General features: G+C 39.9%; 2 long non-coding RNA genes and 1 pseudogene across 2 annotated transcripts; 2 read left to right on the plus strand and 1 right to left on the minus strand.

Annotated features, from left to right (window-relative positions):
• Positions 1-9,655: 9,655 nt before the first annotated feature.
• On the plus strand, positions 9,656-40,246 carry LOC112207776 (uncharacterized). Its single transcript, XR_008540034.2, has 4 exons — positions 9,656-9,713; positions 10,227-10,364; positions 10,832-10,947; positions 40,003-40,246. It is a non-coding gene; the product is annotated as an uncharacterized LOC112207776 (long non-coding RNA).
• On the minus strand, positions 34,667-36,030 carry LOC129137458 (actin-related protein 3B-like; annotated as a pseudogene).
• A 3,169-nt stretch (positions 40,247-43,415) lies between the features above and the next one.
• LOC112207560 (uncharacterized) lies at positions 43,416-57,775 on the plus strand. The gene is made up of 4 exons (XR_008540036.1): positions 43,416-43,580; positions 46,062-46,204; positions 47,320-47,447; positions 57,530-57,775. It is a non-coding gene; the product is annotated as an uncharacterized LOC112207560 (long non-coding RNA).
• Positions 57,776-66,291: the final 8,516 nt, after the last annotated feature.

Consider the following 66,291-nt stretch of genomic DNA (forward strand, 5'->3'; position numbering starts at 1 on the left):
GTCCTGAGGGAGGCCCAGAATTGCAAGTCTGAGCCCCTGAATATCTGCAGTGTTTGCGGTATGGTTGAATGTATAGTCCATAGACTAGTCTCAAACTCCTAGGCTCAAGTGATTTACCTGCCCTGTCTTTACAAAGTGCTGGGATTACAGATGTGAGCCATGATGCGCAGACACAAAGACATTTTTAAGCAAAAAATTAACTTCAACTCTCACTTTTACTGAAGCAACACAGCACTTAAAAACATAGGCATGGGGTGCAGTGCTCACACCTGTAATCCCAGCACTTTGGGAGGCTGAGGCAGATGGATTGCTTGAGCCCAGGAGTTTGAGACCAGCCTGGGCAATGTGGTGAAACTCCATCTCCACTAAAAATACAAAAATTAGCTGGGCATGGTGGCACATGCCTGTAATCCCAGCTACTTGGGAGGCTGAGGCACGAGAATCACTTGAGCCTGGGAGGTTGCAGTGACCCGAGATTGCAACATTGCATTCTAGCCTGGGCAACAGGAGTGAAACCCTGTTTAAAAAAAAAAAAAATCTATGGCCGGACACGGTGGCTGACATCTGTAATCCCAGCACTTTGGGAGGGTGAGGTGGGTGGATCACCTGAGGTCAGAAGTACAACAATTAGCCAGACGTTGTGGTGGGCGCCTGTAACCCCAGCTCCTTGAGAGGCTGAGGAAGGAGAATTGCGTGCACCTGGGAGGCAGAGGTTGCAGTGAGCCGAGATTGTGCCACTGCACTCCAGCCTGGGCTACAGAGCAAGACTCCATATAAAAAAAACTACATAAATTAAGAAAATAAATTCCCCCACTTTGAAAATCACTGTAAGTTTTTCTTTATTCTGCCTTTTTAGAAACAGGTTCACAATTGACATATTACTGTTATGCACATACATGGTTTTCAATCACATTTTATAGTATCTAACCTCATTTTTCTTTAAGGATTTTATCCTGGAACATTACAGTGAAGATGGCTATTTATATGAAGATGAAATCACAGATCTTATGGATCTGAGACAAGTAAGTTTTTGTGTGCAGCAGAGAGGGGAGGGTAGCTTTTCCAAGTTTTCAGGGAACCCCATTATTGCATGCCAGCCTGGTCTTCAACTCCTGAGCTCAAGTGATCCGCCTGCTTCAGCCTCCCAAAGTGCTGGGATTACAGGCATGAGCCACTGTGCCCAGCCTTTAGCCATTACTTTCAATGGCAAAAACTGCAATTACCTTCAAACCAACCTAACAGACACAAGAATACACAGATGGACAAATATGTCAGGAAGCAATGCTGACAGTATGTTCTTGGAAGAAGTGAGTACACAGGGGTTTGCTAGAAAATTCTTAAAATTTTTTGAAAAGTTTGGAAAGTTTCATAATAAAATGTTAGAGAAAAAACTTTAGCTATTCTTCCAAAGACATAACCTAAACTGGATACATGATTTAAGAAAAAAATACACTATTAATAAAAGAGGATGTAAGTTTTAGATTTCAAAGCATATCCACGACAGACACTTCTGACGCTTCCCCTCCAGCTCTGAAACCACCCCGGTGACCTGTGGAGGACCAGCACCAGGAAACACACATTCCATAGGTGACTCAAGGTTTCCAAATCCAGGGAGCTATTTTCCGACTGAGTTTCCCCTGGGGCCCACCTACTTTTTGAGAAGTCTCATGCCCACACTGAAAAAGCACGTAAACCCTTCTTTGAACTGTCTCAAAGTTATTTCTCCTTAAAAAGAAGCATTTCACTTAGGGTTTGGTTTTGTTTTTGTGTTTTTTGAGACAGGACTTCTTTCTGTTGCCATTACTGCAGTCTCGACCTCCCTGGCTCAAGTGATCTTCCCACCTCAGCCTTCTGAGTAGCTGGGACTACAGGTGTGCACCACCATGCCCGGCTAATTTTCCTTTTTTTTGTAGAGATGGGGCTTCACTAAGTTGCCCAGGCTGGCCTTGAACTCCTGGGCTCAAGCGAACCCCCACCTCAGCCTCCTGAGGAGCTGGGATTACAGGCATGAGGCAAGAGGGGCATTTCTTTCATAGTTAGATCTCCATTTTTGGAGATGTATTGCAATTCTGAGGGATGGTGTTGTTGGCTTTCACCTTGCAGAAATCGATTCCAAAATTGAGTTATGGAGAATGATATGATAGAGTGCCTTCAAAATTGACCTAGGAGCCAGGCACAGTGGCTCACATCTGTAATCCCAGCACTTTGGGAGGCCAAGGCGGGCAGATTACTTGAGACCAGGAGTTCAAGACCAGCCTGGCCAACATGATGAAACCCTGTCTCTACAAAAAAAAAAAAAATAATAATAATAATAATTAGCCAAGTGTGATGGTGCACACCTGCAATCCCAGCTACTCAGGTGGCTGAGGCACAAGAATCGCTTGAACCCAGGAGGTGGAGATTGCAGTGAGCTGAGATCTCGCCACTGCACTCCAACCTGGGTGAGAGAGGGAGACTCTGTGTCAAAAAAAAAAAAAAGAAATACAACCTTAAAAGGAGACTGGTGTGTTACTTTGTTTTAATTTGGATTTTTCTGTTTCAGTTTGTCACCTCCAGCTAGGAAACAGACTGCAGTCCAACGTAAGTACAGTGCACAGAATCTCTGTGCGTGCATAGTGGCCTCCCCTTACAGGGTCAATTTTGGCCTTTGGCCTTAATCCCGAAGTATTTGCGTATGCTTTTTGTTCCTTGGCAAATAAATGAGAAAATAATTAGCCAACATTGGAAAGGTATTGTCCTAACAATGTCCCTTTAATGTTTCTTAGGAAAATTATGGTGACTCACTAAAATATCCTTGCTCAATGTCTGTTCAGTTGAATTTAATAACATATCTTGCTAATGTTTGCATGTCTATGAAATGTGACTATGCAGAATTACTGAAAATTAACTATAAAATCCAAGGCATCTAACTTTTAAACTTATCTTGGTTCATCACGTATATTTACACTAGATTTTATACTGTCTTCAATTTTTTTTTTTTTGTCTGTTTGTTTTGAGACAGAGTCTTGCTCTGTCAGCCGGGCTGGAGTACAGTAGTGTGATCTCAGCTCACTGAAACGTCCAGCTCCCGGGTTCAAGCAATTCTGCCTCAGCCTCTGAGAAGCCAGGATTATAAGTGTGCACTACCATGTCCGGCTATTTTTTTTATTTTTAGTAGAGACGGGGTTTCACCATGTTGGCCAGACTGGTCTCAAACTCCTGACCTCAGGTGATCCACATGCCTCAGCCTCCCAAAGTGTTGGGATTATGGGAGTGAGCCACTGTGCCCGGCCTCACAAATGCCTTTTTGTTCAACACTGCAGATATTTCCCAACAAATGGGCTCATCCCTTCCAGTCTAGCACTTCACTCAACCCCAAACCTGATGGTTCTCTCACTTCCCAAAGTTGAGGCTGCCACACCCCAGTCTAGAACCCTATCTAGCCTCTGTGCAGATAGGGTTCGTACCCAGGTACCTCTTCATACCCTGGATGTATGAAGGATCTCTGGCTCAGAGGCTTCTGGAAGGTGTGCTGCTCCCACTTACTCTGTGTTCTGATAGACACCCACCGAGATGTTCAGCCCCTCCAGCTCTTCCTTGAGCATCTGCAGGTCTGAGTTGACGAAGCTCAGCTCCAGCCGCACTTGCTCCCGCACCTTTGGGTTTGCGGCCACTCTGTTCAAAGAGAAGAGGGAGAGAAGTGCCCTCAGCCAGGTATCCCAGCTTCTGGGTGAGCAGACCCAATCCCCAGTCCCTGCAGGGAGGATCAGGGCACGGCTTGCAGAGGAGGGCCGGGAGTGTCGGGTAAGGTATCCCACGGACACAGAGCACCTGCCCAGCTTGCAGCACACCTGCCAGTACGTGGAGCTGGGGACACAGACAATGACACTGTGAGCTGCAGACATGAACTCTATGACATCCTACAAAAACTCTGTCTTGAGAAGAGAAAACAAAACTGCTCCTAGCCATGCCCTAAAATACCGTAAGATATCCACTTGAAAAGAAATGAATGATTCTGGTCAGGCGTGGTGGTTCACATCTGTAATCCCAGCACTTTGGGAGGCCGAAGCAGGTGGATCAGCTGACGTCAGGAGTTCGAGACCAGCCTAGCCAACATATAGTGAAACTCTGTCTCTAATAGAAAACACAAAAACTAGCTGGGTGTGGTGGTGCACGCTTGTAGTCCCAGCTATGCAGAAGGCTGAGGCTTGAACCTGGGAGATAGGGGTTGCAGTGAGCTGAGATTGTGCCACTGCACTCCACCCTGGGCAACAGAGCAAGGCTCCCTCTCAAAAAAAAAAAAAAAAAAAAAAAAAAAAAAGAATGATTCCTTTCGGTAGGAGAAATCCAAATAAATAAATAAATAAACATAAAATTTGTTTTAAAAAAAGAAAGAAATGGATGATTAGCTGGGCATGGTGGTGCATGCCTATAGTCCCAGGCAGGAGGATCGCTTGAGTCCAGGAGGTTGATACTGCAGTGAGCTATGATCACACCACCGCAATCCAGCCTGGGTGACAGGGCAAGACACTCTCTCTAAAAACTAAAATATGATAATATGAAATTATATATATATATATGATAGTAAAATAAAATAAATGAATGAGAAAATGAAGGGAGAGGTAATGTTTCCCAATTCATTCTGTAAACTAGTAATAGCAACCCAAGCCTAGCAACATATAAATAGGATTATACACCATAACTAAGTGGGATTTATCCCAGGAATGCAAGGTTGGTTTAACATCTGAAAATCAATATAATATATTATATTAACAGAATAAAGGACAAAAAACACATGGTGACTTCAACAGATACTGGAAAAACTATATGACAAAATCCATCACAGATTCATAATAAAAATTCTCAACAAAGTAGGAATAAAAGAGAGTTTATGAAATCTGATAAAAGACACCTATAAAAACCCACAGTTAACATCACACTTTGTGGTGAATGACTGCTTTCCTCTTCTCACCACAAACAAGGCAAAGATGCCCACCTTTGCTATTTCTAATCAATGAGGCAAATAAAGAAATTAAAGGCATCCAGATTAGAAATGAAAAAATAAAACTGTCTTTATTTACAGATGGCATTATCTTATATATAGAAAATCCTAAGGCATCCATAAAATAAATATTAGTACTAATAAATTTAGCAAGGTCACAGGGTATAATCAATATACAAAAATCAATTCTTTTTTTTTTCTCTAGACAGGGTATCACTCTGTCACCTAGGCTGGAGTGCAATGTCACCATTATGGCTTACTACAGCCTCAACTTCCCAGGCTGAAGCCATCCTCCAGCCTCAGCCTCCCAAGGAGCTGGAACTACAGGTGCACACCACCACGCTGGCTGATTTTTGTATTTTTTTTGTAGAGATGGAGTCTCACTATGTTGCCCAGGCTGGCCCAGAAATCCTGGGCTCAAGCAATCTTCCTGCTTCAGCCTCCCAAAGTTCTGAGATTACAGGCATGAGCCACTGTGCCTGGCCAATTCAATTTCTATATAATAGCAATGAACAATCTTGAAACTGAGAAAACCATTCCATTCACAATAGCATCAAAAAGAATAAAATACTCAGGAATAAACAAAAGAATCACAAGACATGTAAACTGAAAACTACAAAACAATGCTGAGATATATTAAAAGAAGAGCTATTCCATGTTTACGGATGGGAAGGCTCATTATTGTCAAGATGTCAAGCCTCCTTAGTTGGCACACTCATTCAATGCAACCTCAATCAAAATCCCAGTAACCTTTTTAATAAAACTCGGCAAGCTGAATGGAAATGCAAAAAAAAAAAAAAACCCACAATAGGCAAAATAATTTTGAAAAATAAGAACAGAGTTGGAAAACATATTGATTTTAAAATTTACTAAGAAGCTGGGCTGGGCATGGTGGCTCACGTCTGTAATCCTAGCACTTTGGGAGGCTGAGGCAGGTAGATCACCTGAGGTCAGGAGTTCGAGACCAGCCTAGTCAACACAGTGAAACTCCATCTCTACTGAAAATACAAAAAAATTAGCCAGGTGTGGGGGCAGACGCCTATAATCCCAGCTACTCGCGAGCCTGATGCAGGAGAATCACTTGAACCTGGAAGGCAGAGGTTGCAGTGAGCCAAGATCACACCACTGCACTCCAGCCTGGGCAACAAGAGAGAAACTCCATCCCCAAAAAGAATAAAAAATAAAAAATAAACTTACTAAGAAGCCATAGTCATCAAGATAGCATGGTACTGACATAAAGATAGGCAATTAAACAGAATAAGAGTCCAGGAATAGGCCAGGTGTGGTAGCTCATGCCTGTAATCCCAGGACTTTGGGAGGCCAAGACAGATGGATCACGAGGTCAGGAGATCGAGACCATCCTGGCTGACATGGTGAAACCCCGTCTCTACTAAAAATACAAAAAAAAATTGTATTTTTAGTAGAGCGTGGTGGCGGGTGTGGTGGTGGGCACCTGTAGTCCCAGCTACTCAGGAGGCTGAGGCAGGAGAATGGTGTGAATCCAGGAGGCGGAGCTTGCAGTGAGCTGAGATCGCACCACTGCACTCCAGCCTGGGTGACAGAGTGAGACTCCGTCTCATGAAAAAAAAAAACAAAAGAGTCCAGGAATAAATGTTTACATTCATGTAGCAAATCTTTACAATTGATTTTGAACAAAAGTGCCAAATCAATTCAATGTGGAAAAGATTATTGTTTCAACAAATAGTGCTAAAGCAAGTTGACATCCATAGGTACGTCAGGGTCCCTAAAACCACCCCCAAGTTCAGTGTTAATCTAGGAGGACTTGCAAAAGTCATGGCTACGGTTTACTACAGCAAAAGACACAAAGCATAATGAGCAAAGGGAAAGGCATATGGGGTGAAATTGGGAGGAGGCCCGGCCCAGGCTTTTAGGGGTCCTCTCCCAGTGGAATCCCACAGACCATGCTTAATTCTCCCGTCAAGGAGTTGTGACAACACACATAAAATGCCAAGAAAGCCCCCAGAAAGTTCCAATCAGGACTCAGGTCCCACCGGGAGGTGCCTCCCTAGCTGACTTCTTGGGCTCCCTCCCAAAGCGGGCAGAAGGGTCTGGGTGAGGGACCTGAGCCTGGTTTTCACTTTCCTAAGTCCCAGGGTCCTCTTCCTAGCACAAGGCCTTGAGGATGCTTGGGAAGCCAGCCTTCAGGTCCCGCTGTTTTGTTATTTTGCCAAAGTATGTCCCGTCCATAAGTTTGCCCCCTCGGGTCACTTTCTTCACCTTATCAGCAGGGCCCATCATTCCTGCTGCTTTCCAAGAAGATGCCAGAGCATATTTTTAGACCAATGAAGTCGGTGGGACAGTGGGTGGGACCCAGAGAGTGATGGACAGTGAGTCGGCCTGGAAGGTGGGAAGGCAAAGTGAGTTCCGCTCCTGGGACGGGGCTGGGAGGGGACATGGAATGGTCTGTCAGCTATGAGTTTGTGGAAGGCAGAGTCGGTGACTTTCAGCTGACCTGCCTCGGTCTGGAAGATTCCAGTAGAGAAAGGGAGGGCCAGGGGCCTGGAGGCTGGTTCCAGGCCTGGGTGCTGGGCCTGAGAGCATTTCCAAAGCACTGAGCCTGGGACTGAAGGTAATTCACCACGAGCGCTCAGCTGGGGAGGACTGTCTGTGTGCTTCCCCCACCTCCCAGTCCCTCAACTCACCCCCAGTCCCCCCACCTGCCTTAACTCAGGAAAAAGGCCTCCCTCATGAGCACTGGCAGCTGCCTTCGGAGGCATGTCACAGTCACACCCCAGGACACAACACAGAATCTCAGGCTGGCAGGGGACATTTGAGATCAGCCAGCCCAGCCTCTCATTTTACAGCTGGGAATGGGCACAGGATGGCCATGGCTGCCCAAGGTCACAGAGCCTGGGAGGGAGAAGCAGGCACAGTAGAAAAAGTAAGGTCACGTGAGCCAGGTCTGGGCACCGGGTCCAGGCCTGCCACTCCCCTGCATGCAGCTCAGGGCGATGGCTCAGCCTCTCAGCCTCAGGTCCACAGCCGAAGCAGGCAGAGGAACAGCTGTTTGAGGGGCTGCCTGGGGAGGAGTGGGGCTGGGTGTCCTGTGCGCACAGCGGACACTTCATCAGCCACTCTGTAGGCAGCCAAGCCAGGAGGGCCCTCTGGGCACCTGGGCCTCTCTGCAGGAAGAGGAGCAGGGACCCACTATCCTTTGGGTCAACGAAGGCCTTAAGCAATGGGCTCGAAAATCCCTGATTAGTGACTACCTTCTGTTGCTAGGCAAGATGGGGACAAATACGGGGTCCAGTTCTCCAGCTGTTAAACATCTGTCTTATCAAGAAGATGGGACAGCACATGGAAAACAAATTTCTATGGTTATAATAACTGTCCCAGATTCTCTGTGCAGTAATGGCCGACCTGCTTTCCCTCTGAAAACAAGCAAGAATTTTGGATAAAACAATAACAAAATTACGTTAAAAGCATCAAAGGGCTGCTAAGCTAGTGGGAAACCTCCAGGCCAAGTTTCAGGGGAAAATCAAGAACCTAGGGAGGAGCGCTGGGGCCATTGTTGCCTGTGAGCATTTGCCAACCTGGCAAGTTGGGCTTCGACCTTGGAGGGAGTAGGGGGGTAGACAGAGGTCAAGGTATGAGGAGGCTGATGGGGGATTCACCCCCATATCAAGCTGGGAGCCTGAAAGGCCTCACCTTGGGTGAAGACAGAAGAAGAGATAACCCTGGCCCCTGCCCCAAAACATGGAATTCATTAGCATTAAAAGGAGTGGGAGGAAAAAAGGAAAGGAAACTCACAGATTCAACCACAAAGAGCCTCTGGCCTCCTGCGGACTTGGACCGCTCACCCATCACACCTGGGTTGCCCGGGGATGGTGGGGCTTCTGTGCACTTGGTTCCAGGTGGTCTGGGCTGTCCATGTGAAAGCAAACACCATCCTCGTGAGAAGGAACCTCTGTCTTTGGCCTCACGGAAACCCCACAGACACCCTTCCAAGGGCCCCAAGAAGCACACAAAGATATCCGAGTCTGAAAGGGAAGAAGGCACCATGAGTAAGAACCAGCAGACAAGCTAGCAGACACCCGCACAGTCTCCCCATATTATTATACAATTACCAAACAAGACACTACGGTACATTTCAAACCATAATAGGAGAGATGGCCCATGTTCGGTGGCCAAGCATAGCACAGAGCTCCTCACTCCTCCAGGAATTCCACTGAAGGGTGGCAAGTTCTGGAGTTCAAGCCACTGGGGAGGCAACAGGAGTGCAAGCGGCCACAGTTCAGGCGCTGTTGGGCAGAGCGGGGGAGGGGGCGCTCCCAAGGAGTCCACTGGGAGACGCAGGCAGGGGGCTTCCCAGGCAGCCTCACCAGCTTCCCTTCACACTGATCCCCTGTAAACGTGTGTCCAGCCTCGATGTAAGAGGAACAGGGAGAAATTGATTTGCTATTCATAAAATGCGCGCCTCTCTGCGCCCGCGCCCGCGCCCGCGCTGTGCGCCTTTGCGAGGGCGGAGCTGCGTTCTCCTCAGCACAGACCCAGATTGCATCGTGAGGGCGAGCTGAGTTCTCTGCACAGACTTCGGAGGTACAGCGAAGGCGGAGCAGTGTTTTCCTCAGCACAGACCCGGGCGGGCGGGCCGGGGGCACCGCGAGGGCGGAGCTGCGTTCTGCTCAGCACAGACCCGGGGTACACCTCGAAGAGCAGCTTTCTCCTCAGCACAGACCTTGGGGACACTGCCTCCCTTTGAGCAGAATAGGTGAATGAATGAATGAGTGTAATCACATGCCCTGCCTTTCCCTGTTTATCAAGCCTGGCATCACTTTAGAATCTCTTGTTAGGATTTATGATACCCAGGCTTTACCTCAGAAGCTGAGAGTGGCACTCAGGTATAAGCATGTTTTTCCAAGCTCCCCAGGTATTCCATAGCGCAGCCATGTTTGAGACAGTGGGGTCTAAGAACCATGTAGAACTAATTAGAATCCTGAAGTGTCTGTGATAAAGGTAATAAGCTTTTTGTAAGATTACAGAGGACATAGGTTAAGTTGGAAAGCCTGAGTGTTGAGATTCCTAGGCTCAGGAATTTTAATTTAAGCAGAGTTAAATGTCTTAACTTGCAAAGACATGAATCTGTAGATTCCAGATTAATGGCAGGTGTGAATTGTACAATAGAAACTGATCTAGCCTACGTGTCTTCTTGGACTGGCAGACTATGTTAATCTTTTTATTTTATGACAAGTTCAACATTATTCCCTTTTGTACTGAATTTTAGATTACTGATTTTGGGCACTCCAAGATTTTGGGAGAGACCTCTCTCGTGAGAACCTTATGTGGAACCCCCACCTGCTTGGCTCCTGAAGTTCTTGTTTCTGTTGGACTGCTGGGTTTTAGGAGTTATTCTTTTTATCTGGTAAGAAATATTTTCATTGCTTCACAGACTGGTAGGAGGTGATTAGATGAAGTCACAAATGTGTCTTGCTCTGTTGTCCAGGCTGGCATGCAGTGGCTTGATCTTGGCTAACTGTAGCCTCTGCCTCCTGGGTCAAGTGATCCTCCCACCTCAGCCTCCCGAGTAGCTGGGACTACATGCGCACACCACCATGCCCAGCTAATTTTTCTATTTTTTGTAGTGATGGGGTTTTGCCATGTTGCCCAGGCTGGTCTTGAACTCCTGGGCTCAAGTGATCCTCTTGCCTCGGCCTCCCAAAGTACTGGGATTACAAGCATGAGCCATTGTGCCCAGCCTAGCTCACTTTTTGACCATTGATTTAAAGAAAAATCAGACTTTTCATTATGCTGAAAAAGAAATCTTTATATCTGAATGCCACTGAGAATGCCACTTGATTTCTTTTCCTTTCTCTCTCTACCATTATTAAGCCTTAGTGGGTATCCACCTTTCTCTGAGCATAGGACTCAAGTGTCACTGAAGGATCAGATCTCCAGTGGAAAACACAACTTCATTCCTAAAGTCTGGGCAGAAGTCTCAGAGAAAGGTATGAATATGAAAGGGTTAAGAATTTGTGATATTCTAAAATGTGTGTGTCCTGTGGTGGGAGTTTCTCTCCAAATTCCATGGTGTTTTCTCCTGTCAATTCTGTTCTTATTTTCTATCGTTAGTTTCACACCATTTGAGAGGCACTGGAAATTATTAAGAGCATGCACTCAGGTCCTGGGTCTGCTACTACTTAGCTGTGTGGCCTTAGGCAAGTTATTTAACCTCTGTCTCCAATTTCTTTCTGTGTAAAGGGACCCTCAATAATCCCTACCTTAAAAGGTTTTTTGGGGGTTAGGGATAATGTACACAAGTGCGTGGTACCTATTTTAATGAGCAAAATAAATGCACTTGTAACTTTTTAGTTACAAGGTTTCCTTTGAGTAAGCAAGCGTGTAAAAACTAGATGTCTTTAGTTACCTTGTATTTTATAATTTATCCTGGCAACTTTAGTTCCCTGAAGAGAAAGTAGAAAATTAAATGTCAAATAACATAACATAGGTGATTGTGTTAAATGTCAGAATATTTAAGGAATAATAATGTTGTAATATACAGGCCAGCGTGCATTTGTTGCTTGCTGGAGTAGTCAAGTTTTATTTCTGACAAGTCTGCAGTTCCAGGGAGCCTCTCCCTGGCTGAGTAACTGTCACCCATCCATCTGTAGATGTCAGGGAGAGTTTGCTGTGCATCCCAGTTATCTTAGAATTGGGTAGAAGTTTAGCTTTAATTAGTTTGACCTTGAGTCTAGCAACAAGAGAGGGAACAGGCAACGAAGAGGTAGTGACTGATGTCCCAGCAGCAGGAGACAGGGAGTGTCATTGTCATTCCTGGTCTGCTTACAGTACTCTGAATACAGAGAATGAGGAAGATTAGGGGGCCCTGTCTGCTGACTCCCTGATGATCTCAGACCCTCTCTGCTCTTTCTGGATGGGGGCCTGTTAATTCTGGCATACTGTTACTGATAATATATTTATACTTTTCACTGTGATTTACCCAATTGTTGCTTTAGCACTGGACCTTGTCAAGAAGTTGTTGGTAGTGGATCCAAAGGCACGTTTTATGACAGAAGAAGCCTTAAGACACCATAGTTTCAGGTGGGTGTGGGACAGTGCCTGCTAGCATAAAATACATGGGAAGCCCTGCTGCCTGAGAGACATGAGACAGAGGACAGAAACATATTTACTTTGTTGAATCTGTTTAATTGTTTTAATGTATTGGGGGAGTATCTTGGCGGATGGGTTACAACCTGTTTTTTTTTTTTTTTTTGAGACAGGTTCTCATTCTGTCTCCCTGGCTGGAGTGCAGTGGCACAATCTCAGCTCACTGCAACCTCTGCCCCCCGGGTTCAAGTGATTCTCCTGCCTCAGCCTCCCAAGTAGCTGGGATTAAAGGTGCATGCTACCACGCCCAGCTACTTTTTGTATTTTTTGTAGAGATGGGGTTTCGCCGTGTTGGCCAGGCTACAACCTTTTTGATGTTACTCATGGCTGTTGGATGTACAAGCTCACTTTATGTCCTGTTCTGGTTCCACCTGGCTGCCCCGAGTCTCCAGTTTGGCCTGTGTTCTTTTGAGGGCTTGTTCTGGCTCTACCCCCAGCCATGTCCACTGTTCTTCATAGGTGGGGTGCATTCCAGCCATCTTCAACCTTAAATCAGGGAAGTGGGGGAGGAGGGCAGCCTCCCTGGGGAGAATCCAGCTATTTCTCAGGCCCAAGTGACTGGGTATAAAGGGTCCCACTGCTTGTTCATTCAGATGAGTAAATGTGTCCTTAGTGAAGGCTGTCACCTGCACCTTTCATCTGTGTTACTGCTGTGCTCCTGCTAGGGGTAGGGGCTGCCATTATTAAATGCTGACCTCATTTGGAACCGCCAAGAGTTGGAAGTACATTGTGGCTTTGCTGGGTTAATCTTTAGTTTTGGAATTAGCTATGGCATTGGTCAGGTTTTTCTGATAGATGTCTGGTCTTCTGTAATGAGCAGTTCCATTCAGCACAGCCATGCCCCTTTCTATTAATTTTCTTTTGGTCTGTGTATTAGTCTGTTCTCACACTGCTATAAAGAACTGCCCAAGACTGGGTAATTTATAGAGAAAAGAGCTTTAACTGACTCACAGCTCCACATGGCTGGGGAGGCCTCAGGAAACTTACAATCATGGTGGAAGGGAAAAAAGGCATGTCTTAATGGCAGCAGGTGAGAGAGCTTGTGAAGGAAGTGAAGGGTGAAGAGCCTCTTATGAAACTGTCAGATCTCGTGAGAACTCACTCACTATCACGAGAATAGCCTGGGGGGAACTGCCCCCATGAGACAATCACCTCTCAACAGGTCCCTTTCTCAACACCTGGGGATTACAATTTGAGATGAGATTTGCATAGGGACACAAAGCCAAACTGTATCAATCCGTTTTCTTTGGAGATGGGGGACAGAACTGGTAGCTTGAGCTAAAGGCTGTTACTTGAGCTAAATGCTGTTTCTCTGGGGATTACTGGTCCAGGAACTCCTTGGGCAATCCAGCCTCAGCCCCGTACTTCTGGGACTCTAGGAAGACTGTCCCCATTCTCTGTTCTAATCCTCTACACCTAACAGTTTTGCTCAGGCCAGCTCAGGTTGAGAACAACAAAAACTTAAAAAAAAAAAAGACAGATATATGTGTTTTGGATGTTGCCCTGGAAACTAGAGTCTCCCCAGAAGAAATCTATCAGATGATTTAGCATTTAATAGACCACACAGATTTGAAACAGCAGGACCCTAGAGGAAAGGGGTTTGGAAACAAAGGGTGCCTTTGCATGTGGGGATTTTAATTTTGATGAAAAAGAGAAACATGTCTTTTGGCACTTTTCATGTGTCCTAATAGGGAAACTCTTGGGTCTAAATGTAGAGGTACAGGAGCTGTGTTCATCTCTAGCAAAAAAACAGAGCTGGCCAGTTGAGCCTGGGAACAGGGTTTGCATCTGCCTGAAATTTATGACAAAGCATAGCCTATTTTTCTTGTACTTCTTTGTCTCAAAGAAAACTTATTAACAACCAAGGAGAAGGTGTAGTTCATCTCTGTTGCAGGATCTCCCTGGAATACTCTTCTAGCCACCTTTTGTTTTTGCAGTAAAAGGAGGAATGAGCATTGAATGAAGACGAGGATGAAGACTGACCATCTAAAACATCTGTTAGTGATAGTTTGGGTTTTATTTTGTGAAAATTCAGTGTTTTCACAAAAACCAAATGGTTTTGTGGGTCTGGCGCTGGACTGAGTGTTGGGAATGTGGATTCTGGTCTCTGTTTTGTCATTAACAGAGTGCCCAGTTTTGGGAGCATCCCTTACATCTACTGTCTGCCTCGTATTTACTGCCTGAAATAGAGGATTTCTTCTGTTTGCTTTCCAGGGATATTATAATTTAATTTTTATTTTATTTATTGTTGGAGACAAGGACTTCTTCTGTTGCCTAAACTGGAATGCACTGGTGCTATTACAGCTCACTGCAGCCTCGACCTCCTGGACTTAAGGGATCCTCCCACCTCAGCCTCACAAAGTGCTTGGATAATAGGCACGAGCCACTGTTCCTGGCTAATTTAATATTTTGGAATAATTGTAGACATCATGAAGAAAATCAATGTTTATTTATTTATTGCCTTTTTTGAGATGGAGTCTCGCTTTTGTCTACCAGGCTGGAGTGCAATGGTGTGATCTCAGCTCACTGCGACCTCCACCTCTGAGTTCAAGTGATTCTCCTGCATCAGACTCCCAGGTGGCTGGGATTACAGGTGCCTGCCACATGCCCAGCTCATTTTTGTATTTTTAGTAGAGATGGGGTTTCACCATGTTGGTCAGACTAGTCTCGAACTCTTGACCTCAGGTGATCCACCCACCTTGGCCTCCCAAAGTGCTGGGATTCCAGGTATGAGCCACTGTGCCTGACCTGATTACTTGTTTTAAATATAAGCCTGATTAGGCTTTGTGCATACAAATTTTCAGAAGTACTTAAGGCCACAGTATCCCAGAGCTCAGGTCTAATGAGAAAGGGAGACAATAAACATAACAAAGCATTACAGCTGTTTCATGCTGCAGGAGCGGGAGATGAGGAGGGCACAGACAGTGTGTATACGAGTAGCTCCCACCTCTCTGGATGCTTACTTCTGCAGGGTTCAAGGATTTGCATTAGGAAACCCTGAGAGATGGTCTGGTGCAGCTCTCCCCATCTTCAGCAAGGTGAAAGGAACATCTATAACTAGGAATGTGGCCTTTGAGTTCTGGCCAGAAGCCCAGCTCAGCCACTCACAGGTGGCATGTGCAGAATACAGACCCAGAGTTATCTGATTCCAATGCCTCATGTACTTTCCCACCCAACTCCAGCCCCTCCTCCCACTGAGCCAAGCATACCACAGTGGGGAAAGGGAGAGGATACAGCAAAGTCCTCCACCATTTGGCAATTTGATGGATATGGAACTTTTACAACACTAGGTTGGGCATGGTGGCTCATGCCTATAATCCCAGCACTTTGGGAGGACAAATTGGGAGAATTGCTTGAGGCCAGGAATTTGAGACCAGCCTGGGCAATATAGTGGGACTTTGTCACTACAAAAAAAAATTAAAAATTAGGCCAGGCACGGAGGCTCACGCCTGTAATCCCAGCACTTTGGGAGGCCAAGGCGGGCAAATCACCTGAGGTCAGAAGTTTGAGATCAGCCTGGCTAACATGGTGAAACCCCATCTCTACTAAAAATACAAAATTAGCCAGGTGTGGTAGTGCATGCCTGTAATCCCAGCTACTCAGGAGGCTGAGGCAGGAGAATCACTTGAATTCGAGAGGCGGAGGTTGCAGTAAGCCAGTATCACACCACTGCACTCCAGCCTGGGCAAAAGACTACGACTCTGTCTCCAAAAAAAAAAAAAAAATTTAAATTAGCCAGACACGGTGGCATGCACCTGTAGTCTCAGCTACTTGGGAGGCTGGGGCAGGAGGATCACTTGAGCCTGAAAGTCATGGTGCAGTGATCATGCCACTGCACTCCAGCCTAAGTGAGAGAGCAAGACCCTGAGGAAGGAAGGAAGGAAAGAAGCAAGGAAGGAAAAAGGGAGGGGGGATGAAAGAGAGGAGGGGAAAGGAATGGAGGAGAGGGGAGGGGGAAGGAAGGAGGAAGAAAGAAAGAAGGAAAGGAGGACCAGGCACAGTGGTTCACGCCTGTAATCCCAGCACTTTGGGAGGCCAAGGCAGGGCAGATCACTTGAGGTCACTCTGTTTTGAGTTACTCAGTGTAGCTCCCCATTGCCATTTGACAGCAGCAAGCTCATCTGGATTCCTCTCCGCACCCTCTCACAGCCTTACTTAGGATCTCAATTATCTTGCAGTGTCACTCTCAAAAGTCCATCTCTTGGCAGCCCTTCAGTGAAGCCAAACAGAGTGGTCACAAGCCTAATCAGGCCTATATTTAAAACAAGTAATCAGGTCAGGCGCAGTGGCTCATGCCTGGAATCCCAGCACTTTGGGAGGCCAAGGTGGGTGGATCACCTGAGGTCAGGAGTTTGAGACTAGTCTGACCAACATGGTGAAACCCCATCTCTACTAAAAATACAAAAATGGGCTGGGCATGGTGGCAGGCACCTGTAATCCCAGCCACTTGGGAGTCTGATGCAGGAGAATCACTTGAACCCAGAGGTGGAGGTTGCAGTGAGCTGACATCACACCATTGCACTCCAGCCTGGTAGACAAAAGCGAGACTCCATCTCAAAAAAGGCAATAAATAAATAAACATTGATTTTCTTCATGATGTCTACAATTATTCCAAAATATTAAATTAGCCAGGAACAGTGGCTCGTGCCTATTATCCAAGCACTTTATGAGGCTGAGGCGGGAGGATCCCTTAAGGCCAGGAGGTCGAGGCTGCCGTGAGCTATAATTGCACCAGTGCACTCCAGTTTGGGCAACAGAAGAAGACCTTGTCTCCAACAATAAATAAAATAAAAATTAAATTATAATATCCCTGGAAAGCAAACAGAAGTAATCCTCTATTTCAGGCAGTAAATATGAGGCAGACAGTAGATGTAAGGGATGCTCCCAAAACTGGGCACTCTGTTAATGACAAAACAGAGACCAGAATCCACATTCCCAACACTCAGTCCAGCGCCAGACCCACAAAACCATTTGGTTTTTGTGAAAACACTGAATTTTCACAAAATAAAACCCAAACTATCACTAACAGATGTTTTAGATGGTCAGTCTTCATCCTCGTCTTCATTCAATGCTCATTCCTCCTTTTACTGCAAAAACAAAAGGTGGCTAGAAGAGTATTCCAGGGAGATCCTGCAACAGAGATGAACTACACCTTCTCCTTGGTTGTTAATAAGTTTTCTTTGAGACAAAGAAGTACAAGAAAAATAGGCTATGCTTTGTCATAAATTTCAGGCAGATGCAAACCCTGTTCCCAGGCTCAACTGGCCAGCTCTGTTTTTTTGCTAGAGATGAACACAGCTCCTGTACCTCTACATTTAGACCCAAGAGTTTCCCTATTAGGACACATGAAAAGTGCCAAAAGACATGTTTCTCTTTTTCATCAAAATTAAAATCCCCACATGCAAAGGCACCCTTTGTTTCCAAACCCCTTTCCTCTAGGGTCCTGCTGTTTCAAATCTGTGTGGTCTATTAAATGCTAAATCATCTGACAGATTTCTTCTGGGGAGACTCTAGTTTCCAGGGCAACATCCAAAACACATATATCTGTCTTTTTTTTTTTTTTAAGTTTTTGTTGTTCTCAACCTGAGCTGGCCTGAGCAAAACTGTTAGGTGTAGAGGATTAGAACAGAGAATGGGGACAGTCTTCCTAGAGTCCCAGAAGTACGGGGCTGAGGCTGGATTGCCCAAGGAGTTTCTGGACCAGTAATCCCCAGAGAAACAGCATTTAGCTCAAGTAACAGCCTTTAGCTCAAGCTACCAGTTCTGTCCCCCATCTCCACAGAAAACGGATTGATACAGTTTGGCTTTATGTCCCTACCCAAATGTCATCTCAAATTGTATTACCCTGGTGTTGAGAAAGGGACCTGTTGAGAGGTGATTGTCTCATGGGGGCAGTTCCCCCCAGGCTATTCTCATGATAGTGAGTTCTCACGAGATCTGACAGTTTCATAACAGGCTCTTCGCCCTTCACTTCCTTCACAAGCTCTCTCACCTGCTGCCATTAAGACACGCCTTCTTCCCCTTCCACCATGATTGTAAGTTTCCTGAGGCCTCCCCAGCCATGTGGAGCTGTGAGTCAATTAAACCTCCTTTCTTTATAAATTACCCAGTCTTGGGCAGTTCTTCATTGCAGTGTGAGAGCAGACTAATACACAGACCAAAAGAAAATTAGTAGAAAGGGGCATGGCTGTGTTGAATGGAACTGCTCGTTAGAGAAGACCAGACATCTATCAGAAAACCTGCCCAATGCCGTAGCTAATTCCAAAACTAAAGATTAATCCAGCAAAGCCAAAACGTATTTCCAACTCTTGGCAGTTCCAAATGAGGTCAGCATTTAATAATGGCAGCCCCAACCCCTAGCAGGAGCACAGCAGTAACACAGATGAAAGGTGCAGGTGACGGCCTTCACTAAGGACACATTTACTCACCTGAATGAACAAGCAGTGGGACCCTTTATACCCAGTCACTTGGGCTTGAGAAATAGCTGGATTCTCCCCAGGGAGGCTGCCCTCCTCCCCCTCCCCCACTTCCCTGATTTAAGGTTGAAGATGGCTAGAATGCACCGCACCTATGAAGAGCAGTGGACATGGCTGGGGTTAGAGCCAGAACAAGCCCTCAAAAGAACACAGGCCATACTGGAGACTTGGGACAGCCAAGTGGAACCAGAACAGGACATAAAGTGAGCTTGTACATCCAACAGCCATGAGTAACATCAAAAAGGTTGTAGCCTAGCCAACACGGCGAAACCCCATCTCTACAAAAAATACAAAAAGTAGTTGGGCTTGGTAGCATGCACCTTGAATCCCAGCTGCTTGGGAGGCTGAGGCAGAAGAATCACTTGAACCCAGGGGGCAGAGGTTGCAGTGAGCTGAGATCATGCCACTGCACTCCAGCCAGAGTGACAGAATGAGAACCTGTCTCAAAAAAGAAAAAAAAAGACAGGTTGCAACCCATCCTCCAAGATACCCCCCATACATCTAAAACAATTAGATTAAACAGACTAAACATGTTTCTGTCCTCTGTCTCATGTCTCTCAGGCAGCAGGGCTTCCCATGTATTTTATGCTAGCAGGCACTGTCCCACACCCACCTGAAGCCACAGTGTCTTAAGGCTTCTTCTGTCATAAAACATGCCTTTGGATCCACTACCAACAACTTCTTGACAAGGTCCAGTGCTAAAGCAACAATTGGGCAAATCACAGTGAAAAGGATAAATATGTTATCAGTAATAGTATGCCAGAATTAACAAGTCACCATCCAGAAAGAGCAGAGAGGGTCTGAGATCATCAGGGAGTCAGCAGACAGGGCCCCCTAATCTTCCTCATTCTCTGTATTCAGAGTGCTGTGAGAAGACTAGGAATGATAATGACACTCCCTGTCTCCTGCTGCTGGGACATCATTCACGACCTCTTCGCTGCCTGTTCCCTCTCCTGTTGCTAGACTCAAGGTCAAACTAATTAAAGCTAAACTTCTACCCAATTCTAAGATACTTGGGATGCACAGCAAACTCTCCCTGACAGATGGATGGGTGAGAGTTACTCAGCCAGGGAGAGGCTCCCTGGAACTGCAGACTTGTCAGAAATAAAACTTGACTACTCCAGCAAGCAACAAATGCACGCTGGCCTGTATATTACAACATAATTATTCCTTAAATATTCTGACATTTAACACAATCACCTATGTTATGTTATTTGACATTCAAGACCTAGAATATTATATAGGCTAGTGAATACTATCCTTCATCTCTGGAGTATGAAAAGAAGCGTAACTGGTGAAATTGCTGGTTTTTTGTTATCTGACTAAGTGTATTAACCAAATCCAGTGAACGTTTCTGTCTGCATCGTATTCAAGATCTTTGCAGCTTTTGACGCCAATGATCACTCTCTTATTGAAACACTTGTCTTTTTTTTTTCTAATTCTGAGGCACCACTTACTGGTTTTCTTCTTCCCTCACTGCTTCTTCCTTTCTTGTCTTCCATATTCCATTCTTCTTTTCCTAACTTCTAAATATGAAATATCACTCAGGACTTCGACCTGAGCCTTTTCCTCTTTTCCTTTTATATAGTTTGTCTATGTGGTCTCTTCAATATCCAAGATATCATATTTATGCATGCAGCCTTCTAATTTAAACATTATCTGGCCAGGCACAGTAGTTCACGCCTGTAATCCCAGCACTTTGGGGGATGAGGCGGGCAGATCACCTGAGGTTGGGTGTTTAAACCAGCCTGGCCAACATGGTGAAACCCCATCTCTACTAAAAAATACAAAATTAACCAGACATCATGACATGCACGTGTAGTCCCAGTTACTCAAGAGGCTTAGGAGAATCGCTTGAACCCAGGAGGCAGAGGTCGCAGTGAGCCAAGATTGCGCCACTGCACTCCAGCCTCAAAAAAAAAAAAAAATATATATATATATCTCTATATATAAAATCATTATAGATATAGTTGAAGCTTCCTGTGTACTATTTTCCAACCTCATTCCTCTCCTTTTCCTGGAGGTACCAGCTATGCAGATAAAAGCAGAAATTAATGTCAGTAGCAGTGTGTTCATCATGTGTCTATGCCTTCATGACAAAGGAAGTTTAAAAACTTGTGTTCCTGGCTTCTGCATTGGGAAAGTAATATTAATAATGTTATAAATTCTCCAAACATGGGGTGACTTATTAAAACCTGCTCAGGCCAGGTGCCATGACTGATGCCTGTAATCCCAACACTTCGGGGCACCAAGGTGGAAGAATCATTTGAAGCCAAGAGTTTGAGGCTAGCTTGGGCAACATAGTGAGATTTCATCTCTACAAAATAAAAACATTTTAAAATTAGCTAGGCATTGTGGTGTGTGCCTGTAGTCCCAGCTACTCAGGAGGCTAAGGCAGAGGGTCCCTAGAACCCAGGAGGTCAAGGATGCTGTGAGATATATGATTGTGCCACTATTCCAACCCAGGCAACAGGGCAAGACCCTGTCTCCTTAAAAATAATAAAATAAAATAAAAGCTGCTTGGGCAAACTGTTAAACGTTTGCTTCTATTCCTGAGATACCCAACTGGTCCAGAATTTTTTTAGAATACATTACTAGATTTACTATTATTTTATTTTAGATGTTTGTATCTAAGCTTAGTTTGGCCTCCAATTTTCTTGGATTATAATGATCTTAAATATTTATATTGCATTTATGTTAGCCTCACAAAATGAATTGAAGGTGTTCCCTCTTTTTCCATACTCCGAAATTATTTTTATATGATAGTGCTTATTTATATGTTCTTTGAATGTTTGGTAGAACTTTCATATTAAAGTATCTCATACTAGTGGGTGTTTTCTATGAGAAAGTATTTACTGATTGAATTTTTAAAAATAGATACATGAATATTCATGTGTCCCATTTCTTCTTGACTAAGTGTTTATAAGTTATAGTAGCCAACGAAGTTGTTCATTTCACTTATGTTTTTAGACTGTTGTCATATAGTCATTTATAGTATTCACTTTATTATTTTTTCACTCATATTTTATCTTACACTTCATTTTTTATTCCTAATATTGCTTATTTATACCTTCTCTTTTTAATTAATCAATGTTACCAGAAGAGTGCCTATTTTATTATTCTTTTCAAAGAATCAGCATTTGGTTTTGTGAATCTTGCCTATTGTTTCTTTGTTTTATAGTTTATTAATGTCTATTTCTACTTTTAGCCTTATTTCCTTTAATTTATTTTATTTAGGTTTACTCCAATTTTTTTTTTTTTTTTTTTTTTTTTTAGACAGAGTCTTGCTCTGTTGCCCAGGCTGCAATGCAGTGGCCCAATCTCGGCTCACTGCAACCTCTGCCTCCCTGGCTCAAGCAATTCTTCTGCCTCAGCCTCCCAAGTAGCTGGGATTATAGCCACCCACCACCACACCCAGCTAATTTTTGTATTTTCAGTAGAGACAGGGGTTTCACCATGTTGGCCAAGCTGGTCTTGAACTCCCGACCTCAGGTAATCCACCCTCCTTCGCCTCCCAAAGTGCTGGGATTACAGGCCTGAGCCACCATGCCCAATCTCTTTTTCTCTTTCTAAACTTCCTAAGGTGGACACTTAACTAATTTTCAGCCTATTTTTCAATATAAACATGTAAAGATATAAATTACCCTTTCAGTACTGCCTCAGCTCTATCTCACAAGTTTTGTTATGTAGTATTTCACTTCCAAATATCTTCTGATTTTCATTTTCATGTCTTCTTTGACTGAAAAATTATTTAAGGTATGCCTTTAGTTTGAAGATGAAAGAAATTTACATTTTTTTCTCTAATAAATTGCATTCTGGTTACAGAGTATAGGCCGCATGTTATAATGTTTGTTTATTTGTTGTGATTTGATTCATAGGTTAGCATAGGTTCAGTTCTCCTAAGACTTTATCAGGCTTCAAAGTATATATATATTCTCTAATTTGAGCATACAGAAGTCTATATATTTCCTTTAAATTAAGCTTTTTAAATACAGTGGTAAAAATCTGAGATAATCTTACTACGTTTTGATTATCATTGACTCAGAGGTTTAAGTTTCTTCAAGGTTGAGGATTTAGCCATTTTTCTTTGTAATTCTGCCAATTTGTGCTTCATATATTTTACGGTTGAATTGTTACATGCATACATGTCTTTACATAATGACTTTTATTCCTGAGAATTTTTTTTGTCTTAAATTATAGTTTTTGATACGAAAATAGCTATATCAGCGATATATTGGTTAATATTTGTTTTATTTATCATTTACTCATCTCATGCCTTCAGAATTTTGTGTCTTCATGTTTTTAACTATTACGGGTTATACCTGGATTTTCACATTTTTATCCAGTCTTCAAGTGTCTGTCTTTAACTAATTTAGACCATTTAAGTTTATTGTGGTTATGGATAAATTTATATTTACTTCTGTCATCATATATTGTGCTTTCTGTTAACCATATTATTTCTCCAATTCTTTTCCCCAATGCATTCTATTAGATTGATCAAGGTTTTTCCCCTCTATTTGTTTAAAAGTTGTATGTTCTAGTTCTATTCACGATTACCCTTGAAATGTAATATGTGTACTTGAATTAACAAGTAATTTAAAAAACTAATTGTAAAATTAAAATCACTAGTTTCATCTTGAAGGATGCATTAATTTTGATCACCCTCATTCATCCCCAACTTACTGTTTTCCAGTACTTTTGTTCCAATTTATATTTTATCAGCTTTTTTGAGGTATAATACACAGTGCACAAAATTTATTTATTTTAAATGCACATTTCGATGAGTTTTGGCAAATTTATAGAGTTGTACAACAATTACAAAAATTCAGTTTTTAAATACTTACATAATCTCAAAAAGTTTCCTCATGCTTATTTGCATTAAATCCTCACTCCCACCTACCCAAGTCCCAAGTAACAAATGATCTGCTTTCTTTATAGATTTGCCTTCCATGAAAAGTTACATAGATTGGCTGGGCACAGTGGCTCACGCCTGTAATCCTAGCATTTTGGGAGGCCAAGGCGAGCAGATCACCTGAGCCCAGGAGTTCAAGACTAACCTAGGCAACATGTGAAACCCCATCTCTACTAAAAACACAAAAATTAGCTGGGCATGGTGGCGCACCTGATAGCTACTCGAAGGCTGAAGTGTGATGGATTAGGTTTATTGATTTGTGTATATTGAACCAGGCTTGCATCCCAGGGATGAAGCTGACTTGATAGTGGTGGATAAGCTTTTTGATGTGCTGCTGGATTCGGTTTGCCAGTATTTTATTGAGGATTTTTGCATTGATATTGATATTGGTCATCAGGGATATTGGTCTAAAATTCTCTTTTTTTTGTTGTGTCTCTGCCAGGCTTTGGTATCAGGATGATGCTGGCCTCATAAAATGTGTTAGGGAGGATTCCCTCTTTTTCTATTCATTGGAATAGTTTCAGAAGGAATGGTACCAGCTCCTCTTTGTACCTCTGGTAGAATTCGGCTGTGAATCCATCTGGTCCTGGACTTTTTTTGGTTGGTAGGCTAATTAATTATTGCCTCAATTTCAGAGCCTGTTATTGTTCTATTCAGGGATTCGACTTCTTCCTGGTTTAGTCATGGGATGGTGTATTTGTCCAGGAATTTATCCATTTCTTCTAGATTTTCTAGTTTATTTGTGTAGACAGATTTGTAGTATTCTCTGATGGTAGTTTGTATTTCCATGGGATCAGTGGTGAAATCCCCTTTATCATTTTTTATTGCATCCATTTGATTTTTCTCTCTTCTCTTCTTTATTAGTCTTGCTAGTGGTCTATCAATTTTGTTGATCTCTTCAAAAAACCAGCTCCTGGGTTCATTGATTTTTTGAAGGGTTTTTTGTGTCTCTATCTCCTTCAGTTCTGCTCTGATCTTAGTTATTTCTTGCCTTCTGCTAGATTTCGAATTTGTGTGCTCTTGCTTCTCTAGTTCTTTTAATTGTGATGTTAGGGTGTCGATTTTAGATCTTTCCTGTTTTCTCTTGTGGTTATTTAGTGCTACAAATTTCCGTCTACACACTGCTTTAAATGTGTCCCAGAGATTCTGATATGTTGTGTCTTTGTTCTCGTTGGTTTCAAAGAACATCTTTATTTCTGCCTTCATTTCGTTATTTACCCAATAGTCATTCAGGAGCAGGTTGTTCAGTTTCCATGTATTTGTGTGGTTTTGAGTGAGTTTCTTAATCCTGAGTTCTAATTTGATGGCACTGTGGTCTGGGAGACAGTTTGTTGTGATTTCTGTTCTTTCACATTTGCTGAGGAGTGTTTTACTTCTAACTATGTGGTCAATTTTGGAATAAGTGAGATGTGATGCTGAGAAGAATGTACATTCTGTTGATTTGGGGTGGAGGGTTCTGTAGATGTCTATTAGGTGTGCTTGTTGCAGAGCTGAGTTCAAGTCCTGGAAATCCTTGTTAACCTTCTGTCTCATTGATCTGTCTAACATTGACAGTGGGGTGTTAAAGTCTCTCATTATTACTGTGTGGATGTCTAAGTCTCTTTGTAGGTCTCTAAGGACTTGCTTTAAGAATCTGGGTGCTCCTGTATTGGGTGCACGTATAGTTAGGATAGTTAGCTCTTCTTGTTGCATTGATCCCTTTACCATTATATAAAGGCTTTCTTTGTCTCTTTAATCTTTGTTGGTTTAAAGCCTGTTTTATCAGAGACTAGGATTGCAATCCCTGCTATTTTTTTCTTTCCATTTGCTTCGTAGATCTTCTTCCATCCCTTTATTTTGAGCCTATGTGTGTCTCTGCACGTTAGATGGGTCTCCTGAATACAGCACACTGATGTGTCTTGACTCTTTATCCAGTTTGCCAGTCTTTGTCTTTTAATTGGGGCATTTAGCCCATTTACATTTAAGGTTAATATTGTTATGTGTGAATTTGATCCTGTCATTATGATGTTAGCTGGTTATTTTGCTCATTAGTTGATGCAGTTTCTTCCTAGGATTGATGGTCTTTACAATTTGGCATGTTTTTGTGTGGCTGGTACTGGTTATTCCTTTCCATGTTTAGTGCTTCCTTCAGGAGCTCTTGTAAGGCAGGCCTGGTGGTGACAAAATCTCTCATCATTTGCTTGTCTATAAAGGAGTTTATTTCTCCTTCGCTTATGAAGCTTAGTTTGGCTGGATATGAAATTCTGAGTTGAAAATTCTTTTCTTTAAGAATGTTGAATATTGGCCCCCACTCTCTTCTGGTTTGTAGGGTTTCTGCCAAGAGATCAGCTGTTAGTCTGATGTGCTTCCCTCTGTGGCTAACCCGACCTTTCTCTCTGGTTGCCCTTAACATTTTTCCTTTCATTTCAACCTTGGTGAGTCTGACAATTATGTGTCTTGGTGTTGCTCTTCTCGAGGAGTATCTTTGTGGTGTTTTCTGACCCTAACATCACAATTAAAAGAACTAGAAAACCAATAGCAAACACATTCAAAAGCTAGCAGAAGGCAAGAAATAACTGAGATCAGAGCAGAACTGAAGGAGATAGAGACACAAAAAACCCTTCAAAAAATTAATGAATCCAGGAGCTGGTTTTTTGAAAAGATCAACAAAATTGATAAACTGCTGGCAAGACTAATAAAGAAGAAAAGAGAGAAGAATCAAATAGACACAATAAAAAATGATAAAGGGGATATCACCACTGATGCCACGGAAATACAATCTACCATCAGAGAATACTACAAACACCTGTACACAAATAAACTAGAAAATCTAGAAGAAATGGATAAATTCCTCGACACATACACCCTCCCAAGACTAAACCAGGAAGAAGTTGAATCTCTGAATAGACCAATATCAGGCTCTGAAATTGTGGCAATAATCAATAGCTTATCAACCAAAAACAGTCCAGGACCAGATGGATTCACAGCCGAATTCTACCAGAGGTACAAGAAGGAACTGGTACCATTCCTTCTGAAATTATTCCAATGAATAGAAAAAGAGGGAATCCTCCCTAACTCATCTTATGAGGCCAGCATCATCCTGATACCAAAGCCTGGTAGAGACACAACTAAAAAAGAGAATTTTAGACCAATATCCTTGATGAACATTGATGCAAAAATCCTCAATAAAATACTGGCAAACAGAATCCAGCAGCATAGCAAAAAGCTTATCCACCATGATCAAGTAGGCTTCATTCCTAGGATGTAAGGCTTGTTCAACGTATGCAAATCAATAAATGTAATCCAGCATATAAACAGAACCAAAGACAAAAACCACATGACTATCTCAATAGATGCAGAAAAGGCCTTTGACAAAATTCAGCAACCCTTCATGCTAAAAACTCTCAATAAATTAGGTATTGATGCGACATATCTCAAAATAATAAGAGCTATCTATTACAAACCCACAGCCAATATCATACTAAATGGGCAAAAACTGGAAGCATTCCCTTTGAAAACTGGCACAAGACAAGGATGCCCTCTCTTACCACTCCTATTCAACATAGTGTTGAAAGTTCTGGCCAGGGCAATTAGGCAGGAGAAGGAAATAAAGGGTATTCGATTAGGAAAATAGGAAGTCAAATTGTCCCTGTTTGCAGATGACATGATTGTATATCTAGAAAACCCCAGTGTCTCAGCCCAAAATTTTCTTAAACTGATAAGCAACTTCAGCAAAGTCTCAGGATACAAAATCAATGTACAAAAATCACAAGCATTCTTGTACACCAATAACAGACCAACAGAGAGGCAAATCATGGGTGAACCCCCATTAACAATTGCTTCAAAGAGAATACAATACCTAGGAATCCAACTTACAAGGGACATGAAGGACCTCTTCAAGGAGAACTACAAACCACTGCTCAATGAAATAAAAGAAGATACAAACAAATGGAAGAACATTCCATGCTCATGGGTTGGAAGAATCAATATTGGAAAAAAACTACTTTAAAGTTCATATGGAACCAAAAAAGAGCCCACATCGCCAAGTCAATCCTAAGCCAAAAGAACAAAGCTGGAGGCATCACACTACCTGACTCCAAACTATACTACAAGGCTACAGTAACCAAAACAGCATGGTACTGGTACCAAAACAGAGATATAGATCAATGGAACAGAACAGAGCCCTCAGAAATAATGCCGCATATTTACAACTATCTGATCTTTGACAAACCTGACAAAAACAAGCAATGGGGAAATGATTCCCTATTTAATAAATGGTGCTGGGAAAACTGGCTAGCCACATGTAGAAAGCTGAAACTGGATCCCTTCCTTACACTTTATACAAAAATTAATTCAAGATGGATTAAAGACTTACATGTTAGACCTAAAACCATAAAAACCCTAGAAGAAAACCGAGGCAGTACCATTCAGGATATAGGCATGGGCAAGGATTTCATGTCTAAAACATTCTCCCCATCACTTTCAAGTACACCAATCAAACTTAGATTTGGTCTTTTCACATAGTCCCATATTTCTTGGAGGCTTTGTTCATTTCTTTTTACTCTTTTTCTCTAAACTTCGCTTCTCACTTCATTTCATTCATTTGATCTTCCATCACTGATACCCTTTCTTCCACTTGATTGAATCGGCTACAGAAGCTTTTGCATGCATCATTTAGTTATTGTGCCATGGTTTTCAGCTCCATCAGGTCATTTAAGGTCTTCTCTATGCTGTTTATTCTAGTTAGCCATTCATCTAATCTTTGTTCAAGGTTTTTAGCTTCCTTGCAATGGGTTCAAACATCCTCCTTTAGCTCAGAGAAGTTTGTTATTACTGACCTTCTAAAGCATACTTCTGTCAACTCATCAAAGTCATTCTCCATCCAGCTTTGTTCCATTGCTGGCAAGGAGCTGCAATCCTTTGGAGGAGAAGCGACGCTCTGTTTTTTTTAATTTTCAGCTCATCTGCTCTGGTTTCCCCCCATCTTTGTGGTTTGATCTACCTTTGGTCTTTAATGATGGTGACCTACAGATGTGGTTTTGGTGTGGATGTCCTTTTTGTTGATGCTGTTCCTTTCTGTTTGCTAGTTTTCCTTCTAACAATCAGGACCCTCAGCTGCAGGTCTGTTGGAGTTTGCTGGAGGTCCACTCCAGACCCTGTTTTCCTGAGTGTCACCAGTGGAGGCTGCAGAACAGCAAATATTGCTGCCTGATCCTTCTTCTGGAAGCTTCATCTCAGAGGGACACCTGGCTGTATGAGGTGTCAGTAAGTCCCTACTGGCAGCTCTGTCCATTCTCAGAGTTCAAACTCCATGCTGGAGAACCACTGTTCTCTTCAGAGCTGTCAGGCAGGGATGTTTAAGTCTGCAGAAGTTTCTGCTGCCTTTTACTCAGCTATACCCTGCCCCTAGAGGTGGAGTCTACAGAGGCTGCCAGGCCTCATTGAGCTGCAGTGAGCTCCACCCAGTTCAGGCTTCCCAGCTGCTTTGTTTACCTACTCAAGCCTCAGCAATGGTGGACGTCCCTCCCCCAGCCCAGGCTGCCACCTTGCAGTTCGATCTCGGACTGCTGCACTAGCAGTAAACAAGGCTGTGTGGGCATGGGACCCACCGAGCCATGCATGGGATATAATCTCCTGTGTGCCGTTTGCTAAGACCACTGGAAAAGCACAGTATTAGGGTGAGAGTGTCCAGATTTTCCAGGTACCGTCTGTCACGGCTTCCCTTGGCTAGGAAGGGAAATCCCCTGACCACTTGTGCTGCTTCCCAGATGAGGCAACACCCTGCCCTGCTTCGGCTCACCCTCTGTGGGCTGCACCCACTGTCCGACCCGTCTCAATGAGATGAACCAGGTACCTCAGTTGGAAATACAGAAATCACCTGTCTTCTATGTCAATTATGCTGAGAGCTGCAGACAGGAGCTGTTCCTATTCGGCCATCTTGGAACGATCCTCTTTTTTCATTTATTTAAGAAATATTTGAAAAGCAAAGATTTCATCATTTTGGTGAAGTCCAATTTATCTGTTTTTCTTTTATGGAACATGTTTTTGATATTATATCTAAGAAACCTTTTCTTAGTCCGAGGTCATAAATATTTTCTCCTTTTTTTTTTTTTCCTAGAAGTTTTACAGTTTTAGCTCATACAATTAGGTCTATGATCCATTTTAGTTAATTTTCGTATATGACCTAAGGATCTAGGTTTAGTTTTTGTAAATGAATAAACAGTTCTTATAGAATCATTTGTTGAAAGAACATCTTTTTCCTATTGAATTGTCTTAGCATCTTTGATGAAAATTAATTGACTATTTATGTGGGTTGGATTCTGAACTCCACTTAGTTCCATTGATCTATCTATCTCTCTTAATGTGGATTCTACACTGTCTCAACTACTGTTGCTTTACACTGAATTTTAAAATAAGGCAGTATTAAGTACTCTAACTTCATTCTTACTTAGCAAGATTGTTTTGGCTATTCTAGGTATTTTTGTATTTCTATATAATTTTAAAATCAGCGTGTCAATTTTTCCAATAATCTTTCTAGACTTTTGGCAGGAATTTCAGTTAATTTGTAGATCAATTGACATCTAACAATATTGAGTCATCTAATCCATTAACATGATATATCTCTCCATTTATTTAGGCATTTATCTGAGTGATGTTTTTTAGTTTTCAGTGCAAAGGTTTCACACTTATTTTGTTAAATTCATTCCTAATTATTATTGCTATAGTTTGAGTGTCTCTACCAAAACTCATGTTGGAACGCTTAAGAGGTGGGGCCTATTGGGAAGTGTTTGGGTCTTGGGAGCGCTTCCTTTGTGGGCAGCTTGGTACTATTCTTACACTGGTGAGTGAGTTCTCACTCTTGTGAGATTAGTTCTGTCAGGAATGGATTAGTTACCATGAGAATGAGTTGCTATATGGTGAGGTCACGCTTCATGCTTGGCCTCCTGGTACTTGCCTACTCCCCTTTGACCTTATTCTAACATGTTGTGACACAACACTAAAGCTTTCACCAGAACCCAAGCAGATGCCAGTGTCATTCTTTCCAGCCTGCAGAACTGCAAGCCAAATATACCTCTTTATAAATTACTCAGTCTCTGGTATTCTGTTATAGCAACACAAAACAGACTAAGACAGAAAATTGGTAGTGAAAGTGGGATGTTGCTATTTAGATTCTCAAAAATGCAGAAGCATCATTGGAACTGGGTAATGGGCAGAAGTTGGAAAAGTTTGAAGGAGCAGACTAGAAAAAGACTGTATTGCCATAAACAGAGCATTAAGGATAATTTCAGTGAGGGCTCAAAAGACAACAAAAAGATGAGAGAAAGTTTAGAATTTCTCAGAGATTGGTTACGTAGTCATTACCACAATGCTGATAAAAATATGGACAGCAAAGGCCATTCTAATGAGATCTCAGATAGAAATGAGGAACAAGGTATTAGGAACTGGAGACCAAGTCATCCTTGTTAGACCATAGCAAAAATTTGGCTGTGTTGTTTCTAAGGCTTTGTGCCCTAAGGTTTTGTGGAAGGCCAAACTTAAGAGTGATGAACTAGGGTAACTGGCAGAAGAAATTTCTAAGCAAAATATAGAGCAGCTATGTAGTTACTCCTTACTACATTCAGTGAAATGCAAAATGACAACAGAAGCAAACACAAAAATTTGAAAATTAATAGCCTGGCCATGTGGAAGAGAATGAAAGAGCATTTTCAGGTGAAGAATCCAAGGGTGCAGCAGAACAACCAATAGTAAAGAGATTAGCACTGAGAGAAGAAAGCCAGTTGACAATTATTGAGACAATTTTTTTAAAGGCCCTGAAGACATTTCAGAAATTTTTGAGGTTGCCTCTCCAGAGGTCTAGGAGGACAGAATGGTTTTAAGAGACAGAACCCATGCATCACTGCCCTGTGCTGTTTTGAGATCCTGCTCCCCAAATTCTGGCACAGCCCTCAGCAGCCATCCAACCCATGGCACAATCATACTCAGGTGTGGCTCAGGCTGCCATTCCACAAGATACAAACCATAAACCTTGGTGACACGCAGTCATGGATCAAGCAGCCTCAGATACAGCTCATGACAGCACACTGGAGGGTGCAAGTGGTAAGCCTTGATGGCTTTTACAACCTTGTGGTACTAGTTTTGCAGATGTGCAGAATACAAGAGAAGTGGAGGCATGGTGGCTGCCACCTAGATTTTAAGGAATGTACTGAAAAGACTGGGAGCTCAGGTGGAGACTTGTTGCAGGGCCAGAGCCACTGCAGTGTACCTCCCCTAGGGCAAAGCTGAGGAGAAATGTAGGGTTGGAGCTGCCACAAAGAGTCTGTACCAGGGCAATGCCTAGTGAATCCACGAAGTGGACCACCACTGGGACTCCAGAACTGTAGAGCCATTGCCACTATGCAACCTCAGCCTGGAAAGGCCACAGGTATCCAACTCCAACCAGTGAGAGTAGCCATGTGGCCATGCCCAACAAAGCAATGGAGGTGGGGCTGCCCAAGGCTTTAGGGATAAAAACTCCCCACTGTGCCCAGGAGGTAGCACATAGAGTGGAGAATTATTCTGGAGCTTTAAGATTTAGTGTATGCCCTGCTGAGTTTTGAACTTGCTCGAGGCCTGTCACCTCTTTCTTCTTTTGGCTTATTTCTCCCTTTTGGAATGGGACTGTCTGCCATATGACTATTCCACCATTGTATCTTGGAAGTAAATAACTTGGTTTTTTATTTTTATTTTTATTTTTATTTTACAGGCTCATAGCTAGAAGGAACTTGCCTTGAGTCTTATATGAGACTTTGGGCTTTGACCTTTGAATTGTTACTGGAATAAATTAATACTTTGGGGACCATTGAGATTGAATAATTACATTTTGTAGTGTAAGAGGGACATGAGTTTGGGGTTCCAAGGGTGAAATGCATGGTTTCCGTGTGTCTGTCAAAAATCATGTTGGAACCTTTAAGAGGTAGGGCCTAATGGGAGATGCTTGGGTCATGTGGGCTCTGCCATTTTGAGCAGCTTGGTGCAGTCCTCATATAGTGAGTGAGTTCTTGCTCTCATGAAACTGGATTGGTTCCTGTGGAAACAGATTAGTTGCCCTGAGAATGGATTGTTATAAAGCAACCCATTGTACAAGGTTGTACCTTGTGTTTGGCTTCTTGGCACATTCCCACTTCCTCTTTGGTCTTCTGCCATGTTGTGATGCACTGCTAAAGCCCTCACCAGAAGCTAAGCAGATACTGGTGCCATGCTTCTTGAACTTCCCAGTCTGGAGAAACATGAGCTAAATAAACCTCTTCGTACAGTCTCAGGTATTCTATTATAACAACATAAAACAAACTAAGACATTTATTTTTGATGCTATTGTGATTGGAATTGTTTTCTTTATTTCATCTTTGTATTGTTTGTTGCTACTATATATATAACCAATTTTTGTATATTGATCATATACTCTACAAACTTACTAAGCCCCCCTCTTAGTTCTAGTAAGTCTGGGAGGGGGTGTGGTATGTGGGTGTGTGTGTGGGTGTGTTCCTTAGGATTTTCTGCATACAAGGCTAACAATAAAAAGAGTTGTCTATTTTCCATACCTTTTTTCCTTGACTATTGCACAAACTAAGACCTGTGGTGCATTGTTAAATAGAAGTGGTAAACACAGATATCTTTGCATGTTTCCTAATCTAGAGGGAAGCACATTCTTACCATTAAGTATGTTGGCTATAGGCTTCTGGTAGATGCCTTGATCATTTGAAGAAGTTCCCTTCTATTCATAAGTTGATGAGATTTTTTTTAATGTATGATTGTTGAATTCTGTCAAATGCTTTTCTGCATCTATTGAGGTGATCATATGGTTTTGTCCTTTATTGTTAATATAGTTTATTACATTGATTTTCGGATGTTAAGTCAACCTCACATTCCTGAGATAAACTTCATTTGATTATGGTATAAAATCCTTTTCATATGTTGCTCAATTACATTTGCTAATATTTGGTTAAGAATTTTTATGTCTAGGTTCACAAGGGATATTGGTATATAGCTGTGTTTGCTTGTAATGTCTTTGTCTTGTTTTGATATCAGGGTAATATTGATATCAAATGAAATAAAGTTAGTTGGGAAGTTTCCTTCATCCTCTATTTGCTGAATAAAGTTTTTGTAACATCGGTATTATTTCCTCCCTTAGTAGTTTGATAGAATTCACCAGTGAAGTATATTTTTTCTCTATAGGAAGATTTGAAATTACTGATGCAATTTCTTTACTTGATATTGGTATTTGTTTTTTTTTTTCTTTTTCCTTGAGTCAGTTTTGGTAATTTGTGTCTTTCTAGGAATTGTTCTATTTTATCTAAGTTGTCAAATTTTTTGCCTTAAAGTTATTATGCTATTTTCTTAACATCCTTTTAAGGGTAGGGTCTGTGGTGATATTTCTCTTTGATTCTTGATTTGGGGATTAGTGTCTTTCTTTTTTCTTGGTCAATTTAACTAAATATTATTTATCTTCTTGACTTTCTGAAATAAGCAATTTTGGGTTTCTTTGGTTGTTTTTAATGTTATCCTGTTCTGTATTTCTCATTTTCCACTGTGACATTTTTATTTCATACATCCTACTTACTTTCGGCTTGGTTTACTCATCTTTTTCTAGAGTCTTAAGATGGAAGTTTTAATTATCAATTTTAGATTATTTTTTCTTTCTGTTTTTAAAGCTATACATTTTCCTCTATACTCTGCTTTAATTGCATCCTGTAAATATTGCTATGTTTTTGGTTTTTTGTATTTTAAGTTTATAACATTTTATTTATTAAAATAGGCTGGGGGAAAAGGATTTATACCACTGCATTCTTTCCTGGGGGAGAACTATTTTGGGCCATTTTTGAAATTTTTTTTCCTCTTAACAATTTTCAGAGTCACATTTGAATTCCTTCAGAATGGTATTTGTCAACAAAAAAGTTCAAGTGAAAAGGAGGAGGGAAACTGGGGAAGCATGAAGAAAGGGAGTGAGAGAAGAAGGAGTGGGCGTACAACAGTCAACACATAAAGAAATGGCTTTTACTGAAATGACTCTGCCCTGTGCCTCATGCACTAGGTGATGCAAGCATGCTGCTCAGACATCAACACCAAATGTCATTTAGAAATGGTAGTCTTCTCTGGGTTCTGAAGGACACTTGTTCCCCAACATGACACTATTAAATGATGCTTTCAAGGCAGACACTAAGACATTACTCCAAAGAGAAGGCTCTGGTGGCAGATGCTGGGGCCATATTTATAGTCCTTCTTGGTGTGACAGACCTGAAATAACTCCAGAGTTGAGGCTAGCATTAAGCTTCCAAACCATAAGGCATAGTGCTGCATGTGACGGATTACCACCCGAACCTCTGTAAGCTTAGGTTTGATTATCCTGCCACTGAGCTCCTTACTGAGTTTTAATCTGGCATGTACCACTCTTCAAATCTCTCTGTAGTTGAGATTCATATCCCTGAATATGGCCAAACCCCTTGAAAGAACAACATTCTTATACAGTGGACAATGCACATCAATGGGACAGTTTTGTATTCATCAACAATATTCAAGATGGATTCCATAAAGTCCGGGTTGGCAAACTCTGGGTAAAAAAATATTTCAGGTTGCAGGAGCCTTTTGTAACCAACGTCTATTATGAACTTCTCCTGGTTGATCACATTGATACCTGTGTACTGTTTGATCCACTTCCAGGGATCCACATCATACTTAGCAAATTCCTTGACTATATCAGGGCAAATGTAACAGTATTTCTCCTTAATGGCTTTTGTGGTCTCCAGTGACTGCTCAAGAGGGATTCCTACCTCCCTCTCCCTTAGTAGTCGTTGAATGAAATACACAGTATCACCTACAATCAGGATGTGATTGATGCATCTCTCAATTACATAACCTTCTACAACTGGGAGAACGAGGGTGACTCCATCTCCTTTGTCAATGACTGTACTCATTAACATATATTCACCCACTTGTTGAGATGTCCAAGATACTTCCAAGGCTAGTACCTCCTGAACTGCAATGTAGAATCCTGGTACATTAAATAGTTCAAACATAATTTCTGCAAAAATGCTCTGTATTTTCTAGTGTATTCAGTGGAAGTTCTGTCATTAAAAAATAATGATCCTCAGATTCTGCTCAAAGATATTTAAAAACCACTTGCTCCATGAACCTTTCCACAATATCCCAGTCTTCAGTGATTCCATGTCATATTGACCACTTTGTAGCATACATAGATTTATCAATGGCTTCATCCTGTATGAAAAAGTCAAGGTCATCAACTCCCCTCAACATTCTCCCTTGGGCTTTGTCAACTACCTTTGCTGACTCTCTGATAGAAATGCATGAAAGAATAGTAAACTATGGCTCAGTGTTGCCTGCATAGCCAAGCTCAGAATATCTACTGAGGTGATCACAGGGCTGAGACCCAGAGCAGTGGGTACAACTCAATCTCCAGGTGTGGGCTGGATGTCAGGGGCTCAGAGCAAGGAGCCAGGGTGGGCACTGAGTGGCTCTTACCTGATGCCACAGTCTGCCACACAGGAAGGCAGGAACCCCGCCATGCTTGGAATACACAACACTTAGCCCCACTGGCCACCCTGGAGCACCCTGCCACCATCCACTTGGCAACCCACTCACCCCATACATCCTGTCTCCTGTGTGTTTCCACTTTTATTCATTTTAAGATATATTGTAGATGGGTGCAGCAAACCACATGGCACGTGTATACCTATGTAACAAACCTGCACGTTCTGCACATGTATCCCAGAACTTAAAGTATGATAAATTTTAAAAAAGGAATATTTTAAAGGATCAACCTACTATTTGACAGTCATGGAAATAGTGAATGGGAATTAAAGGTAAAAAAATAAGCAAAGGAAGGGAGGAGGAAAGGGAAAAAGAAAGGAAAGAAAAGGAAAAGGGAAATACAAGAAAAGGAGACAAATAAATAAATAAATAAACAAATAAGTGACTGAAAGTCTGAGAGTTGGCAAATACTATTCAGACAACACCGACAAAATAGGCCTCTTGCTAAAAACAGCAGAATGCACAAAGTACAGGAGCATCCTGTCTGTCCTGAGAGGCTGGGGAGGTTTAGGAAAAGAGGCTGGGGAGATTTGAGACAGGTCTGAAGTATGTAGTCAGTTTTTGCTTAGTGGAAAAAGTAATCATGGGTGATTCAGAAAAAGGAAGATACTTAAATAATAATTGTTTTGTACCTTTTTTTAGTCTTCTATTACTTTCATAAAATTATCTTTGCATCAAAAATTATTAACACTTTCAGGACTCCTTGTATGCAAAACTCTTTGAATTGCATTTCTTAATTTGTGATCACACTGGTAATTTATCTAGCACAATGAACTGAATGTGTGTCTTTATGTTTAAAGGGAAAAATAAAATTCAAAACAGCATATTTGATATAATTTATGATTCGATAATAGAGAAATATAAAATTTAATATAATTTTTAGAAAGTAAAGCTTAGGCCAGTCACGATGGCTCCTGCCTGTAATCCCAGCACTTTGGGAGGTTGAGGCGGGTGGATCACCTGAGGTCAGGAGTTCAAGACCAGCCTGACCAACATGGAGAAACCCTGTCTCTACTAAAAATACCAAATTAGCCGGTACTAACGATTCATGAGAAATCTGCCCCCATGATCCATTCACCTCCCAGCAGGACCTATCTCCAACTTTGGGGATTACAATTCAACATGACATTTGGGCAGGGACACATATCCAAACTATATCAACAGAGTTTCATTGTGTTGCTCGGGCTAGTCTCAAACTCCTAGCCTCAAGCAATACTTCTATCTCAGCCTCCCAAGTACCTTTGGGGATTATAATATTCAATCATCTGCACTTTTTACAATCTACTTTGGTTTAATAATTTTTACTTAATTCCAGTGTTATATAGCAACTTTGATCAATGTATCTCTTATATGCTATGAACTCAGCAGTATTGTTATAGTTATTGCCTATAATAATCAGATGATTTTTTTAAAAAAGAGATGAAATCAGAATACACACACACACACACACACACACACACACATACAATCTTTTATACTTACAAATTTATTTACCATTTCCCGTGCCATTTATTCCTTATAGGTTCAAGTTGCTATCTGGTGTCATATCCTTTTATCTTAAAAGCATTTTCTTTAGTGTTTCTTTAGCAAGGATAAGTTTATTTTTATTTATCTGGAAATGTCTTTATTTCAGCTCCATTTTTGAAGGATCATTTAAATGGATACAGAATTTTTAATTGACAGTTATTTTTCCCTCCACTTTTGAAATGTCGCTTCATAAGGCCTCCATTTTTTTCAGATAAAAATGCCAGTATTGATAATATTATTGTTCCCCTGTATGTGATAAGTCATCCCTTGCTACTTTCATGATTTTCTTATTATCCTTGGTTTTCACCAATTTGACAAGGATGGCTCTAGGTGTGAATCTCTTTGTGTTTATCCTACTTGAGATTTGTTGGACTTCTTATATCTGAAGATTAATGTTTTTCATAGCATTTTTGAAGTTTTCAGACATTATGTTTTCAAATATTTTTCTGTCCTCTTATCTCTCTCTTCTCCTGGAATTCCCATTATGCATATGGTAGTGCTCTTGATGGTATCCCATAAGTTTCTGAGGATCTGTTTATTATCCTTCATTCTTTTTTCTTTTGGTTCTTCAGATTGATTAACCTCTATTGTTCTATCTTCAAGTTCACTGATACTTTCTTTCACAAGGTCAAATATGCTATTGAACCTCGCTAGTGATTTTTTCACTTTAACTGTTGTACTTTTCAATTCTAGATTCTATTTTTAAACATATTCTGTCTCCTTATTCATATTCTCTATTAGACAGCACATTATCATATTTTAAATTTGAACATATTTATAATATATACTTTGAAAACTTTCTTTCTAAATCCAATATCTGAATTGAGACAGTTTCTATTCACTGCTTTTTTTCCAGAGTATGAGCCATATTTTCCTGTTTCCTTACATGTCTGATAATTTTTAATTGAAAACTAAACACTTTAATTACACATTATAGCAAATCTGGATTTGGTTTTTATTTGTTATTGTCTTTGTTGTTGTTATGTTTTGGTAACTGGCCTATACTTGTGCTGTGTAATCCTTCTGCCCAGTGGTTTTCAGCATTGATGTCTTTTATATTGTGTTGTTGTTGTTATTGTTGTTTTAGCCTGTCTTTCTAGGGATTTCCTTTGTGTCTGTTGCATAGCTTGATTTTTGAGAGACATTGTATTAAAGCTAGTAAGGCTTCCACTCTCTGCCAAATAATCTGTGGGTGGGTGGGTGAATGCATTCAAAGTTGCAATTAATACTCAAGTCTTACTTCATTTTTACTTTTTGTCATACTATCTTGAGTCTTTCCTGCACTTCCATACTTTTCCAATCGGCAATATGTGTGGAGAACTTTTCTCAAACTTTTTATGATTCTCTCCTTTCCAGGATTTCTCTCTCTCTCTTTTTTTTTTAGTAATACTCAGATTTTTAATTTTTTATAGTGAATGGATACAAAGCAAAATTAGCAAAGGAAAAAGTTGTATGTGGTAAAGTCTGGAGGATACCAGGCACGAGCTTCCTGGAATCATCTCCTGTGGAGTTACAAGGATGTGTTTCTCTTTCCCAGCATGAAATTTTGACAGCACATGTGCAATGTCATCTACCAGGACCAGAGTCTCATTAGAGACTCAGTTCTCAGGATTTTACGGAGGTTACTCTCCTTCACATGTACCAGAATTCCAGACTCTCAGAGGAAAAGCAGCTGTTCAGAGTAAACCACATTGTTTGTATAAACAGTTTAGGCACAGTGAGCCACTCTTCTCAGTGAGAGAATTGGAACTTGGAACTGGAAAACTCTAGCCTAGCATGTGGGTCTTTCTTTTCTTTCTTTCTTTCTTTCTTTCTTTCTTTCTTTCTTTCTTTCTTTCTTTCTTTCTTTCTTTTTCTTTCTTTCTCTCTTTCTCTCTCTTTCTTTCTTCCTCTTTCTTTCTTTCTTTGTTTCTCTCTCTTTCTTTCTTTCTTTCTTTCTTTCTTTCTTTCTTTCTTTCTTCTTTCTTTCTTTTACTTTGAGTTCCAAGATACATGTGCAGAACATTCAGGTTTGTTACACAGGTATACATGTGCCATGGTGGTTTGCTGCACCTATTGACCCTCAGGATCTCTCATTTAAATTTTTGTCTTGTCTTCCACTTCCCCAGTTGAAACTGCAACCTCAGACTAGCAAATCTGCAATTCTCTCTGTTCATTCCCAAACCACTCTGCTATATTTAACTGGCAAAACCATTGATTTCTTCCCTCTGCTCCATACCAAATCCACCCGTGCCCCCAGCCCTAACAGGAAAGCTGCTGGGTTTTACATCCAGCTTCAAACTGGTAAAACTACAGTTTTTCCCAACTGAGCTTGGGGGTGAGAAGAGAGATGGGAGTGTATTAGTCCGTTTTCATTCTGCTAATAAAGACATACCCAAGACTGGGAAGAAAAAGAGGTTTAATTGGACTTATATTTCCAGGTGGCTGAGGAGACCTCAGAATCATGGCAGGAGGTGAAAGGCACTTCTTACATGGTGGCGGCAAGAGAAAATGAGGAAGATGCAAAAGCGGAAACCCCTGATAAAGCCATCAGATCTTGTGAGACTTATTCACTACCACGAGAACAGTATGGGGGGGAACCACCCCCATGATTCAATTATCTCCCACGAGGTCCCTCCCACAACACATAGGAATTATGGGCGTACAATTCAAGATGAGATTTGGATGGGGACACAAAGCCAAACTATATCAGGGAGAAACCCCAGTCAAGAAGGGCTCAGACTTTTACCAATCCTACCCAAAACCCTAACACTTTTTTCAAGAATAAATGCTTCTTAAATTTGATAACTGCCTTTGATGAGTTTTCAGGGTCCTGAAATGATTGTTTTTGGTATTTCTGCAATTTTTGGGGGGAGTTTTGGTGTGGAAATAAATTGCCAACCTTTTCATGTCACCTCCCAACCTTATCTTTATATCCTCTGATTAACAATTTTCATTAGTAATGTGTTACACAACAAATACTTGTTTAGACTAACCTACATTTTACCAATTTCTTTGCACATTGTCCTGTCTTTTTTGGTTCTATGTCATATTTTCTAAAGCATATCTTTCAGTAGATTTTTCCCTGGTAAAAAATGGCATATGTTCTTAAATGTATTGGTTTGACAATATCTTTCATTTGTCTTTTGTTCGAGTGACAGTTAACTGGCTACAGAATTCAAGATTGAATGTTTTATTTATCTCTGTACTTTGAAGACTTTATTTAATTATCTTCCATCTTCTATTGTTGCTGATAAGAATTGAGAATCTGCTCTATTGTTTATTCAATTATGATTAATCTCTCTTTCTCTGTCTAGATTATTTAAGATTTTATTTTTGCCTTTGGTAGTCTATAGTTTCTCAACATTTTATCTAAGTATCTATTTTTACTTAATCATGATTAGAACTCATTTGACTTCCTGTGTCCAAATCAATAAAAACCCTAATCAATTCTGTAAAATTTGAAGCCAGTTTTCTTCTCAAATATTATATCTTCTTCATTCTTTCAATGGATGTTTCTGAAACTACCATTAGTTGTGTTTTAGATCTTTTCCATAATCTAAATCTCTCATTTTCCACCTCGTTTTTCTGTGTGTGTGCTATGCTCTTAAATAATTTCCTCATATCTACTACTTTGCTGTGTTCTCTCTTCAGCTTTGTCTAGATTGCTATTTGGGTACTTAGTGGGTTTTTTTCAGTTGAGTAAATTTTAAAGTTTTTTCTAGATGTTCTATTTAATTATTTTACAATACTTTCAAGTAATTTCTTCTTCTCATGTCTCCAATTTTTAAAAATTGTCTCTAGTCCCTTTGAAAATACATATTTTATAGTGTCTATCTAGTGGTTCTATTAGCTGAGGATTTTAGACATCTAATCCCATTCTTTATTGTTATCTGTTAACTTTTGCTCATGGGATATTTCTTCTTATTTTAAGTTCAGATTCACTTGGCTTTACCTTTGAGACTTTATGCAGTCTGGGATCAGGAGTGTCTATTAGAGATTTTTTGAATTAGCATCTACTAAGTGTTCTAGGGATACTTCAATGCAGGGACACTTTTATGGTAGGTTTAGAACTTTGGGATCCCTAACCTGTGCACGTAATGTAATTTGAGCCCTACGCATAAGTTGGATGAGTCCGGTTTTACATATGAATTCTCAAAAAAGACTTTGCCACCCAGAGACCAGCTAAGACAAACTGCCTTGTCTTCTCAATTTGTCAGTAGGATGACATTTTCTGGTCCGTGTTTTTTATTTTTGTTTTTTGTTTTGTTTTGTTTTCTTGAGATGGAGTTTTGCTCTTGTTACCCAGGCTGGAGTGAAGTGGCGCCATCTCAGCTCCCTGCAATGTCCGCCTCCTGGGTTCAAGCAACTCTCCTACCTCAGCCTCCCAAGTAGCTGGGATTACAGGCATGCACCAACAGGCCAGGCTAATTGTCTGTATTTTTAATAGAGATGGCGTTTCACCGTGTTGGTCAGGCTCATCTTGAATTCCTGACCTCAGGTGATCCACCCACCTCGGCCTCCCAAAGTCCCGGGATTACAGGCGCGAGCCATCATGCTCAGCCTGGTCCATTATTTTAGTAAGAGTTTAGCCCTCCAAGGCTTCCAGTTTTGCAGGACGACAATAATCAGAGGGGAGGAGGAAAAAAACTTTGTTCTAACTTTCTGCCTGGAGTGAGTCAAAATCCTCCTCTTCTACCCTGGCAAATTCTATACAGCCAGAAAGGGGTCATAGCTAAAAAATTCATGTAAGCTGTTTTAAGAATATTAAAAGCATTAGCAATTATGATTCATAGCAAATAAAGGTAGCCATTTAATTAGCAAATGGAAATTTACCATGTTATTGTCTGTCCTTTACAGAAACCTGTGGATTCCTCAGTGAGTAGCACCTAGTTGTCAGAAACAAGATGTCTAGTAACTTATATCTACTCATCTTAATCTACCTCTACCTCCTACACATAATCTAAGATACTTTATATTTATTCCCACAAAATCTAGGTTCATTTCTTCCAGCCATTTCCTCCTATAATACATTTATGCCAAATATCAGTTGAATTATCCTTTCAATAAAAAGATTTAGCAGGTTCCTGTTAAAAGATTTGGCACCTTGACACTGTGATCTTCAATAAGGTTGTGAATTCTTATCACAGCCAATCATCCTCTTATTTTCCATCCTGATGAAAAAGCTATTTTAAAATATAAAATGAAGTAAATCTCATCATATTGCCATGATGTTTTTAACTATCATATATTATAAGTTAGCATTTTCAAGAGTTCACATATAGGTTTTTTTTTTATTTTTTTAATTTTTTTATTGAGACTGAGTCTCACTCTGTCACCCAGGCTGGAGTGCAGTGGCACAATCTTGGCTCACTGCAACCTCCACCTCCTGGGTTTAAGCAATTCTCCTGACTCAGCCTCCCATGTAGCTGGGATAACAGGCACGCACCACCACGCGTGGCTAATTTTTGTGTTTTTAGTAGAGACGGGATTTCACTGTGTTGGCCAGGTTGGTCTCAAACTCCTGACCTCATGTGATCCAGCCCACCTCAGTCTCCCAAAGTGCTGGGATTAAGGCGTGAGCCACTGCACCTGGCCCACATATAGTTTTTAAATATTTTTAAAGTGAAAACACTTTGTTTAAAACCTACTTCATAAATTGACAGGTTATTTGGAATATATGTTAAGCAGATATCTCTTTCACCAAACTAGTAAGCAATGTTGATCTATACCATGTATCATTTTATAGAACTGGCTATTAGTATATACGATAAAAGAGAATTGATCCTTTGTTTGTATACATCTATGTGTATGTGGATATATAGCTGTACACTTTTTTGTATTTCAGGTGTTACACTGTTTGTGATATGGTGTATGACCTGGTCAATCTTAGGCTCTGAAGCTCTCCCTGGTGGAAATTTATTTGGATTGTTAATTATTTTTTATAGTGCCATTATTGGGGGAAAAATTTTACAACTCATTAGAATACCTTTAGTGCCTCCACTTCCACCTCTTCTTGGTAAGTATATAATTAGCTCTCTTTTCTTTATTATTGACTATATGCAAATTTTGAACATTTTCTTGTTGAGTTAGTCATAATTCAGAAATATTTCAATGTAGTATGTTTTATATAGTTTCTTCATGTGTGTATTTGCTGTGTGTGTGTGTGTGTGTGTATATAGCTCTTTTATAGGGCCATTTATTTCTCTCTCTGTCTACATATATACACACACAAGTTTTATCCAAAATTTATTTTTAAAATAAATTTAATATCCTTAGTACATTATTCCTGTTGCTTTATTGTTTAATAGAATCTTTAAAAATTTTAGATTCATGGAGTACATGTGCAGGTTTGGTACGTGGATATATTGCATAATGGTGAGATTTGGGCTCTAGTGAACCCATCACCAAACAGTGAATACTATACCCTATAGGAAATTTTTCAACCTTAACCCTCCAACCCTCTCTCCTTTTGGACTCCCCAGTGTCTATTATTTCCATCTTTATGTCCATATGTACCCATTGTTTAGCTACCACATATAAGTGAGAACATGTGGTATTTGAGTTTTCTGTTTCTGAGTTATTTCACTTAGGATAATGGTGTTCAGCTCTATCCATGTTGCTACAAAGGACATGATGCCATTCTTTTTTATGACTGCATAGTATTCCATGGTGTATATGTAACACATTTTCTTTATTTAGTCATTTAAGTTGATTCCATGTCTTTTTATTGTGAATAGTGCCACAATGAACATATGTGTGTATATGTCTTTATGGAAGAATGATTCACATGTTGAACCATCCTTGTATTTCTGGAGTAAAACCCACTTAACTATATTATCTTTTTGATGTACTATTGAATTCATTTTGCTAGTTGAGAATTTTTGCATCTATGTTCATCAGGGATATTGACCAGTAGTGTGTGTGTGTGTGTGTGTGTGTATGGCTTTGCCTGATTTGGGTATAATTGTGATACTAGATTCATAGAATGTGTTAGGGAGGGAGTCCCTCCTTGATTTTTTTGGATTAAGTTTCAGTCACCTTTGACCCTGAACTAGTATTCTAGTGGATTGTACAATGACCCTGAACTAGTGGATTGTACAATGAATAAATGAATGAATATAAATTATTGCAAAATAAAATTTTGTTAAGTATATGATAACCATACAAATGCAAGACAATAAACAATGTGATGTGAAAACTCTCAGCCAGCCTACCATATTTGTGTTTGTTTTTGAACTGTATAGTGGGAGGAGGTGCTCCTTACAATTTTCACTTTGTAAACATTTATTCTTTGATTGTAACCATCACTGCAATAACCACCATCACTCATGGATTCATCAAAAATTAAGTAAAGAATTATCTTATTTATTTTATAAAACTTTGTAAAATGTATGTAGAGCTCACATTTATTTCATTAATACTAGAAGTGTTTTGGATCTTTATTGAGAAGTTTGATGATGTTTTGTGACCAGAAATATGCTGTAGGAAATTGACTCTTGTTTATATCATTTAGCCTATGCTAAAATTGGTTTTATTATATACCATTTTACTCAAAGTTGCCATTTCCAATCACCTATCGACGATGTTAAGTGAGAACTTACTGTATTCAAATATATCTAAATATTCAGTACAGTGGGCCAGGCATGGTGGCTCATGCCCATAATCCCAGCACTTTGGGAGGCCAAGGCAGGAGGATCACCTGAGCCCAGGAGTTCAAAACCAGCCTGGGCAACATAGCAGACCTTGTCTTTACAAAATATTAAAAATTTTTCTGGGTCTCAGCTACTCAGGAGGCTAAGGCAAGAGGATCACTTGAGCTCAGGAGGTTAAGCCTACAGTGAGCCATGTTTGCATCACTGCACTCACCTTGGGCAACAGAATGAGACCCTGTCCCCAAAAATAAATATATATTCAGTACACTGTCAGTAGAGATAATCTCTACATCTTATCTCTGCTGTCCCTTCTGTATCCACAGTTTTCTTACAGCACCTTCTAAGTATTTATTGAATCATTTTCCTCCGCTCCAAACTTTCTCTTTTGCTCTAGCTTAGGCTATTTGTTTCCAACTTTTGCGTGGACTGTGACAGAGCCTTCAATTTGGTCTCTGTCTCCAGTTTTATCCCTAACTAATTCACCAAGACCCTCATATAAAAATCGCAAGACTCATTATATTACTTCCTGCCTAAAACCTTCCCATGGTGCCTTACTTTGCCAAAGGGGGGGGAGACCTTTCTATGATCTGGCCCACCAAGCTCATTCTCCTCCCTCCTTTCCTTGCCCTGTATGTTCCAGCAACACTAAATTACTTGTTGAACCCCATTTAGGTGTATTGTTTCTTATTGCCATTCCTTTATTCATGCTGCCTTCTCTACTTGCTTGTAACCTGCCCTTTACCAAAATAATGAGAGACATAGTGCATTAGAAAATAAAGTAAACATTTCTGTTTTCTTTCTCAGAAAAATGAACTGTCATGTATGTTTATTTTCTTTCTTTTAAGGGATGTTACTGGCTGGATTTACAGTTAGGAATGTTCCATTCATCAGTGAACATGTCCATGTTCCTAACGCATGGTCTTCAATTTTAAGAAGCATTGCCCTTAACATTATTCTAATACAAGCTGGGCTTGGACTCGATCCACAGGTAGATTTACAATTACAAATCGAGTAAGGTTATTTCAAATATTAGAGGATGGTGAGAAAGAAAAAGAAGCAAAAATTTTATTTACCTGTTCCAAGTGGAGTCTGTAAACACATCTAAGATAAAGAAAAAAAGGCCGGGCATGATGGCTCATGCCTGTAATCTACAAAAATTAGCCGTGCATGGTGGCATTTACCTGGTAATCCCAGCTACTCGGGAGGCTGAGGCAAGAGAATCGCTTGAACCTGAGTGACAGAGGTTGCAGTGAGCTGAGATAGTGCCACTGCAATCCAGCCTGGGGGACAGAGTGAGACTCCGTCTCATAAAACAAAACAAAACAAAACAAACAAACGTTTTATAAGAAAAACCTTATACAATTCTTTTTCTTTTTTTAGGGAGATTAAGGATTTCAGTAATTTTTTATGACGTTTTCTCTACAGGATTATGTTCCTGATTATCTTTGCATTATTGTAAAATCTAATCTTTTAAAGCATTTCTTAAAATATTACATTCTAGGGATCATAAATCCCATCTATAAGAAGATGACTATTCATGAATATGACAGCCACTCAAATAAATGTGGCAAATGTGGTTTAATAGAAATAGCTCAAGAGCATAAATAATTATAGCCAATGAGATTATATTCTCCAGCAGAAACTATGAACCAAGGAGAAAATTGAAAAGTTCTCCCTTTTAAAATGAATTATGCAGTTTTTAAGTTATTTTCTTTGGCATGTTAGTATTGTATTTATACTTATTAAGTTAATCAAAGAGTTCATATCAAAAAGTTAATGGGAAAACACTACTAGGACACTATTATTATACTATGTATTAGGAAAGTTCAGGAAGGTAGCATTAGCTATTTAATCACAGTAAAATTGATATTTTAATAATTAAAATACAATAATATTTTATAAAAGATGAAATTGTTTATAATCCAACCTATGATGACATATAAAATATAATAGAGTTCAAAGTCCAGTGGGACAATCTGTTGAAATGAGATTTTGTTTAGTGAAAGCTTCTTATGAAAAAAGACTTTATAGTCCAACATTTGTTAAAATAATTTTCTTGTTGGCCATTGTAAATGCATCAAATGTGACTGTTTTGTGTTTCAGGCTTTGAGACATTTGAAGGTGGTTTGTTTCAGATTGGCTGTAGGTCCATGCCTCATGGAGGCAAGTGCTGCTGCTGTTTTTTCCCACTTCATTATGAAATTTCCCTGGCAATGGGCAATTCTATTAGGGTAATTTCTTTCTCATTTTTTCTTATGAAAATATTCAATTAAGGATGCTTGTTTAAAACTGTTAAAACATTCAGAATATTGTATAGAAAATCTCTATTAAAATTCATTTCACAGTGTTAAAATCCTTGGAAAGCAGTTGATTAAAAGCAGAGAATGTCCCAAATTGCACGAAATTTTTTTTAACAAACATTCATAGCCCCTAAATGTTTATCATAAAGAAAATTCACGTGATCAATTTATTCCTTTTCATCTGTATTATAACGTATCTGTATGTTTTAGTCTATCTAATGGCCTCTTCCTCATAGCTATATGTAAATACAGTTGCACATTTCATATATATGTGTGTGTGTATATATATATATTTGAGAAACATTTTATGTAGACATAGGTGTATAAATATAAACTCTCCCATTTTAAAGAAAGCAAGCAAACAAAAACTCTTGCCGTATATCCAATGCCCCATCCATCTTTATCTACCATCCATTTATCTTATGTTTGAATTCCTCAAAATAAGTCTATAACTACTGTCTCTAGATCCTAACTCCTTTTCATTTCTTAATTCATCAACTTTTGTCTCTGCTTATCCATTCCAATGACACTCATAGCAAAGTTCATCCATTACATAGTTACTACAAAATCCAGTGAATTTTTAAATTAATGTTTATGATTAAATACTCAAATGCACTTTTATTTTAAAAATTAGAACTTTATAAATAAAGGAGGAATGACCTTAAACTATGCCTTCAAATCATAATGCCCATAACTCTACCCAAAGTGACAACTCTTAGGAGTTTTTTTCTTCTCCAATTTTTATTTTGGCTCAAGGGGTACATGAGCAGGCTTGTTATATGGCTAAATTGCATGTCACAGGGGTTTGGTATGCAGATTATTTTGTCACCCAGGTTGTAAGTATAATACCCAATAGGTAGTTTTTCTATTCTCCCCCTCCTTCCACCCTCCACCCTCAAATTCACCTAGTGATGATTGTTCCCTTCTTTCTGTCCATGTGTACTCAGTGTTTAGCTCCCACTTATAAGTGAGAATATGGGATATTTGGTTTCCTGTTCCTGTGTTAATTCACTTTGCATAATGGCCTCAACTCCATCCATGTTGCTCCAAAGGACATGATCTCATTCTTTCTTATGGCTGTGTATTATTCTATTGTGTATATGTGCCACATTTTCTTTATCTAGTTCACCATTGATGGGCATTTAGGTTGATCTCATGTCTTTTTTATTTTTTTCATTAGTTTTTAAGGAACAGGTGGTGTTTGTTTACATGGAAAATATTTGTAGTGGTAATTTCTGAGATTTTGGTGCGCCCATCACCAGAGCAGTGTACACTGCACCCAAGGTGTAGTCTTTTATCCCTCACCCTCCTCCTACTCTTCCCCCTAAGTCCCCAAAGTCCATTGTATCATTCTTATGCTTTTGCATCCTCATAGCATAACTCCCACTTATAAGTCAGAACATACGATGTTTAGTTTTTTCATTCCTGAATTACTTCACTTAGAATAATGGTGTCTGACTCCTTCCAGGCTGCTGTGAATGCCATTATTTCATTCCTTTTTATAGCTGAGTAGTATTCCGTCCATGGTCTGTGTGTGTATATATATACACACATATACATATATACACACATATATATGTGTATATGCACATATATACACATATATGTGTGTATATACATACATATATATACACCACATTTTCTCTATGCATTCATTGATTGATGGGCATTTGAGCTAGTTCCATATCTTTCACAATTGCAAATTGTGCTGCAAAAAACGTGTGTGCAAGTGTTTTTTTCATATAATGACTTCTTTTCCTCTGGGTAGATACCCAGTAGTGGGATTGCTAGATCAAATGGTAGATCTACTTTTAATTATTTAAGAAATCTTCATACTCTTTTCCATAGTGGTTGTACTAGTTTACATTCCCCCCAGCAGTGTAAAAGTGTTCCCTTTTTACCACACCCATGGCAACATCAATTTTTTTTAAATTTTTTGATTATGGCTCTTCTTGGAGGAGTGAGATGGTATCGCATTTTGGTTTTGTTTGCATTTCCCTGATAATTAGTGATATTGAGGATTTTTTCATGTTTCTTGGCCATTTATATCTTCTTTTGGGAAGTGTCTATTCATGTCCTTAGCACACTTTTTGATAGGATAATTTGTTTTTTTCTTGCTGATTTGAGTTCCTTATAGATTTTGGATATTAGTACTTTGTTGGATGCATAGTTTGTAAAGATTTTCTCCCACTCTATAGGTTGTCTTTTTACTCTGCTGATTATTTCTTTTGCTGTGTAGAAGCTTCTTAGTTTAATTAAGTCCCATCTATTTATCTTTGTTTTTGTTGCCTTTGCTTTTGGGTTCTTGGTCATGAAGTCTTTGCCTAAGCAAATGTCTAGAAGGGTATTTCCAATGTTACCTTCTAGAATTTTTATAGTTTCAGGTGTTAGATTTAAGTCTTTGATACATCTTGAGTTGATTTTTGTATAAGGTGAGAGATGAGGATGCAGTTTCATTCTTCTACATATGGCTTGCCAATTATCCCAGCACCATTTGTTGAATATGGTGTCCTTTCCCAACTTTATGTTTTTGTTTCCTTTGTTAAAGATCAGTTGGCTTAAGTATTTGGCTTTATTTCTCGGTTCTCTATTCAGTTCCATTAGTCTATGTGCCTATTTTTATACCAGTATTATGCTGCTTTGGTGACTATAGCCTTATAATATAGCTTGAAGTCAAGCAATGTGATGCATCCACATTTGTTCTTTTTGCTTAGTCTTGCTTTCATTATGCAGACTATTTTTGGCTTCCACATGAATTTTAGGATTGCTTTTTCTAGCTCGGGGAAGAATGATGATGTAGATTGCTTTTGGCAGTATGGTCATTTTCACAATATTGATTCTACCTATCCATGAGCATGTGATGTGTTTTTATTTGTTTGTGTCATCTATGATTTCTTTCTGCAGTGCTTTGTAGTTTTCACTGTAGAGGTCTTTCACCTCCTTGGTTAGGTATATTCCTAAGTTGGTTTGCTTGGGGTTTTTTTCTTTGGTTTTGTTTGTTTGTTTTGTTTTTTTTGTAGCTGTTTTAAAAGGGGTTGAGATCTTGATTTAATTCTCAGCTCAGTCACCGTCGGTGTATACCAGTGCTACTGATTTGTGTACATTGATGTTGTATCCTGAAACGTTACTGAACTCATTTATCAGATCTAGGAGCTTTTTGGATGAGTCTTTAGGGTTTTCTCATTATATGATCATATCATCAGGAACAGCAACACTTTGACTTCCTCTTTACTGATTTAGATGCCCTTTATTTCTTTGTCTTGTCTGATTGCTCTGGCTAGGACTTCCAGTACTATGTTGAATAGAAGTGGTGAAAGTGGGCATCCTTGTCTTGTTCCAGTTCTCAGGGGAATGCTTTCAACTTTTCCCCATTCAGTATAATGTTGGCTGTGGGTTTTTCTTTCTTTCTCTTTCTGTATTTTTTTTTTTTTGAGATGGAGTCTTGCTCTGTTGCCCAGGCTAGAGTGCAATGGCCCAATCTCAGCTCACTGCAACCTCTGCCTCCCAGGTTCAAGCAATTCTCATGCCTCAGCCTTCCAAAGACCTGGGAGTAGCTCCCCAAACTTGCCAGCATCTATTACTTTTTGACTTTTTAATAATAGGCATTCTGCCTTCTGTGAGGTTGTATCTCATTGCACTTTTGTTTTGTATTTCTCCAATGATTAGTGATGTTGAATATTTTTTCGTATACTTGTTGACTACGTGTTTGTCTTCTTTTGAGAAGTGTCTTGTCCTGTCCTTTGCGCATTTAATGGGGTTGTTAGATTTTTGCTTGTTGATTTTTCTAAGTTCTTTTTGGATTCTGGATATTAGACTTTTGTCGAATGCATGGTTTGCAAATATTTTCTCCCATTGCATAGGTTGTTTGTTGATGATTTCTTTTGCTGTGCAGAAGCCCTTTAGTTTAATTAGGTCCCATTTGTCAATTTTTGTTTTTGTTGTAATTGCTTTTGGCATCTTTGTCATAAAGTGTTTTCCAGAATTGAAATTTCCTAGGATATGTCCAGAATGGCCTGTATCCAGAATGGTATTTCTTAGGCTATCTTCCAGGGTTTTTATAGTTTTGGGTTTTACACTTAAGTCTTTAATCTACCTTGAGTTGATTTTTGTAAACGGTGAAACGTATGGAGTCCAGTTTCAATTTTCTGCATACGGCTAGCCAGTTATCCCAGCACAATTTCCAAGTAGGGATTCCCTTCCCCATTGCTTGTTTTTGTCAAGTTTGTTGAAGAGTAGATGGCTATAGGTGTGTGGCTTTATTTCTGCGTTCTGTAACCTGTTCCACTGGTCTATGTCTGTTTTTGAGTTCCTTATAGATTCTGGATATTAGTACTTTGCTGGATGCATAGTTTGTAAAGATTTTCTCCCACTGTATAGGTTGTCTTTTTACTCTGCTGATTATTTATTTTGCTGAGCATAACCATGCTGTTTTGCTTACTGTAGCATTGTAGTACCATTCGAAGTCAGGTAGTGTGACGCTTTTGACTTTGTTCTTTTTGCTTAGGATTGCTTTGGCTATTTGTGCTTTTTTTTTTTTTGGCTCCAAATGAATTTTAGAATGCTTTTTTTTAATCCTGTGAAAAATGTCATTGGTGATATGATAAGAATAGCATTGACTCTGTAAATAGCCTTAGACAGTATGGCCATTTTAACAATATTGCTTCTTCCTATCTGTGATCATGGAATGTTTTCCTTTTGTTTCTGTTGTCTCTGATTCTTTGAGCACTCGTTTGTAATTTTCATTTTAGAGATTTTTCAGCTCCCTGCTTAGCTGTATTCCAAGGTATTTTGTAGTTTTTTTGTGGCTACTGTGAATGGGATTGCATTCTTGATTTGGCTGTCAGCTTGGATGTTGTTGGTGTATAGAAAAGCTACAGATTTTTGTACATTGATTTTTGTATCCTGAAACTTTGCTGAAGTCATTTGTCAGATCTGGGAGCTCTTGAGAGGCTACTATGGGGTTTTCTTGGTATAAAAGTGTTTCACCTATGAAGAGGCATAGTTTGACTTCCATTCTTCCTATTTAGATGTCTGTGTTTCTTTCTCTTGCCTAATTGCACTGGCTAGGACATCCAGCACTATGTTGAATAGGAGTAGTGAGAGTGGGCATCCTTGTCTTGTTCCGGTTCTCAAAGGGAATATTCCAGCTTTTTCCCATTCAGTATGAAGTTGGCTGTGGGTTTGTCATAAATGGCTTCAATTATTTTGAGGTATGCTCCTTCAGTAACTCATTTGTTGAGGGTTTATATCAAGAAGGGATGTTTTTATTTTTGGTTCTATTTTATGATGAATCACATTGATTGGTTTGTATATCTTGAACCAAACTTGCATCCCAGCAATAAAGCTTACTTGATCATAGTGGACTAGCTTTTTGATATGCTGCTGGATTCAGTTGGCTTGTATTTTGTTGAGGATTTTTGCATCTATGATCATCAGTGATAACTGTCCTGAAGTTTTCTTTTTTGTTGTGTCTCTGCCAGGTTTTCATATCTGAATGATGCTGACCTCATAAAATGAGTTAGGGAGGGATCCTTCCTCCTCATTTTTTCAGAATAATTTCAGTAGCATTGGTACCAGCTCTTCTTTACACTTCTGGTAGAATTTGTCTGTGAATCTGTTGGGTCCTGGGCTTGCTTTTTTTTTTTTTTTTTTTTTTGGCTCAGAGACTTTTTATTACTCATTCAGTTTCAGAACTCATTTTTGGTTTGTTTAGGATTTCAGTTTCTTCCTAGTTCAATCTTGGGAGGTTGTATGTTTCCAGAAATTTACCCATTTCTTGTAGGTGTTCCACTTTGTTTGCATAAACATGTTCATCTTAGTCTCTGAGAGTTTTTTGTATTTCTGTGTGGTTGGCGGTAATGTCCACTTTACCATTTCTGATTGTGTTTTTTGTATCTTCTCTTTTTTTTTCCTTATTGGTCTAGCTAGTGACCTATCAAATTTATTTATTCTTTCGAAGAACCAGCTTTTAGTTTCATTTATCTTTTGTATGGCTTTTCATGACTCAATTTCATTCCATTCTGCTCTGATTTTGGTTATTTATTTTCTTCTGCTAGCTTTGGGTTGGTTTCCTCTTGTTTTTCTGTTTCCTTTAGGTATGATATTAGGTTGTTAATTTAAGATCCTTCTAACTTTTCAATATGGGCATTTAGCACGATAAACTTTTCCCTTAACACTGCTTTGCCTGTGTCTTAGAGAGCCTAAAATATTGTATCTTTGTTTTAATTAGTTTCAAAGAATATATTGGTTTCTGCCTTAATTTCATTGTTTACCCAAAAGTCATTCAGGCACAGGTTGTTTAATTTCCATGTAATTGTATGGTTTTGAGAGTTCTTCTTAGTGTTGACTTCTATTTTTGCTACACTGAGCGGTCCAAGAGTGTGGTTGGCATGATTTCAGGGGCTTCTTTTAATTTATTGAAAATAATTTTAGACTGATAGTGTGATCAATTTTACAATATATGCCATGTACAGATGAGAGGAAGATATATTCTGTTGTTTTTGGGTGGAGTGTTCTGTAGATGGCTGTTAGGTCCACTTAGCCAAATGTTGACTTCAAGTCCTGAATATCTTTGTGCATTTTCTGTCTCTATGATCTGTCTAGTACCATCAGTGAGACGTTGAAGTCTCCCACTATTATTCTGTGGTTATCTAAGTCTCTCTATAGGTCTCTATGAACTTGTTTTACAAATGTGAATGCTCCAGTTTTGAGCACATTTATCTTTCAGACAGTTAAGTCTTCTTGTTGAATTGAACCCTTTATCGTTACGTAGTGCCCTTCTTTGTCTTTTTGATTGTTGTTGGTTTAAAGTCTATTTTGTCTGAATTAGAATAACAATGCTTACCCTTTTTTGTTTTGCATTTGCTTGGTAGATTTTTTTCCATCCTTTTACTTCAAGCCAATGGGTATTGTTGCATATGAGCTGGGTCTCTTGACAACAGATACAGTTGGGCTTTGCTTCTTTATCCAACTTGCCATTCTGTGAGTTTTAAGCAGGGCATTTATACTGTTTACATTCACAGTTAATATTGGTATTTATAGCTTTGGTCCTGCCATTATGTTGTTAGCTGGTTATTATGCAGACTTGATTGTGTAGTTACTTTACAACGTCAATGGTCTATGTACTTAAATGTATTTTTGTGGTGGCCATTAACAGTCTTTCACTTCCACGCTTAGCACTCCCTTAAGGACCTCTTGTAAGGCATGTCTGGTGGTAACAGATTCCGTTAGCATTTGTTTGTCTGAAAAGGATCTTACTTCTCCTTCACATATGAAGTTTAGTTTGGCTGGATATTAAGTTCTTGGTTGAATTTTTTTTTTTTTTTTTGCAACAGTGTCTTGCTCTGTCCCCAGGCTGGAGTGCAGTGGTGCTATCTCGGCTCACTGCAACCTCCACCTCTTGGGTTAAGTGATTCTCTTGCCTCAGCCTCCCGAGTAGCTGGGACTACAGACATGCACCACCATGCCCAGCTAATTTTTGTATTTTTATTAGAGATGAGGTTTCACCATGTTGGCCAGGATGGTCTTGATCTCTTGACCTTGTGTTCTGCCCCCCTCAGCCTCCCAAAGTGCTGGGATTACAGGCATGAGCCACCATACCCGGCCAAGTATTTTTTTTTTTTAAGAATGCTGAAGGCCGGGCGTGGTGGCTCACACCTGTAATCTCAGCACTTTGAGAGGCCGAGGTGGGCAGATCACGAGGTCAGGAATTTGAGACCACCTTGGCCAATATGGTGAAATCCTGTCTCTACTAAAATTACAAAAAATTGCCAGGTGTTGTGGTGTGCACCTGTAGTCCCAGCTACTTGGGAGGCTGAGGGAGAAGAATTGCTTGAACCCGGGAAGTGGAGGTTGCAGTGAGCCGAGATAGCACCAGTGCACTCCAGCCTGGGCAACAGAGTGAGACTCCGTTTCGATAAAAAAAAAAAGAATGCTGAATATAGGCCCCCAATTTCTTTTGGATTGTAGAGTATCTTATAGTTCTTATAGTTCCACTGTTAGCCTGATGGGATTCCCTTTGTATGTGACCTGCCCCTTCACTTTAGCTGCCTTTCATATTTTTTTATTTCATGTTGACCTTGGGGAATCTGATGACTCTCTGTCTTGGGGATGGTCATCTTGTATAGTATCTCACAGGATTCTCTGCATTTCCTGGATTTAAATGGTGACTTCTCTAGCAAGATTTGGGAAATTTTTGTGGGCAGTATCCTCAAATATGTTTTCCAACTTGCTTGTTCTTTCTCCCTTTCTTTGAGTGATGCCTTGAGTCATATGTTTGGTCTCTTTACCTAATCTCAGATTTCTCAGAGGTTTTGTTCATTCTTTTCTGTTGTTTATTTTCATATGACTGAGTTGATTCAAAGAAGTGGTCTTTGAGATCTGGGATTCTTTCCTCAGCTTGGTCCGTTCTACTGTTAGTACTTGTTATTGCATTATGAAATTCTTGAGGTGCATTTTTCAGCTCTATCAGTTTAGTTTGGTTCTTTCTTAAAATGCCTATTTCATCTTTCAGCTCTTATGTCATCTTATTGGATTCCTTAGATTATTTGGATTGGATTTTGACTTTCTTCTGAATCTCAATGATCTTTGTTTCTATCCAGATTCTGAAATCTATGTCTGTCATTTAGTCCTGGTTAACAACCATTGTTGGAGAGTTAGTATGATTGCTTGAAGACAGGAAGACATTCTGGCTTTTTACATTGCCAGAGTTCTTGCACTGGTTCTTTCACATCTGTGTGGGCTAAGGTTCCTTTAATGTTTTGACTCACTGTCCTTTGGATGGAGTTTTTTCCTTTTTTATATTCTTTAATGCCCTTGAGGGTTTGACTGTGGCACAAGGTAGTTTCAGTCAAATGGCTTCATTTCTGGAAGATTTCAGGGGGCAAAGGCTCAGCTCAGCACTCCTGAACTGCATGCTCTAACTTTGCAAGGCTGGTACCATACCCACAGATTTGTTGTCTGGCCCTTCAATGTTAAGCACTAAGGTGTTCCCAGTCCACTGGCAACAACACTCTGATGGGGTGTGCCAGCCAAAGTGCTTCACTGTAGTGATTGTAGCAAGGTCCCCACTCACACATATGTGCCAGCAGCAGCAGCACACAGCAGGTATGCATGTGTTGGCAGGGGTGCAGTGCCGGCAGGAGTGGGATGGGGGTGTTCTGCATACTTGCACGTGCCAGCCGGGGCAATGGTGCTGTGGGGTGCACTCATGTGCCGCTGGAGACAGAGTGGCAGCATCTTCATGAGTTTTATGTTATCATTCTAGAGCTTTAAAAATAATGTTCTGGACTTCTAACAAATGTATTTGTGAACCCAGAGAAAAAAAGAGTATTATTTTGTGCATTTTTATGTAATCATACCCAAGAAAATTTTACTTTACAATTTGTTCTTTTCACTCAACAATAGTCTCGAGGTTTATCCATCTCAAGATGGATACACATGTAGTTTATTCCTTTTAATTGTATAAGATTACATTGTATGTCAACAGCAGATTTTATTTACAATGTTATAACAAAAATAGCATTTTATTTGTCTGATTTTACATAAATATAAGTTTGTCTAGAATAGTTACCTGGGTTACATGCATTTTTAGTTTGATATATACAGCCAAAATCCTTTCGGTATGGCCACTTTAATTTGCCCTAATACCAGTAGCTTATGAGCATACCTGTTGTTCTTGAAAATCCTTGCAAATCCTTGATATTATTAAATTTTATAATGTTTTCCAGTCTGATGATTGAAAAAATGGCATATTTTTGTTATTTTAATTTGCATTTCTGTGATTATTCACAAGCTTGAATATCTTTTATATATGTGTTGTCCTTCAGCTTTTCCTTATCTGTAACTAGCCTGTTCATATCTTTGTCCATTTTTTTGTTGAGTTGGTCTTCTTTATTAATTATATCTGTTATATGCATTTGTAAATTATATGTACTGCAAATATCAGTAGATATTTAATTTTGTTTGTGATGATTTTTTTCACTCTAAGAAGTGTATTTTGTTATTTTCAACAGACAGAATTGCCAATACACAACACCGTTCACTTGACTTTGAAAATGAAAAAGAGAAAAAGGGGGAGAAAGAGCAGAATTGCTTTTGAAGTAGTACTTTATTATAGTACTTTTGAAGTTGCTTTTGAAGTACTACTTTAATATAATTGAATGTATCAAAATCTCTTTTTATGTCTAATGCCTTTGTATGTATCAAAATCTCTTTTTATGTCTAATGCCTTTGTATGTATCATTCAAAAGGTCCTTTTTACCTCATGGTCACAAATATATTATTCTACATCTTTTTTTTGTTGTTGTTCAGAGTCTTGCTGTCACCCAGGCTGTAGTGCAGTGGCATGATCTCAGCTCACTGCAACCTCCACCTCCCAGGTTCAAGTGATTCTCCTGCCTCAACCTCCCAAGTAGCTGGGACTACAGGCATGCACGACTGCACCCAGCTATTGGTTTTGCCATGTTGGCCAGGCTGGTCTCAGATTCCTGATCTGTCCGCCTCAGCCTCCCAAAGTGCTGGGATTACAGGTGTGAGCCATCACGCCTAGCCCACTACATTTTCTTATTACTACTTTTCCTTTTGAGCTTTTAACATTTATTATGTGTAAGGATCTATCTATATTCCTTTCCACATAAATAGTTATCTCAACACCATTTGTGAAAGATTTCTTTCTTTCTCCCACTGATTTAAAATACCAATTTATGATGTAACAAATCCCATAGATTTGTTTCCACACTTTGTATTCTCTTTCCTTCCAATTTATTTTGTCTATTTATATGTCACTATTTTTCAGTTTTAACTATTTCACCTTTACAAAAACAATGTCTGGTTTTCTTAAGTTTACTTGATCTTTCATTCTAAGATCTTATTCTTCCAAATGAATTTTATAATCAGCTTGTCAAGCTCAGTAAAAGTCCCTGCAAAGATTTTGATTGGTGTATCTCTGATTAATTCATTTGGGGGAGAGATTACATCTTTATATTATTGAGGCTTTGGCTGGGCATGGTGGCTCACACCTATAATCCCAGCACTTTGGGAGGCCAAGGCAGGCATATCACTTGAGGTCAGGAGTTCAAGACCAGCCTGGCCAAAATGGTGAAACACTGTATCTACTAAAAACACAAAAACTAGCCAGGCGTGGTGTTGGGCAATGGTAAAATTGGGGCTTTTTAGTTCACACTTGTGAAATGTCTCTCTAAGTATTCAGGTATTATCTTAATTATTATATTATTATACTCACAATTTTTATAAAAGTACAGACTGTCTTCACAGTTTTGTTCTTAGATACTTTGTGTTTTTAATTGATGTTGTGGATTAAATTCTCTTTGATCACTTATTCCTGGGGAAGCCAGCTGCCATGTCCTGAGGCAGCCCTGTGGGGAAAACCCCATTGGAAAAAGCTGAAGCCTACAATGGCTACATGAGTAAACTTGGAAGCAGATCTTCTCCACCCCACCCTACCTCATGGGAAATCTTAAGTCAAGGCATACAGCTAAGCCATGCCCAGATTCCTGACCCACAGAAGCATAAGACAATAAATATTTGTTGTTTTAAGCTGCTATGTTTGGGGATGACTTGTTAAGCAAAATGAGAAAAATAATACAACAGGTGATTACAATGTGCAGCAGAGTTCAGGAACCACTGAACTAGACCAGTATGTGGTCTTAGAGAAGTCTAGTCTCTTCTTGAGCCCACAGGGAAATCTGTAGCATAAACTGTGCCATAGAGTTGTACAGCCGGAAGCAAATCTCACATCAGTCCGTCATTGGCAGATGCTGTCTGGAGGGAAAGTAGAGGGGTGCACAACCTCTCTAGTATTCCCAGGTAGGTGCTTGTCAGCAGGACAAGGGTTCTAGAAACCTGCAGATATTAGCAGCCAACAAGAAGCACTGGGAGATGTGTTCATTGACCTGGTAAATGGATTCTGGCAGGAGCATCAAAAGCATTTTTACACAGGATATACTTCACACTTTATAAAGTAAATGTAGAAGAGATGAGGTGAAATTCTGGATAAGATATGCCAATAGAAGGTATTCTGAGCAGGAGCCTCCCCATTCCTCATGGGTGTCATCAACCACTCCAGAAATGTTCTCATTTGCCTTTGTAACGTAGGTGGCCACACTTGTTTTTTTGGGCAGACAACTCTGTTCCTTCCTTCCTTCCTTACTTATTTACTCAAGAGGTAGGAAATGTGTGGAAGGTAGATTTGTCTGACCATTCTTACAGTGCTACTCCAAATAATCAACTATTTGGTTTCCCCAGAGGTCTCTCCTGCTCCCAGTACCTGTCATTTCAGGGCTTGGACCACTTTTAGAAGCACATGTATCTTTTGAGGCAATCTTATTTACACACATTTTGGTTTATGGTTTCCTTTTTTCAATGCTAAATTGTCTGTCTCTTATCTTTCTGGCATATACTTAGTTTCTTGTCCATTGATGATTCTCCTTTTGCTTTCTAGTTAGGTTATGAATTTTTCTATGACCTTTACATCTTCACTTCAAAGGATTTAGGAATAGAGGGAGAGGCTGCAACCTGTGCTCAGCCCAACATTTTAAACCACGTCTGTATAAAATTTTAGCCAGCACTAAACAATGCATGAAAAGTTTTATCACCATTAAATTGCATTCACTCAAATTTGAAATCCTTCTAAACAATGTTTGTTATACATTTATTATAAACTACTTGTACTTATAAAACACTACTTGATTAAAAAGATGCTTTTAAATTAATTTTCATTCTTTCTTTCAGTTTTGTTCTAGGTGCTGTCTCTCTTGCTGTTGTTGTCCTTTACACGATGGTGTTGCAAGAAAATGGATATGGTGTTGAGGAAGACATTCCAACCTTACTAATGGCTGCTAGCACTATGGATGACATTCTGGCTATCACTGGATTCAATACATGCTTGAGCATAGTCTTCTCCTCGGGTAAACAAGAAAATATAACAACCACCAGATCATTCATGACCTTTTTTGTTAGTTCTTTAAACAGGGTTTCTGGCTTTGCTTCTTCATTTATTAACCAAGACTGTTCAATTTAACATCTTTTTAATCTCCATAGAAAGCTCATTCCAGACCAAGGAAGATATTTCAGTGGCTTAAGATACCACTACTTAACACACATGATCTCACTTTAATAATCATGTGACAATTAATTTGATTAACCATATTATTACTATTTATCTGTTTATGTTGCTTTTGAATTTTATCAGTTCTCACTAGAAAAAATTAAGCAGCAGTATTATTTGTACTACTAATATTTTAATAGGCATTTTTGAAATGTGCCTTTTTGGCCATCTTAATAAACAAATGGTTGCTCTATTATAAGATGACATAAACATACAGAGCTGGGACAGCCATATGCCTTTTTGGTAGTGTTAGGACAAGATCCTGCACCAGTTCTGATTCCCAAGGTGATATCTGGTCTTGAATATCACTACAGAAATTGTGAAACTAAATATTTCCACATTAAGTAATGCTTTAATTATCTGCAATGTTTGAGTCTTCTGTATTATTGAAGGACTAAACTATTTTTAAGTTGGAAAGTAATATATATAGTTTTATAGTTTCTCTTAAAATAAGAAAATATAAATAAATAAGAAAAAGAGGAAAAGTTAAAAATAAAATCTGCAATAGTCACATCCAGAAGAAAAGAATCATTTCCTTCTGAACCTTTTGATATAAACCCACCCATATTCCCTTCCCTTCCCTTCTTCCCTTCTTCCCTTCCCTTCCCTTCCCCTCTCCTCCCCCTTCCCTTCCCTTACCCCTCTCTCTCTGTCAAATATTCTTATAAAAATCAGTGAATATTGACCAGTATGTTCTTTTATTTTTTTTTTTTGAGGCGGAGTCTTGCTCTGTCACCCAGGTTGGAGTGCAGTGGCACAATCTCAGCTCACTGCATGCTCTGCCTCCCGGGTTCATGTCATTCTCCTGCCTCAACCTCCCAAGTAGTTGGGACTACAGGCATCCGCCACCACGCCCGGCTAATTTTTTTTGTGTTTTTAGTAGATCCAGGGCTTCACCGTGTTAGCCAGGATGGTCTTGATCTCCTGACCTCGTGATCCGCCTGCCTCGGCCTCCCAAAGTGCTGGGATTACAGGCGTGAGCCATCGCACCCGGCCTAATATGTTCTTAGAACCTGAATTGTTTTACACTTAACTGTATATCACAAACATGTTTCTTTTCAGTAAATGTGTTTGTATATCATTTTAAATAGTTGTTTAGCTTAATGAAAGAGTATTCAATGTGCTGCATCATGATTACTCATCCTGTTCAAAATTAAAGTTAACTCCAATATTTGCTATTAAAATAATGCTTAGTTGTGCTGCTATAAAAATATTTTTTTTAATTAAAAAATTGGCCGGGCATGGTGGCTCACACCTATAATCCCAGCATTTTGGGAGGCCAAGAAGGGTGGATCACTTGAGGTCAGGAGTTCAAGACCAGCCTGGCCAACCAACATGGTGAAACCCCATCTCCACTAAAAATACAAAACTTAGCCGGGCATGGTGGTGGGCATCTGTAATCCCAGCTACTCAGGAGGCTGAAGCAAAAGAATCACTTGAACCCAGGAGGTGGAGGCTGTAGTGAGCTATCCGGCCTGGGCAACAGAGTGAGACTCTGTCTCAAAAAGTTTTTCTTACTTAAAAAAATAATACTTAGTTGAACATATAGAGAAATATTTGTACCTAATCTTCATATTTTCTTAAGCTTAAAAGTGTAATTATTGATCTAAAAGGTGTATACGTTTATGAGTGTTCTGAAACATATTGCCACAATGTCATGTCCTACCAGGGTACATAAACTTGTCATTTCCTCTCACCTCTCTTCAAAACTTGGTATTACTAGCCTTTTTCATCTTTGCTAATTTGATAGGTGAAGGAGGGATCTCTGTAAATGAAGTACTTTGAATACTAGTGATGTTAAATATCCATGTTTATTAGTCATTGGCATTTTGTAAACTGCTTTTCTTGAAAGTTTTTTGCCTATTTCTTTTAGGTGGGTTCACCTTTTGTTCTTTTTGATTTGTCAAGATTCTGCATTAAATTGAGAATGAAAACCTTTGTTTTATATACTTTAGTTTTTTCAATTTGTAATTTGGCTTTTAATTTTCTCACTCTTTTTACCATTCAGAAGTTAAAGTTTTTTATTGTCAATTGTCAAAATCTTTTCCTTCATGATTGGTATCTGTCATTCTTTCAAAAAATATTGTTATCAGTCATGTTTCAAAAAAATATTTCCAGGCTGGGCCCAATGGCTCACGCCTATAATCCCAACACTTTGGGAGGCCAAAGCGGGTGGATCACTTGAGGACATGAGTTCAAGACCAGCCTGGCCAACATAGCAAAGCTCCATCTCCACTAAAAATACAAAAAGTTAGCTGGGTGTGGTGGCACAGGCCTGTAATCCCAGCTACTCAGGGGGCTGAGGCACAAGAATCACTTGAACCCAAGAGGCAGAGGTTGCAGTGAGCCAAGATCACACCATGGCACTCCAGCCTGGGTGACAGAGGGAGACTGTCTGAAAAAAAGAAAAAAAAATTCCTCTTCCTTTTGCTGGCTACTATGCCAAACACTGAGAATAAACAGTAGGCAACAACATTAGCTTTTATTGAATACTTGCTTGGCTCTTGTTCTAAGTTCCATATATGTCACCACTCATTTACAGGTAAGGAAACTGAGAAAGATGTTAAGTAATTTACTCAAGGACAGAGATCCAATAAGTAGGGGAGCCAAGATGCAAATCTGACAGTCTCACTCCACACCCACACATTTAACTCTTCTCTTCTCCACTGCCTCCCAACACAACAGAGAGACAAGATCAAATGGTGCATGTTCTCAAGGAGCTTGTATATTAAAGAAAAATTACAAATGGGATGAATATTACATTGTGAAGGTTAATATTAAGTAAGTGTCAACTTGATTGGATTGAAGGATCCAAAGTATTGTTCCCGGTTGTGTCTGTGAGGGTGTTGCCAAAGGAGAGTAACATTTATTTAGTGGACTGGGAAAGGCAGATCCACCCTCAATGTGGGTGGACACCATAAAATCAGCTGCCAGCATGGCTCGAATAAAGCAGGCAGAAGAAGGTTAGGAGAAGCTGACTTGCTGAGCCTTCTGGCCCTCATCTTTCTCCCATGCTGGATGCTTCCTGCACTCAAATATCAGACTCCAGGTTCTTTGGCTTTTGGACTCTTGGACTTACTCCAGTTGTTTTCCAGGGGCTCTCAGGCCTTCATCCAGAGACTCAAAGCTGGCCTGTCGGTTTCCCTACTTTTGAGGTGTTGGGACTCGGACTGAGCCAATACTAGATTCCTTGCTCCTCAACTTGCAGACGGCCTGTTGCAGGACTTCACTTTGTGATGGTGTGATTCAATTCTCCTTAATAAACTCCCTTTCATATATATATAATCTCCTACTAGTTCTATCCCTCTAGAGAACCATGACTAATACAGATTTTGATACTGAGGTAATGGAGTATTGCTATAAGATGCCTGAGAATGTGGAAGTGACTTTGGAACTGTGTAATGTGCAGAGTTTGGAACAGTTGGGAGGACTCAGAAGAAGACCAGAAGATGTGGGAAAGTTTGGAACTGCCTAGAGACTTGTTGAATGGCTTTGACCAAACTGCTGATAGTGACTTGGATGGTGAAGTCCAGGCTGAGGAGGTCCGAGTTGGAGATGAACAACTTGTTGGGAACTGAAGTAAAGGTCACTCCTGCTATGCTTTAGCAAAGAGAATGGTGGCATTTTGCCCCTGCCCTACAGATTTATGGAACTTTGAAATTGAGAGAGATGACTGAGGACATCTGGTAGAAGAAACGTTTGTTGTTGTTGTTGTTATACCTTAAGTTCTAGGGTACATGTGCACAACGTGCAGGTTTGATACATAGGTACACATGTGCCATGTTGGTTTGCTGCACCCATCAACTCATCATTCACATTAAGTATTTCTCCTAATGCTCTCCCTCCCCCAGCCCTCCACCCCGAAACAGGCCCCAGTGTGTGATGTTCCCAGCCCTGTGTCTAAGTGATCTCATTGTTCAATTCCCATCTATGAGTGAGAACATGCGGTGTTTGGTTTTCTGTCCTTGTGATAGTTTTGCTGAGAATGATGGTTTCCAGCTTCATCTATCTCCCTGCAAAGGACATGAACTCATCCTTTTTTATGGCTGCATAGTATTCCATGGTGTATATGTGTCACGTGTCTTAATCCAGTCCATCATTAATGGACATTTGGGTTGGTTCCAAGTCTTTGCTATTGTTAATAGTGCCACAATAAACATACATGTGCGTGTGTCTTTATAGTAGCATGATTTATAATCCTTTGGATATATATCCAGTAATGGGATTGCTGGGTCAAATGGTAATTCTAGTTCTAGATCCTCGAGGAATTGCCACAATGTCTTTCACAATGGTTGAACTAATTTACACTCCCACCAACAGTATAAAAGCATTCCTATTTCTCCATATCCTCTCCAGCATCTGTTGTTTCCTGACTTTTTAATGATTGACATTCTAACTGGGGTGGGATGGTATCTCATTGTGGTTTTGATTTGCATTTCTTTGATGACCAGTGATGATGAGCTTTTTTTCTTGTGTCTGTTAGCTGCATAGATGTCTTCTTTCGAGAAGCGTCTATTCATATGTTTGCCCACTTTTTGATGGGGTTGTTTTTTTCTTGTAAATTTGTTTGAATTCTTTCTTTGTCAAATGGGTAGATTGCAATTTATCTCCCATTCTGTATGTTGCCTGGTTCACTCTGATGGCAGTTTCTTTTGCAGTACAGAAGCTCTTTAGTTTAATTAGATCCCATTTGTCAATTTTGGCTTTTGTTGCCATTGCTTTTGGTGTTTTAGTCATGAAGTCCTTGCTCATGCCTATGGCCTGAATGGTATTGCCTAGGTTTTCTTCTAGGGTTTTTATGGTTTTAGGTCTAACATTTAAGTCTTTTATCCATCTTGAATTAATTTTTGTATAAGATGTAAGGAAGGGATCCAGTTTCAGCTTTCTACATATGGCTAGCCAGTTTTCCCAGCATCATTTATTAAATAGGCAATCCTTTCCCCATTTCTTGTTTTTGTCAGGTTTGTCAAAGATCAGATGGCTGTAGATGTGTGGTCTTATTTCTGAGGCCTCTGTTCTGTTCCATTGGTCTATATATCTGTTTTGGCACCAGTACCATGCTGTTTTGGTTACTGTAGCCTTGTAGTATAGTTTGAAGTCAGGTAGTGTGATGCCTCCAGCTTTGTTCTTTTTGCTTAGGATTGTCTTGGCAATGCAGGTTCTTTTTTGGTTCCATATGAACTTTAAAGTAGTTTCTTTTTCCAATTCTGTGAAGAAAGTCATTAGAAGCTTGATGGGGATGGTATTGAATCTATAAATTACTTTGTGCAGTATGGCCTTTTTCATGATATTGATTCTTCCTATCCATGAGCGTGGAATATTCTTCCATTTGTTTGTGTCCTCTTTTAATTCATTGAGCAGTGGTTTGTAGTTCTCCTTGAAGAGGCCCTTCACAATCCTTGTGAGTTGGATTCCTAGGTATTTTATTCTCTTTGTAGCAATTGTGAATGGGAGTTCACTCATGATTTGGCTCTCTGTTTGTCTATTAATGGTGTATAGGAATGCTTGTGATTTTTGCATGTTGATTTTGTATCCTGAGACTTTGCTGAAGTTGCTTATCAGCTTAAGGAGATTTTGGGCTGAGATGATGGGGTTTTCTAAATATACAATCATGTCATCTGCAAACAGGGACAAATTTGACTTCATCTT

The sequence above is a fragment of the Pan troglodytes genome, chromosome 18 (assembly GCF_028858775.2).
Source record: "Pan troglodytes isolate AG18354 chromosome 18, NHGRI_mPanTro3-v2.0_pri, whole genome shotgun sequence".
Taxonomy (NCBI): Eukaryota; Metazoa; Chordata; class Mammalia; order Primates; family Hominidae; genus Pan; species Pan troglodytes.